Here is a 71,674-nt window from a genome sequence, read left to right as displayed (position 1 = left end):
CTGGAGGTCAGAGGGCTGCTAGTTTGTTGTACCCCTCGGGGGCCTTACACAGCACACTCACATGCTCCCTGTTAAAGATAGCTCGAAAAACATATGGTCAGGAGGAAATATCAGGGAAAAGAAAATAGCAATTGAACAAGAAGGGACATGTTGTTTACTTTTGAGTTCACTGAATCTATTAAGGAAAGTGCATGCAACAATATTACATACTATTACATATTTCTTATTAGTTGGCCTTTATGAATAAATAAATAGCTGTTAAAACTTAAAAGCACATTCATATGTTGATATAGGGATCATCTGTTGCAGTATTGCTGTTTATATTATATGCATACATGCATTTAACATACCATGTTTGTATAGGCTACAATGTTGTACATAAAATTTCCTCTGTGTTAATGGGCAATGTAGAATGAAGAAATCTAACACAGATAATATGTTTTGCTCTATTGTTCCAACTATCAAATATTTTTGAAATCTAAAACAACTGTTGTCTAAAACAGTCAAAACAGCTAATGTCTACCAACTGAAATAGTTAAAATAGTTAGAACAGCTTATATCTAAATGGTTAAAAATACTTAAAACAGCTGTCTTTCATTCTGTTATGCTAAATGTCACATAGTTAAAAAACTTAGCGGCTTAGCGTCTAAAGCAGTCAGTACAACTAATGCCTACAAACTCTCCAGTGGTTAAAATTGTTAAAACAGCACATGTCTAAATGTTTAAAATAACTAATGTCTTCTATTTTGTTATGCCAACTATCAAATAGTTGAAATTGTTGATGTCTAAATGATAAAAAACACTTTAAACAGCCAATGCTAAATGTTCAAAAACACTTTAACCATTTATGTTTTAAGCAATCTTTAAATTGATTAAAAAAAAAAAGTTAAAATTACTAATTATTCCATTAAGATAACTAATCTAAATGTTAAAATTAAAGTAAAGTCTACTGTTGTCATTGCAAATAGTTTGCTTACAGTGACGTGCGATGCTTTCAAAGTTGTCAAAAATGGAGGAAGCACATATATCTATCAAAGTGAATGCAGCCTTGAAATGGAAATCGATTTGCTCAGATCTGATTGTGGAGAGACACAAACAACATGTGACAGGACGTCTTTCCATTCAGTCTCTGATGTACAAAGCACAGACCTCTGAGTCTGCATACCACTCAATTTCATACATTTTCACAAATCATACAAATTATGTCATTTCAGAAATTGCAGTGCTTTTGAAAGTAGGTGCAGACATGTGATTCTTGGTTTAGTATATTTCTCCACATTCTTTAAACAGATATTCATATGATGGTGAAATACAATCAGTTATGGTATTAGGATTTTTTCTCATAAATAAATTAAATATGTAGCAACATTTGTTCTGACATTTAAGATGTATGCACTTTTATTTGGCTAGCGTTTTGTTTTTGCAATCTCTCCACCACATGCATTGCTCCTCTTGAGTCAATACTATGTTGGAAACATCGAAGAGGGTTGTTAAGGTGAACAGAAAGATGAGACAGAATGAATGTGAAATCATTGATCGAGACAGTTATAGACTTAACACTGAAGAACATACCTGCAAATAGGAGATGAAATCAACAATGGAGATAAATTGCAATTTGGGACACAGTCAAGAAGCGAATTGATTGTCAGGTTGGTATTTTCATCCCACCTCCCTACCTGTCGTGATAAATTGTCCACTCTGGGCTAGTATTGATGCCCCTCAGAAAAGGTACAGTATGTGAAAATAAGGAAGAGAAATAGAAATAACCCAAAGGAGACATTGAGAGATGGTGAGACAATACAGAGGCAGAAGGAGAAAGAATTTCACAGGGAGGAAGAATTACCAGGAGGGAAACAAAGACAGATAGAAAAACAGAAAAAGAGACAGAGCGAGCAGAGAAACTGTCCCTGCAGTCAGTAGAAAATCTGTATTGACTTCACCAGCGTGAAAACTTAAACCCTTTAAAGGATTTTTTCATCAATGCAACTAACACAGAATGCCCCGACTTATCAGACAAGAGCCCACTGAGCCCTTTGCCCTCACATTACAGATTTCCTACTGAGAGCAAATGGGAAAACTCGATCCTTTGTTTCTAGTCTCTCTGGGCCTACAAATCTTTTTCTGATTACTGGATGCATGTGGGGACTCCGGCATTATTGGGATATTGTATTTCTCTTTACCAGAATTGCTGCATGCATTTGGTCGAACATAGACACAATGGAACAAAGCAGAAAGTGGGGAAAATGATTAAAGAAACAGCATAAAGAATAAATACAGAACAAAGAAACACATAGCCTGGCTTTAAAGGTAAGATTCAGGCTCATTAGATTGAACTGACTGTTTAATTGGACCTGTCAAATTCAAGCCTGAGCTTGGGTGATGATGCAGGAATGCAAGACTGAATGTACAATGACTGTAAAAAGCCATTTGACAGGTGTGCTATAATCGTGTGTCACCACAATTCAATACTGCTAAAGTAAGCAATGAGGTACCACCAATCAGTGAATCTGAATTCTGAGTTTATTATATTAAATATTAATATTAAAATGTGAGCACCATCAAAGCCACACAAAGCAAGCTAACATATGACAGATATTCCTGTGAGAAACAGCAGCTAGTAGCAGTGATAACGCTTACTGACACTTCACAAAGTTAGCTTTACAGCTAGTGAAAAAATAGCTGAATGTGTCCCAAACCATCAACCAGCAGCACAGGTTAAAAGCACAGAAGCTCCCCCTAACGCAAGTGATGTTAGCAAATTAGCAAATGTTAGCATGCTAACATGACACCGGCATGACGTTAGCATTTAACTCATCTTTACAGAGCTGCTAGAGAGGCTGTAGACTCTTAGTCCTGTTTATTTGTGTGTATGGGACACATCAACAAGCAAAGCTGCATTTAATGAAATAGCCACAAACCAGAAATCACTAAGTTGAATCTAACCAGAGAAATCAGTGAAACACTAAAATGTCCCTGTTTTCAACATTCACTACCAAATTGTCCCAGTTTTTACCACAATTAAAATAATAATTGTAATATTATACTTGTTTTCAGTGCTTACATAGATGTTTATCATGTTCTGGCCCACTCATTATTACCTAACCCAAAATAAAAACATAGACAATGCACCACGTGTCTGAATTCAACACTGATGTGTCTTTATTTGTGTCACCTTTGACACTTAGGGCTCTCTCTGACAGAAGCTGTCAGTGTGCTAACGGTTAGCTGTCATGACGAAGAGAGTCGGTCTTTTCTAAAGAGCTCCAGGAGGCTTAATCCTTCCTTTGTAAAGTACCCGGCAACGAAAATGCTGCGTTCTGTGCACAATGCAAGAGTATATTTTCAGTCGCACACACTAGAAATATACAATTATGTATATTATTAAGACTGCCGAACATAAGTGGGAGCTGAGAGCTCCAGAAAAGTTCTTTATTAGCCACAAAGAGATTTGTACCTTGTTTTGTTTTTTAAAAAAAAGCTGGCAGAGAATATGTCACAGTCACCCATTTAGCCGGCAGCCTGCGCTTGTGAACGCTGACAAAAATGGATTTTGGGAGACAAAACATAATTTTTGTCTCCTGAAGCGTTGTCAATGGTGTTGAAAGGTGCGCTTGGTAAGTGTGCTAAGCGCTGAAATAACTGTCCCCTATTCTGATGGAAATGCCCATGGTGCTTGCCTAACTGCATACGTGCGTGCATTAGGGGGGTTGAAAATATGGTCACCCTAAGTGGGGTCCATAGCAGCTTTTTGCCCCAGAGCCCAGCAGCATGTTAACATGGCCCTGGTGAAATTACAAATACTTAAAATTTAAGAAGCAAATCTTTTTCTCCTCTGATACAAGGCTGTATCAGAAGAATAAATCTTTAAATGCCTCAAGTGATTCATGTTTTACTGTCACATACTCACTGCCAGTTCTTGTATCAATAAATACTGAATCAGTTTATGAATAAATCAAGCTATGAGACAAGTCAGCCACTCTGGATTAGGCCTGTAAAAGTGGTTTATCTTTACTATCTGTATGTGCTGGCTGGGTAGTGAAATACACAGCGTTCACATAGTCGTGATCAATTCAGCCACCCACTCCTAACTATAAACCTCACTGCTCTCTTCGCTCTCTCCTTCTGTTCTACCACCACCTCTACCCTTTACTGCCCCCGATCCCCTTCCTCTTCCTCACCTCTTACCTCCCTTGCCCTCAAACCTCCTCGCATCCTGAAGCAAAGGCCTCTCGCTTCCCCTTCATGCAGCTCACATGAGGCTGCTCCTTGACCTGCAGTCCATGGACACACTGCAAGTCTGATTATGTCAGATTAGTGGCTCCTTCTCTTTTGACTCTCTGTCTCTCTCCATCTGTCTGTGTCTCACTCTGGCGTTTTCTGTTTATTTGCTTTGTTAAATCTTTTTGTTTGTTTGCCCTTTTTTATTACATTAATTTTAATTTCCTCTAACAAATTGTCATTTTAGATAAAAAGCTAATACAATTTATTAGGCAGTTATTAATTATTGATGATTTCAGTCTCTTATCTTCAGCAAAACTTTGCTAATTTAAGTAGGTAAACAACTTCTATCCCCCAAAAACTTTATCATTATAAACCATTCCAAAACAGTCATTATCATTTATATTATTGTCATAGCACAATTCTTTTTACTTGACTTATTATTTTCAACAAATAACACGGCAAGTGAACTCAGTAGGTGAACTCTAGTAACCTCTGCATGCAAGGCCAACTCCCACTAAAGCCCAGAGAGATGTTTACCTCCCCGAACTAGCCTCGACAAATCTCCTTACAATAGAGAAACCTGGGGTTAGAGGAGGATACAAACAAAGACCACAGAGTTCAAGGGCCCTAAATTGGGGCCAGAGAAATGTTTCTGTCACTGACCAACCACAGCAGCGCAGTTAGCCGTGTCATTTTGCTGTCCTGTCCCCGTGATGGATGGATCGTGGTGAACCACCGGAGGAAATTCTGATTCTGTTTATGTGCGTGCACACACATGCAATCCCCAATCACACAAACGCCCGTGTCAGCCCCGTGGTTGCCTCTCTGCACGTGTGCGTACAAATGAATGTGTGGGCACACCGCGTTCCTGTGGAGGCAGGATGCCATTTCCACATCCTTCTCTGCCTATAATTAGCTGTCCTGATAAAACACCGGTTTGCTGGCGCATGCAGGATCAAACAGTGATGAGCAGGCAGCTCTCTTCACAGCACACTGCAGATGCCAGGTGGCTGTCCTTGAGTTGAGTGCCTGGCTATATGCAGTACGCATCTGGAGGGCAATTAATCCAAAAAGGCAATTGTGATATGCTACTGTACGTCGGTTTTGCAATCACAATCACTCTAGATAGAGTGCTCACGACTTAATACGTTCTTTGATTTGTGATATTAAGGGGATTTGTAATGTTTAGGAGATTTTATTATTGATTCCAATTTTGCATTTTCCGTGTCTCAAGTCATTAAGGTGCTCGCAACAGACTGATGGAAACTGACCCTATTACAATGTCTGTCAGCATGTCTCATTTCCACCTGTCCTTCCTTATACAGACACACAATCACACATGCCTGCACACACATTTCTATCCCAATCACCAGCAGGTTAGGGACTGTACAAAAATTATTAGCCAGGTTCAGAAAGAGGGAGGGTTAGGTATTCTTTCTTTTGCTAACAGGAAAGTACTCAAAATTTTTTGGAAGACCAAGGGAGGATTTTTGTTTTATTTCATTCTTCCCTTGTGAGATTTATTGTGAGAAAAAAAAAAAAGATTATCTATTCTGTTTTGAAAAACAGAATAAACAGGGATCTTTATAGTTTGTGATCCAACATTGTCTCTCTGCAGAGAGCGCATCATTTCTCACTAGCCTACAGCAGCTCCCACCTTCTCTTTATCTACATTATAACAGAAAGCAGAACTAGTTTAATGTGTCATATAAAGTTCGCCTTTGATTTAAACGTGTGTTTTATATTTAATGGTGCTTTCAAGTCTTTAGAACAGCTGTCTGGAGAAAACATCTTCAATATGCCTGGCCATGTGACTCGTACATTATGTAATTGGTTATGATGGACTGTAAGCACAAAGCTGCCACCTTGACATTCATTCTATGGCTGGAATAAAAGTTTATGTAGCAGCACTTTATTCAAAAACAGATAGTACCTGTAAAAATATAATTTTGAAACATGGGGAGAGGGAATTGAAATTTTTTTTAAGTAAAAAAACAGAATGCATTAGATTTGGCTTTAAAAAAAAAAAAGTAATAATAAAAGATTCAGCCTTTTCCTCCACCCCATTTTTTGTACATTCACTTTAGTGTCAGAATATGAATCTACTATTAAAATGGAGAGCCTTCGTCACCCTCTGAGCCTTGCTGAGCTGAGAATAGAGGAGCACTTTTTGTGCCAAAGGTAAAAGTGGGCTACCAGTAGGAGATTGCGTGGATTTTGTCCCTTGATTAGATTTTGTATTTGAATGTCAAGATATCCCTTTTGGAAAGGTCCAGGGTCACTGTGCTCTCGGATATTTTGGCCTGACACGGTGAAGGTTCAATGATGTATCCTGAAAGAAGGAACAAGGGTCTTACTCTTCTCTCTAATGTGACTCACTTTGAATTTAACAGTAGATTTGACTGGCTCACATGTTCAGCAATATTAAATGACATTTAAACCTAAAAATAAAGTGAAACTGTCTCGGGGAAAAAAACTCTAAAAAGCCAGGTATAACTTCAAAACTACAGCGTGACAGTGATGTCAAATGTCCTTTTTTCACAAACTTTTGCTTTAAACTGTCATTGAGGCAGCTCTGCAATGACAACAAAACTCATTTATAGCACGTATAGTGGCTAACTGCCTTGGGCTGGATGCTGCTGTGCTAAATTGACACTTTTGGCTTTGTGTGGCGGAAGCTTTTGTGATGAAGAGAAACACTCACTGTAAACTGTCATTAAAGAGGCAGCACTTCGCTTACGCTTTGAAATCCTGTCTACTGCACAAACACAAATGGTGAAAAAGAGGTTATAATTGGCCATCATGCAACGATAATAGCCATCATGTCTGCCCTTCACAATAGGCTGATTCTCCTCTTCCCTTATCCCCTTGATTCCTCCTCTCAGACACACCCTCTTCTCTTTTAAACTAATCAGCACAGCTAAAAAAAAACACATTTTTAAGTTTCCGGACAAAATATAAGTGAAAGTGAGACTGTGCTTCTATCAGAGTCCAACAAAGAAGTCCTTGGCATAATTACAGGAACTTGGCTCAGTATTGAGCATCAGTCATCTAAACAGAAAAGTGTGTCGGCCTTCGTACCACCATCCCATCCGCAGAAGATGGAAACACTGATGTGTGCCATTCATCTTTATGTCAGAGGTGTGTGTGTGTGTGTGTCTGTCTGTGCACCTGCATACATGCACCAGTCTGTGTTCTATGAATGCGTGTGTGTGTGTGTGCGACTTATTTTATTGATAGATGTTCTGACAGCACAATCGTCTTCCAACCTGTCTGAAGAAGAAGAAGAAGAAGAAGAAGAAGTCTGTTCTGATTTGGGAAGAGCTCAGAAGCTGCAGATGTCAGAAACCAGAACAGTGAGCAGTTTGTGAATCTCTGTCTCTTTCTGGCTTTCTGTCTGTTTCTCCTCTCCATTTTACACTGAGCATGCAGATGCAGCACATTAATGCCAAATGCAAATATCGGCAAAGTGGAAAAGAGGTCCATAACTGAATGAATGAAGGAGCTAGAAAAACTAGATTTTCAATAGGAATATTTAACTGTGCTAACTTTAGGTGAAACAGTAAACTCAGATGGTAAAACATGGTACTAAAACACCATAACTTGATGTTTTAAGCAACAAAAAATAAACCCTGGCAACACTGGAGTAATAATCAATTGGGTGTTTGAGTTTGTTCAAATCCCAGTCACAGCAGGAATTGATGTAACCAAATAAGTAAAGTTTTGTCTGCATCACCAGGAAAGCTGCTTCAATTATCCCAAATGTTGCACTGCAGCCACATCCTTAGTGATGGTCATGGCCCCACAACGCATCCCACCCTCAGCAGTCGCAGCCCTCTGTAGCAGCAGCAGCAGGTTCCTTGGTGGTTGGTGTGGTAAAAAGCATAAAATGTGCATTGTGATGTCTTGATAAAAGATAATAGAAATCTAAGTTTTTAAGTTCAAATTATAGCAATCTGTTTATAATTGTAGTATGAAGGTGCACGTTGGAACGTTCCACCTTTTGACTCTCACGAGTCGTGAATAAACAGCCTCGTCGTTCTCTACATTTGAATTTGACTTACATGAGTGCTGAATGCCATCCTTTCCATCTTATCCTAACAACTCTGGATCATCATGACTTTGACATGTGGAACAAAAAAAAACATTGATGTGAAGAAAGATAACAGCTTTACCAAACTGAGCGATTTACCTTCAGATGTCGACTGCCAAGAAAGAGCTTGATCAGGCCAGTGAAATTCACTTTATTGTGGATGTCACTATCACTTTCAGCTGCATTTTTAGTGCCTCCTTTTCTTGTTTCATGATTCCCACCATGATGAGCATAATCCTTCTCTTGACAACAGCATGCAAGATAAATAAATCAGGAGGTCAACCTTGTGAACTGATCTGAGAATACATCTGGATTCAAACAACCCAGTTGATCCGAAAAAAAAAAGACTGATGTATTTGTTCATTCTACAGCTGCAAGGGCCTAAAAACCATCTGGTTAAAACAGCCAAATTTTGATGTAATTTCCCTTCCTTATATCCTGTACTTTGCATTTATATATTCACGAAGGCACTCTTGCATACTGCTTAAGTATATCCAAATCAATTAGATTGATTTTGATGTTGAATGACTTTGTTTTAGTAACACTAATGGGGGTAGCTGAGGTCCACTGGCATCTAGAGTGAAACTGTAAGGGTTCAGAACAGAGGTGCACAGATTTATACTCAGATAGATTTATACTCTCAAATAGAGAAAATCAACCTCATGCTGTAAAAAATATATTCATGGGATCTGCAACGTTCAGTCTATCTTTACTAAACCTGTAAATAATTTCCGCCAACGTTTGGTGTCTCTTTAAAGTATTACACCTTTCACATATATCAATAAATGTCTGCCTGGAACATACTGAATGTCTCAAAAACTCATTCCGCACTGAGGGCACAGATGAAAAGTATTTGAGTTTGACCTCAAAGAGGTATTTTGAGTGAAGGTGTTTGAGCCTGGGAATATTTCAAGTGCATAAAAATGATTCAAATTCAAATTGCATGGTAACAAGTTAGTGCCAGTAGTCATAAATAAGTTTTCTCATCGCAGTCTGTGGCTTTCTCTACTTGGAGTGTATATCATTATATCCTTTCCCTTTTGCTCTGTTTATTCATTTGTATGAAAGCTGCTTTAATATGCCCATACAAACACAGCGTCCCTGAGTTAACTGAATGTTTTGATGTCTGGACTCGGAATGCAAACATGGGAAAATGACTTTCTGTCATAGGCATTTTTCTTCAGAGGGAGATTGATAAGAGAAGATAAAAACCCCGGAGAGTCACAGGCAGTGATTAGGATATGATGAGGCTGGGATAGTTTTTTTTCCCACCTAAAACTAGGTGTTGATGAGTACAAACACACATACTTGTTCATACACGTATATGTGTGCTTTCCACAAGATCCGCTTCATGCACACCTCTTCTAAAATGAGCTCCAACCACACACACACACACATATCATGGTAGTTTGTTTTTTTCTGCATCATAGTTGTGCTCTATTAACAATCTCAAAAGCATCTGCTGAAGCACACATGCCATCAAGCTGTACAAGGCACATGAACCTGTGGTACTCTTGTGTCCTTCTCTAGCTTTCCATTCTGCTATGGTTACATTGCTTGCAAAATCCACCAAAAAGCAGAGCAAGTAATGAAAGCCTTTTATCAACACAGCTGGTGCCAAACTATCCCCTGAAATTGTGTTTAATATCCCCCCTCTCTCTCTCTCTCTCTCTCTCTCTCTCTCTCTCTCTCTGGCTGAAGAGATGCCACCTCATTTTCTTTGTGTTGCTGTATTTGCCGGAAGTCAGGCCTGCCTGCGGTGTTGCCAGATTGGTCGGGTTCCCACCTAATTTGGTGCTTTTTATTATGATTGTGTGGGTAAAAATTGCTTTGGGTGGGGGAGCAAAATTTGGGCTGTTTTGGGATCAGTATAGAGCTTTACAAACATTATACATTTCATGGGCTAATTTGAAACAAAACCTGAGAGAGCATGTACTCCGTCCAATCAGTCATGACTTTACTAGACAGTCATGCCCACTGCAGAGTCACTGGTTGCTAGTCGTGATGACACAACAGCTGTATGTAACCATAATGTTAACCATAGCGCCCAAACAAACATCTGTCAGTTATGCAACGTTAGCCAGAATCTTCTAAATAAAGTTCAAGCTTATCATGTCATTGGATGAAATGAGATTGAGTTGCAAAAAGACATCAGTCGCCTTATAAACGAGTGTGTGGAGGATATTCTCATGTTGAGGTTATCCCAGGCTAAAGCTAACTAACGGTGAAGCCATTTGATGATGTCATTTATTTATATGGAGGGCAACACTCCAGTCCAGAAGGTGATGATAATGCACCTGAAAGCTGTTTAGCTGCCAAAAAAAGAAAAAAAAGAAAAACGCCAAACAACAGAAGAAGTATTTCGCCCCCCTCATGGACAAAATAGTAGGAACACTTTTCAATATACTGTGCTCCAGTACACCACCACCACCCACTACAACCGCAATAATAAACATAAAGTAGAATTATCACCTTTCTGACAATGTCAACAAAAACTGAAAATGTATAAGCTTCATTAAAGTAGAATTTATGGCAGAGCTGTTGTATTGCATTAGATTGCACAGGTGTTCCTAATTAAGTGGCCGGTGAGTGTACATCCCCACTTTTTAGAGTTGTGTGATAGAAACACTAGCAAGTCCATGTTCTTTGCAAGGAGACAACTTCTTGATTTGTTGACAATAAATCCTGCCTTGGAAAAAATGTGCTCATGCGTGGAGGTCACAAAGGTGCAGAGTAGATGTTTTTTCCGCCATCCCAATGGTCAAGATTCAACTTTGGTTCTGTCCTGAGGATAGTCTTTCATATCTTCTGTGCTGCAGCATCTCTTTGGAAACTGGATCTTTCTCATCTCCACACAGCAGCATAGCAATCTCCTTCTCCTTCGCTTTTTTTTAAATACATGTTCCTCCTCCTCAGCTGGGGGTTTACCAGTGCCTCTGGTTGTGCTGCATGTATTCAGTCAATCTGCTAGCTGTGCAACCACTGTATAGGTTTCATCTCATTTTTCATCATCCAGAAAAGAGAGCTGCTTGAAATGAGATTCTATTACTGTGGCTGTAATGTATACACTGCTGGTCATCATCAGTCAGTCTTTAAGTTCCCACCTACTGTCAATTTCTTCGACCAGCTTGCTTTTCATTTTTTTAGTAACAGGGCTATCATCATCCGTAATGTGGCGTCAAGATCCAACGTACTGCACCTGTTCGTGGTGAAGTTTGAGTCAGAAAGCACTGTGGTAATGAGCCAGTGTTGCTCCAGCAGTCACTCCAACATTGAAAAGGTTGAGTTCCAATGCGTAGAGACATCCTGAATCGTTTCATGTTGAGGGACATGTTGCTGCTTCTGCTTCTGTTCTCTTTTAGGCTGGTTTTTGCTTTGTGTCCCTTTCTGAAATGTCCCACTAGATGTTGTGCGGTAGCCACAGCGCGACAAATCAGGTCTTGTTTAAGTGCAGTATTAATACAAGGTGTGCCCAGCACACCTAATGCTCTGCACATCTGGCCATACATCTGATTCTTTTAGTGTCTCCATACAGAGTCACTTTCCAAAGGTATCGGCAACTTCACTGAGTCGTGTAGCAATGTTTTTGCCTGTGTGCGCCTCTTCCATTTGTTTTGTTTCAAGAACAAGACTTTAGTTTCCACTCTTCATCAATAAAATGGGCAGTCACAGTCATATATGACTCCATTTGAAGAGACGTCCACATATCTGTGGTCAAGCTCAGTTCTTCTGCGTTGTATTAACTCTAGAACCTTCTCTTGTTGTCCGTCATATTTTGTGGATAGTGTATGCATGATTGTCTCATGTGCTGGCATCATTTTCTTAAAGCCTTCACCCACCACAATGTTGAAGGGCCTCATGTTGTGAGCAATAAATTCGAGAATTTCATTCCTGATATAATTTTTCTGTTTTGATGAGAGAGGAGGCCTCACATCCAGCCAAAACTAAATAGTTAAAATAGGGCTGCATAGATAAAATAGGTAGTGGCCCTTTCAATATAATTTTACAGCCATTCAAAAAATGAATGACCAAAAACAGACATTTAGCAGCAACAATGCAGTTATTGCCTTTTAAACTTCTGACTGGAGTGAACTTGACTGACCACCACCACTGACTGGAATATCCAGGTTTATACAAAAAGAAGTTGGTCTTTGTGCTCATGAATCTGCTGTGCTGTTACTAGCTTTATGTCCCACAGAACAACATGATGTAGTTCAACACAACAGTATAAATAGCAGCTTAAAAATGTATTTCAGTGTGGGCAACATCCCTCATCTGTTTAGGTTGCTCGCTTGGCTTTGGTAAGAGGCACCATGTCTGACTCGATGATTCAAAGGACGCTGTCCACAACAAGCTGCCTGGTGTGTCATTTGTATCGGGCTGGCAAGGGAAACAACAAACTATTCAGAGACGTAACCAAGCAAGACTGCATGTTTGGTGAGGTTGTCTCCCTGTAAACTAGGTTAAGTTTAGGGAGTGTGTACATCACTTCTCAGATGTTGAGGAGTATGGACAGGTTTTAACTTAAAATCATAAAAGGATGGGCTGAAGAGATCTCTTAATATGAGTAGTCTGAAGTAAATACCAGTTTATTTAAGCATGTAAGATTATTCTCTTATCTGAGGTATGTATTCATCATTGTTGTCATTGTTTGTGGTGGAAGGAGGAATAGTTTGACATTTTAAAAAATCTGCTCATTTGCTTTCTTGCCAAGAGTTAGAAGAGAAGATCAATACCAGTCTATCGTCTGACACTAATATCTGAAGCAACAGCCAGGAGACAGTCTTGAAATACTCCAGCATGAAATCCCCACAAAACCCTTTTTGTATGAATAGGTGATCATATTTTCAAACCCCCAAACCAGGACACTTAAGTGTACCCCATGTTCATGTACGAGCACATGTATGTGCTTATGCAGACAGCATAGGCGTTTTCATCAAGATGGGGGACAATTATTTCAGCACTTAGTACACCTACTGACACACCATGGACAGCGCCGCAAAAATTATGTTTTGTCTCCCAAAATCCACCACTATGCCACAAACTGGTCACGACCAGTTTGCACCTTGTAAATAGCAAAAACCGAGAAAGAGCCTTTAAAGAAAGTTACCTTTAAGGAGATTGCTGGGTCTTCTTAGTTAGAATTTATTTTCTGGAGCTCTCAGGGAAACCACCACTCATGTTTGGCAGTCTTAATATGATCTTTTACATTGGCATTTCCAGCGTGCGTGACTGAAAATGTACTCTTGCAGTATGTGCAGAACGCAGCGTTTTCGTTGCCGGGTACATTACGAAGGAAGGAGTAAGCCTCTTGAAGCTCTTGAGAAAAGACCGACACGCAGCACGACGATGCTAATCGTTAGCATACTGACAGGTCCTGTCAGAAAGAGCCGCAAGCGTCATAGGCTAGCAACAGCCTTGACAACGACACATTGACTGATCGACATACATACAGCAAACAGTGTTGAATTCAGATGCATAGTGCATTGTTTGTTTTTATATTGAGTTAGGTAATAATGAGCGGGCCAGAACATAATAAATGTCTATCTAAGTACTGAAAACAAGTATATTATAATTATTATTTTAATTGTGGTGAAAACAGGGACAGTTTGGTAGTGAATGTTGAAAACCGGCGCATTTTAATGTTTTACAGATATGTGTTGGGACTCTGGGCAAACCCAAACAAACAAACCAGGACAAACTGGGACGTCTGGTCACCATATGTATAGATTAAACAAGCAAGATAATTTAACATGTTAATTAGTGAGCTTTAGAGGTGCTGGAAGGCAGATTTTGTTACCAATGGACAGAGCTCAGCTAGCTGTTCCCCCCTCTTTCCGGTCTTTATGCTAAGCTAAGCTAACTGGCTGCTGGCTGTAGCTTCTTATTAACTGTACAGACATGAGCTGGTATTGATCTTCTTATCTAACTCTTTGCAAGAAAGCATATGAGCAACAAAGTGTCAAACTTTTTAAATGTAAGAGCATCAGCTGACATACAAATGATGTCACTGGAACCTGGTGTATCAGTATAATTATAAATGATGATGGTACCAACTGAGCTGTGTTTAAAATTACTTGCTGTGCATCACAAACTGGGGGTTGCAGATACAGTGCACATATTCCTAATGATGGCCAAAGGTATCTGACTTAGAAACAACTGTATATTCTTACAATAGGAATGAGTGACATTATTATTTTTGGGCAAATAGGCATGGAAATTGTTTTGCTAGGTTGGCTTAGCACACAGAAAAGCAAGTAAACATGATCTATTGACAACAGGGTAACTCTGTGTCCTTCTTTCCCCCCCTCTCCGTTGTGCACCCCTAGCATTTGCTTGTACTGCCTAAGCCAGCAGCCAGCTCTGTGCAGAAAATACACACTTGTGAGGTGTTAGGTGGAAGATTACATGCCAAAAAAACTAAATTAGCCTTGACCTCCACACAGCTGTGCCACTTTAAGTGAAGCAGACTTAGCAGTTCAGTATATTATCTTTGTCTTTTTGTCTTTTACCCTAATCACTCTAAATCACTTGTTTTTTTTTTAATCTTCCCTTTTTCAGCTGCACCTCGGCAATTTGACAGGAAGCTGTACGACCCACCTGGCCTGCAGTGACATAGCCAAAAAAATGGCTATTATGCTCCAGAGTGGGAGGATGGTATTTAGAGGACAGCAAGACAAAATGTATTCTACTGTTTTTATATGTGAAAAAACAAAATGTCACCTTGGGGTTTGAAATTCTGAAGTCTACACTTTCATTAAAAATCTGGAAATTGTTCTCCGTCAGACTTTTTAGTAATTAAAATGTATTTTAATAGATTCATGTTGATTCATTTTTTATATTGAAATATCTGCCAAAGTAAATTTGAACAAGTTAATAATACAATTTTAATATCTGCCAACAATACATGGTTTAGTGTTTTTACTAAGTTTGGACCGCTTCATACACAGTACAGTATTCTGGGGATGTATTTCAAAATGTCAAATTTGTACAGCATCAGATGGATTTCAGCAGAAAATTCATTAGTGAGACTTGCTTTGAAGGCAAAACATTGACTTATTTTAACAGACTTGTAGTATTTTTTCTGTCATGGAGAGTAGCAGGAAATGGACCCAAATGCAGGACAGCAGGCCGAGCGATTCTGAAGAAACTTCTTTATTAAAGAATCACAGACAAAAAACAAAGCTGGCTGACCAGAACAGAACGTAAAACACGACTAAACACACAGAACAGAACCAGAACGAAGGATCCAGCAAAGACTGAACTGAAAGCCAGAGTTAAAATACCAACTGAACTAATGAGGGAATGGGGAACAGGTGACTAGACCAGGGGCAGACTGGGAGTTGACTGGCTAGGGAAAACACTGGGAGCAGGGCAGGGCTAACGAGGACAATGCAGGGCAAGTGTGAAAGGAAAAGCAGAACAGAGACAGACACACCCACAGCACTCACACAGAGACAGACTGGGAGGCAGAGGAAAAAACACCAGGAAGACATAGAGCACAGACCAACTAATACAGGCAACCAAAGTAATATCATGTCAGATAGTCCTTCAAAAGTCCAACTCAAAATAAGCCCTCTCCCACACAGTCCAGTCCAAACAAACAAGGGGAAAAATCAGAGGGTCTCTAGAGGACTGGTGGAGAATGGCAGCTAGACATAGACATGGCATTTTGAGTTATTTTTTAAATTATATGATGAGCAAAATATGTAAAAGCACAAAAGAGTTAATTGAATATATTAACATAGTTTCAATATTGAACCCAACGTTTATTCAACATAAATCATAACTTAGTGCCTTCAGTTTGGTTTGGTGGGCGTCAATGTAGATTCAATTACTTTTGCCTGACGATATTTCGATGTTGTTTAAGTTGGATTTTTCTGTGGGTTCACAACTCAAAACTCAAAAACAAAGTACATACAAAGCAGCACAAAACACAAACAACTCACCAACAATTATACCATAGAAGTTTTATAAAACAGGCACCAGATCACTCATGACTACATGACTGATCCCTCTTTAAAAACTACTTCAGTTTGAGTTAAAAATGTTCCCAGTCATGATTCATTTTGAGTTCTGTAGGTAAAGAGTTCCACATGTTGATCCCCCGAACAGAAAAAGCTATCTGTCCAAGTGGAATTTACGAAAGGGCATCCTACAATTCCCAGCAGACACACCTCATTTTACAAAGCCAGAAACCCTGAGAGGTACCACCAGGTCACTGAGCACCTGAGGAGCCTGATTATTTAGGCAAATTCTGAAATTTAAGTTGTAAGTCTAACATCAGGCCGAGATATTTTACTTGCGAAACCTGTTCAGTACGTTGCCTATTAACCTTTCAGTTTAACTCATAAACTTGCGGGAGACGCCCCTTCAGTTGTCCTGCCGCCTGATGGAGGTTTGAGAGCGGCTGTCATAGCTGTCAATCATGATGTCACTACCCCTTATATACAATCAAATAACTAATTAAAAAAACTTATCAGAAAAATGAGCACTTGGACAAACATCAGCATGATAATAACTGCCTAAAATGACAGAAACCATCTTTGGGAAAAATTTATTTGACGTGTACTTTGATTTTTTAAGTTTGGCTCGTGTCCCATCCATTAACATGGAGGGGGTGAGATTTATGACCTATACTGAAGCCAGCCACCAGAGGGCAATCAAGATGTTTTGGTCATGTCGTCCATCTTTATATGCAGTCAATGGTCCTACCAGACACATATATGACCGTATCATCCGCACACATCTGGAAACCTGCTCCAAATATAATGTAGTATGTTGGATAAGATGAGTCTTTAACAAACTCATGAAGCTAACTTTAGCTTGATTAGCTGGCTATAGCTCATAATATCTTCTAGCTAAAGTTGTCATTTCAGATGGCAAAATTGATGGTTGCCAGCTAGAAATAAGAGGCCTGTTTTTGGCATAGCAACACAGCCATAATCTTAAATCTGAAAACGGGCACTGCATCGTGGACCCACTAAGTCAAGCCTGTCTGCATGTATGAGTTGGGCTGCAGATGTTTTGAGTCTTTCTTTCGAGGTGCTTTCATAGATAAAGCAGAACATTTCTCTTATCTAACTCTTGTGTTTGATTAGTGTTATATCCAGTAGGTAAGAGCAGTTCAACTGCATGACAAGTAACATCTTCATTCACTAATTCAGCCATTCAGTGTGACTAACCTTGAGCTAAAGCACAGAGAGCACAATAACTGTTGGCCATGTAAGTGCTAAATGTCCCAGTGAGGAGCTGTGAGGAGTGAAGTTGAAGAAAGGCCATTTGAAGAAAAGTAGGTGATTCATTCTTGGTCTGACTGATGTAGCTTACATTAGTAAGTAATGAGAATGGAGGAATAGAAAGAAATAATGTAAAAGATTTCTTTTCTTTTTTTTTTATAACCTCAATGTAACCACGCAAAATGTACATTTTATTCCAGCCGTTTTTGTTGATTCGCCCCCTCCTAAAACCCAATCCCTCCCGTTTCTGTTCCAGTGTTTTGCAGAGCTGTTAACAATACTCCTACAGACTCAGTGAAAAGCATGTGCGAAGTCATATAGACCTATAACTATCTGGAAGCAATGGGCCAGTGAGAGGGATGATTCACGTCGACAGCAGAGCTCATATCACCCGGAGTGTAAAAGGGACATTGCTGGAAGGGAACATACCATAATATGAATGCTATCATTAAAAGCTGGGAGAATGCTCTGCTTACCATGAAGCAAGGACACACACGACACATGCATTGTACATAACTGTACACGTATTCACAAAATACATAAACACACACAGTGCACACAGCTCTATCTCCCCTGCACACACACTTTCCACAATTCACAGAGCTTGCACAGGACACCTGAATAAACTTTGCACAGGGTTTAGGAATAATAGCTCCGTGCAATCCTAATATCTGCACCCATACCACCATCATTTGAGAGCCATTATACTGGAACTGATTTTATAAATATGCTCTTATCCAGTCTGGGCAGTCAAATCAGAAAGTCTTTATTTGAACATGCACAACTTTGTCTCAAAGGCAGAAAAGGTGAATGTTTCTACAAACCTGTTACCACTTACAGATTGCTTTTTATACCTTATTTGGTGCAGTTGAATCATATCCTGCACTGTTTACCCTCTTCGTTTTGGCTCCTGTCAGGAGAGGAGAACGCTCCAATCAAATCAGATCTGCATGAAACAACAAGCTCCCCGGCCAGCCTCATACAGGTGATTTCACGCCACTATTAAGTGAATCCTGGAGAGGGCAATTTAAGGTGAGAATCCAATCAAAAAATATGTACTGTCTCCTACAAAACCCGTAATAAAATGCACTTACTGATTCTTTTGGCTGCTGTAATTTTCCGACACCTGTCCAAACACCTCCTGGACCATAATTTTGTGGGTTTGACTGCTTACTGGACTTCTGCACTTGACATGGATGCTGAATGAACTCTTAACGCTTAAATCACTCTGCGCACTACATCCTGTTATTTGTTGTTGTCCATCAGTGTTTTGGTGTTTTGCATGTTTATGTATGATTTGTGCATTTTTTTTTTTTTTTTTCAAACTAATTTCCCAGACAGTGAAATTAAAATTAATGGTCAAATATAAACTATTTATATTTCATTTCTTTTATTTATAGTACTTTATGTTTTAAAAAAAGTTGTTATTAGTGTCTACAAATGGTGTGTGAACACAAAAATCTATCTATAAATACCATAACAGATTTGGGTTATGGTATGGTTATGGTAACCTGCAGCATCTCAAAGTTCACTAACTTGCATCCTCATTTGAAAGCAGTAACCTTTTCATGAGACACTACAGATGCACGGTTGCAGTGGTTGTCATTTCACCCTTTTAAGAAATCCATAATTTTTGACAGCTCAAGATTAATAATGTTTTTTTCCAATAAACAGCTGACCTGAGCAATTGTGTGACTGATTACAAATAGCCTGCTTATACTCTGTTGTCAGTTGTTAATGGGAAACACCACAGAGCCAATGAAAAACTGCAACTGTGTCGGATTTGGACTAATCCAGACAAACTAGGTGAGAGGAGGTGAAACTGTAAATCCTGGGAGAGCGTAAATTTAATATCCACAGAAATGGAGAATGATACTAAGAGAACCTATAAGCATGAGGGGATCCAGGGATTTTCCGGAGATGGGAAACATACTTTGGCTCAGAGCTAATAACGCTGTTTAAAAATGAAGCTGATTTCCTTATGCACCTCAAGCAAACATTTGTGTGAAGCCACAAAATAAGGCTGACATGCATCTTTTATTGGCAGACTACAGCTTTTACATCTGATGACATCATAGGTCTGACAGGAAGTCTTGTGGTTTCTGGCCTCCAGTAAATTCTTCCAGTTGAAGTCGCTTTGCTGCAAGCCCTCCAGGGCGAAAGCAGGTAACTAAACAGAGGGATTGATTACTGAATGTGCAGATGTACAAGTTTCTGCTGGTGTTTTGTGTAAATCAAGATTCAGACCCAAATAACTCACTGCCCACACAGCTGCCTAAGAGGAGTCAATTTTGCATTAGATGGAGCTTTAGTGACATCTAGTGGTGATACAAAAGTTAATTCAGGCCCGGGACAGGTCACAAGCTTTCTGCTTTGACTCAAAGATAATACTGACACCATGGGCAGACTATGGGCATCTGGGCACAAACTTGTAAAAAGCGCCCACTTCTAACTACTAAAGACATCCTATCCCCCACCCCTGGCATTATTTGTAGTGTCTATTTCCATAATATTTTGCAGATTAAACAAAATTCTATAATTGGTTGCAACTGGTTTCATGCTGGAGATAAAGAAAGGCTGTCTAAATCCTCTCCAGACCATCCTGTCACAACAGATCCACTCTGACACTCCTCTCCACAGGTATCATTCAAATTACTGTACCATACTATACAAAACATTACAGGAAACCATCAAAGGAAACTACTAATTACTAATTGTGTTACAGACTTACTGATGCCTATATGCATTATACTGTACTAAATAATAGTAGAAATAAATATCAGATCAGACTTGTAGATCTGGAATTACTTAAGATTAAGCACAGATGGATCAAAGGATCTGCAAACAGATGCAACACGGTCTGCAGTTGAAGTATGGGTGTTAGATATGGAGGCCGTTTTGGTTAGCCGCATAAACCTGCAGCAATCACTAGAGAACCATCACTTTGTCCCAACTTAAATTTATTCTGTTTGTCTCACACACATGTATGCACACACCAAGATCTGTTTCATAGAGTATGCAGATTGTTATGGGTATGTAATTCATTTACAGCCAATCTGCATTATGCGTGTTCTAGGGGCTCAATAGTTGACCGAGCAAGGAGTCTATAGGTATCCATGGTGACAGATATTTCCTGCTCATTGTGGAGAGTGGAGAGTGCAACCTAAACTATTTGTTTCATTAGATCCTCCTCTGCTGATTGCCTATTCAATAGTAATGGATCAAGATTAAATAGTATCTATCATTGGGAGACCAACTGAGCTCTGAGCTTTCCAACAAGAAATGTTAATAAGAGTCACTTTAAACAGAGACAGAGCAACTTTGGCGTCCTCTGACTCCAACCCTGAGTCCTGGCCCGTTCAGTAACCCATCCATTACTGAAACATGGATTTTGATTTATATACAGTAGATCCTCTCACAATTATAAAATTCCCCTGTTCAGCTTTTACTACAGTATTTTATGCTTTTGTCTACACATTGAGTAGGAAGTTACAAAACCCATGAGTTTGGAATATAGGCCTTCTTTTACAGCAATACATTTTGACTTATTACTATTGTCATAGTAGGAAAAGCACAGGTGTTACTAATAACATTAATGATGTCTCCCTCCTATTCAAGTGTACAGTATGATAATGTGATAGTGAGGCAGCATGCAGCAATATCAGGACCCTGAAACAGAAACAGGAATTCAGCTGTCATAATTTCATTAATGTTATGATTTACACCTGTGCCTTTCCTACAGTCACATGTAAAAATGTCTTCAACACATAAGATGCATACAAACATCCTCCCAATTTACACATATACTGTCATAGATAGATAGATAGATAGATAGATAGATAGATAGATAGATAGATAGATAGATAGATAGATACCAAACAACTCACCAAACAACCCTTCCTAATACAGCAACGTTTCATAACGTTTCGTTAGTAGCATGTAGACCTAAAGAAGTTAACAATTATTTTTAATACTTGTCTTTAATTGATAGCTCATGGTAGATAGGCAGAAGACAGGGAATAAGGGAAGAGAGACGGGCAAAGCTTGCAAACAAAGGTTGCGCATGCGCAGTAAACATTCGACTCCCAGTGCGCTCCGTAATTAACAATTATAGCATTAATTAGGCCAGCATTAGACTATATGAAGACAAAAAAATCGTTTTGTGCATGTGAAATGTGTTCACTAAGAAATTAGATTTACAATAGAATTACTATTACATTTAAATGTTGCTATAATACCGCTGTACGTTACTACTATCCATGAACTGCACCGTTATTCAGTATTCCGCTCTATCTCTATGGACGTTACGTACAGTACGGGGATGCACGGCACTTCCGTTGTTGTGGGCGCAGCATCCAGAGATACAAAGAAGACGGCGACAATGGCCGATATATCACTGTATCTCACTAACGTTAATGTGTCCATAGGACAGAGCATGAATATGGAGCAGGTCGGTAAACAGCTTCCTTCTCTGTAGTCTTAAAGGTTATTTCCTTACCGTTGTATAACTGTATATGGCTGATAATGTCGCTCAGTGCCTGTAGCTTGTTATCACTTGTCAGCTGTGTCGTGTGGGTCTGTTAATATTACACCGAAATTTTTGTCTATATTTGCCACAGTGTGTGTATGTTGGGGTTTTTTTGTATGCTTTTTTAAAAATTGGAGTCAGACACATTCACATATTAAATAGTCCAACTAATTAAGACACACTGTCTTTGGTATTCATGTCCCAGAGTCCAAACCCAGCTAAGGACTTTGAGAGTGTGGAGCTTGGGGAGCTGGACAAGAGAGAAGAGCAGCAGCAGCAGGAGCAACAGAGGGAGAAGGTTCCTCGCAGGATCATCCATTTCTCCAGCGGGGAGACCATGGAGGAGTACAGCACCGACGAGGAGGAGGAAGAGGACAAGGAGCCAGAGAGGAAAGACCTGCTGTCCTCCCCGGTCGATGCGGTGAGGGTGAGGAAAGGTTGAGGGAAGGGGAATTCAAATGTGTGTGTGTGTGAGAGAGAGAGAGAGAGAGAGAGAGAGAGAGAGAGAATCATGTCTGTGTGTGTGTAAGCAGCTAAACAAGGACAAGGGACAGTGTGTGTGTGTGTGTGTGGAATCTGTGTTTTCTATAGTATATTTGTGATGCAGAGGTCATTTAATTTTACACATTCAAAAGTGTCATCTCACTGTATTGTTACACATTATTTGCGCTGCAGTCAAAGATGACCTGGGGTCCGTACTTCTGGTTCCACATGTGGAGAGCTGCCACATCCACCATCTCAGGTTTGTTCAATAACAGTGTTGTTTACAAATAAAGGAGATTCATACACTTCATAAAGAACCCTGTGCATATGTTTTGTTATAATAAATCGATGCCAAAGCTCAGACCTACTTGAAAAAGGCCACATAAGATTTTTTTCCCCAATATTTCAGTCATGTATTATGTCATTGAAGCTCTAAATTTGAAGCGAAATTATATTGAGTGATGTTGCTGCTAGTGAACACAGGGTTTGTAAAGTTAGGAGAGAATTGGGACAAGAATATATTTATATATATATAAAGGTTATTCATAACCTTGTAGGACTCTAACTTCATTTTTCTATTGAGGTGCAGGTATTATCACTGTCACACTCTCACTTATGATTGTCTTGACCAGGTTTTATGGTCCAATATTTATTTCAATTTTTAATCTTATTATGTTTTAATAATTTCATTACTTTAAATCTTTCATTATTTCATTCCTTATACAACTTAGAGTGCACATTAGTGAAGCAATTTAAATATTTGACTAACTGAAGAGTTTCACATTAAAAAAATATCACTTGTCTCGCAGCTTATCTTTGATGGTTTCCTATAATATTTTGTTCTAGTTTGTGTAACATTTGGATTTGTTGCAGGCAGGTCTGGAAACCTAAAGCAGCTCAAAACTGCTGGTTCTGTATTTTGTGGTTCAGCGGCTGGACTCAGTCTCCTGTTCAGTAATGAGACATAGTGAAAAATATGCTAGAACTTACTTGGATGTAACTCTAGTTCTGTGAGTTCTGTGAGAAATCCATTTTTACTCATTTATAATGTTAGATTGGACGTTTGAAATAAATTACAAAATATTTTCCCCTCCTGTTTGTTGCCCCTCCAGCCGGAGACCCCCCTAGGAGAACGCCTAGCTCACCCATGCCGTAAAACACAGAAACATTGCCACAGTCATAATGAAAACTAAAATTGCAGATCTTGATTAGTTCATGCAGGGTGCTGCATCGTCAGTTTAAGATGTTCGGTGTTGTAACGTCTGTATTCTGCAGACTCAGTTTCTCACTATTATCTTCCAGCGTGTGACTACCTTGGGGAGAGGATGGCGTCCCTCTTCGGGATAACATCAGCCAAATATCAGTACGCTATTGACGAGTACTACAGGATGAAGAAAGAGGTATGTTGCATGTTGTAGTTCTGTAGTTTTTTAATTATATTGTATTCATTAAGCAACTGCTATGATCCCCTCTTGTATCCCCGTGTCAGCGAGAGGAAGAGAAGGAGGAAAACTGCTTGTCAGAAGTGGCGGAACGATCCTTTGACCAGCTACGATCTCATGAGGACGAGCCAATCACCATGGCAGAGCAGCCGGATGGGGCCGCCACTCACCCCGATGTGACCTATCAGATCGAGAACGAAAATCAGGCACCTTCGAGCACCATCAGAGTCCCTGCTATCGTCACGGCAAACTAACCATCCCTAGAAATGGACATTTCGCGCTTTACTGTCTGTTTGTTTGTTAAAAAAAAGGAACACTTGTCTTGTTTCACCAAGCACCGTTTGGTTTGTGTACGACACAGATTTAGATGGGCAGTGCTGCTGTATTGTGGGTGCAGTGTAGCAGCTGATAAAGTAATAAACAGCTGGCAACATCTGTGGATCCTTTGGATAATTAACAAGAGGTGTGCCATTAAAACACACAATGCTCATCACAAAATGTTAGTGTTATCTGGCATATTTAACATTTTGATTACATTTTTATCCAATATAGAGGAACATTTTGGTGAATTTATACATCACCTGACATCTATTGCATTATCAGTTGCTACAGCAGCCTCCCAGATTTGAACGTCTGCTGTGGAGTGAAAGTCAAATGTTGCTCCCCTGTGCCTCTAATGGACCAGACACTGTGCCTAAATCACCAATACAGCCAAGTCAGTGCCAGATCTGGACTAAGCATGTGTTTGAAAGTAATTTTTAATGTTTAAATAGCCCTTGATAGATGCTTGAGTATGCTCGGTATTGGGTAAACTGGTTGCATCAAGAATATACTGATGTATGCTCAACAGATGTGGTCAAACTGGTGCGTTCTCGATACACCTGGCTGCACCAAAGAGCTGACCATTTTAACACTCGTTCACATGTGTGTTTGCTGTCTGTTTTAATGCTTATTAAGCTTGTATTGCACTTAATGTCTGTGTGGAAGCACTGAGCAGATTTAGCCTTGGTTGTCAAATCATCTGTGGACCACGAGACTGACTGACATTTTGTTAAAAAACTGTGAAAACGGGTTTAGTTTTCTATGTTGCTCTTATCATCTGCCTTATCTACTACAGATATTATACATAGTAGATATGGTATGTAAGCCTTCGATAATGGCAGGGAGCGTTGTTACTCTAAGTCTGTAAAAAAAACATGTAAACTTACATTTTTAACTGTTTTTATTGCAATTTTTGATATTTATGTATTTATTTTACTGAACTGACTGAACACTTAATTTAAGCATTTTTTCTATTGTTTTGGTAACACTGTAATGAACTGTTAATAAAATCATAGTTATTGTCTGACTTTTAAACTTGTCTGTGTGAGACTTTCTTCGTTTCAAAATAGGTAGTATGAAGGTAAACAGATCTAAAGGAAAGTCTTGTTTTTTTTTTAGTCTTGTCTTCCTGTTGAAAGACTCATAGTGCTGCTACAGTTTGAATGATGTGAGGGTTTGTCTTTGTCACTGGTAACAAAGAGCCTGTGTCATTCTGTAGTCAGGGCGCTCTGAGGTCAGGGACCCTGTCCACTCGCTGCACAATGTCACCATTCTCAGGTCAAAGTGGGTTTCTGTGGTCCAGCATGACCTCTACAGCTGTCACTCCCTCAAACACAACAGTCAAACATGGGCTCAAAAAAGGGCAATATGCAAAGTGATAGCTGGTAGGTTTGATAGTGACAATGCCGCAGGGACTGCAGATGAAAATTAGCTATAAACTAACTCTGGTACAGTACATCAAATGGTAACGTTTATGTTTAACACTACATGGTCCCAATAAATACATAAATAAGAATGTTAACATGCTGCTGTTTAGCAGGTATAATGTTTACCATGTTCCCCATCTGTGTGTTAGCATGCTAACATTTGCTAATTAGCACTAAATTCAGTAAAATTGAGGCTGATGGGAATGTTATTAGTTTATTAGCATCGCAGGATGATAGCGCTAGCATGGCTAGTACTTAAGATTAAAATTATGACATCGCACTGGCAGATTTTTTTTCACTTCCTTAAGGAAAATAAGATTTTGAGGCCTAATAATATTGTTTGACAAAATAATCCTCAGTCAATGTCCCCTTACTAGTTTTTTCTGGAGCTTTCAGCCACATCTTGCATTGTCATTAGCAGATGGATTCTGCAGTTGAAAGCTCCAGAGAAGCTGGTGGGTGGACTGAAGCTGCTTATTTTGTCAAACTACTGTTTCTAAGGTCAAGAATCAACTTTCACACTCAGAAAAAAAAAATAACTTTTTTTGTTGAGTCTCAAAATCGTTGTTTTCCAACTCTGGGCGAGAAAATTCCACTTGTCTCCAAAGCGGTTTCATGTATCTTTGTGACATTTCCTTAAAATGAGAGGTTGTAACAAGTCAGAATAAACCAGTTTGCCAGTATTTTAGGAGTTAATGATAGACTAAATGAGCTATAATGGAAATGTTTAGCAGCAATACTTCAGAGCATGACAGAAATGTTCAGTTTCCCAATAGATGTTTCCTGGAAACAGTAAAGGAAGCCTTTACTTTGTCCTGCTGGTCACACAGCCTTGGTAATCATATATTTGGAAAAGGGTTTTAAACACTCGGGCACTTGTCATCTGTACAAACTCGCACACAAGATATCAAAGCAAAGCCTGCTGCTAGATGAAGCTCCATATGGTGGCTGTCTACATGTCGCACCACGTCATTATGGTGGTGCCACGATGAGACAGCTCATCTGTGATAGTCAGACAGCAAAGTCAATCCATACCACAGCCGGGCCGCACAAGGCAGCCTTATACAACATCCACACTGACAGACAATACCACCCACTGACAGCCCACACAGCAAAGCACACACAGTCATGAAACACTGCTGATAATTCATCATGCTGGTAAAAGAAAAAAAAGACACACAAACAAGATAGATTCCAATCTGAGATATCACAGATAAACCCTCACCCTTTTTATAAAGAGTTGCTCCAGTATCAGTGGAAATATGAGCCTCAAGGCAAGACTAAAGTCAGTGTTCTTCCGAATGTGTCGTAATCGAAAGAGACTCATGTAATTCCTGAAAAACAGCTCCTGGCTGTTTTTATATTTATTATTTATTCATTCTCTTTTCATTCAATTATGTACATACTTAAAGCCTCAGATGGGACTTTTGTTCCTGATTGAACGGATTCTTCAAGAGTTGTTTGTTCATAAAATCGAATATATTTAAGTTGCCAGATGAGAAGGGTGAATAATAATAGCACAATAATGTGACACTTTACTGAACCCAAGAGACAAATTCCTTTTACTGCTGTGCCCATGAGATCCCTTACTGTGGTAAGTGCTTGATTAAAATCTATAAATTTTTATATTCTTATTCATGAATCACACTAAATGCACCTTACAGTTTTATATCCTGCTGACACATTCTGAGAAGCGGGTTTATACAGATATAAACACCTGTTCATTGAGTCTCATCTGAAGCACGTTTTTATGTTGTCTGTGTACCAAATTGTGAATTAATCTACGCAGCTGTTTTATGTTGAGTTCAGCTGCCTCCACTCTAAAATAATTGGCTGTGTCCACCTAACAGACTGCAAAATAAGAAGGAATTCATATATTTCTGCTTATATTTCCCATATAGATATACCATTTTTTAGTCTATGTAAGGAGGTGAATTTGGTCATTTTATTTGTCTAATACAGTATGCGTTTTCCCCCGAACTTTATTACTGTTTGGTCGAGAGAATATCTTTAGACATTGTAGTTCCTCGTCTTTCCACTAGAGGGTAGTACTGTACTTAACAGATGAAGTGAGGGTTACTAAGGGCCAGTGACACCTTTGAAGTTCAAACTGTATTTAAATAAGCTAATTTTGAAGAAGGTTTTAGGGGGAAAAAATAGCACATTGTGGTTTGAGAATGAAGGAGACAAAAACAGAAAATCTTAATAGTTTTTTAAAAAATCGGTGGTTAGGAAACATTATGTAGTTTAATCCATGTTGTTCTGTTTTCTCTTCAAACTTTCAATCTGACAATAAGAAACATATTTCACTATGAGGGTCTGTCAGTCATCTCTATAACCAGTGGTGCAGCAGAGAGGAAACAGACTTCTCCAGTTGAGCGGCTTCCTTCTGGGAGATGTGAGACACACACAGCAGTCATCGGGCAATCGGTGATTAAGAGGGAAAATCCAGAATTGACAATTCACAATGCCATTCCTTGTGACTTAGTGTTTCACTCGGGCATGAATCAACATCTGCACACGTGTTCGTGTGTCCACATCTGTGTGAAAAACGGGTCCGTCCCAAACTCCTGCCTAAAGTCCCCCCCCCCCCCCCCCCTCCGCCCCACGCCTGCCTGTGTGTCCACGCGCTGGCCTCGAGTCGTCGGCTGCTTCAAGCATACCTGACATTTTTGTGGGCTTTGAGTGGTGGGGGTGGGGACAGGAGGTGTTTAGTGTTCTGGGGAGACCAGTTTAGCAAGCATTTTCACTTCTGACTTAGTCAAAAGTGTCTAACCACATGTCCTAAAAATGCAGCTTATTACACCACACCTGACTGCCATATGTGCTCATACATCTGCTCTGTGATTAATCGGGGCACACATTCACTTTAGTCACTTGAAAATTACACTTACAAATAGTTAACATATTTACAATTTGTTAGCGTGACTACCTGCAGAACAATACCTGTCTGCCTTGTGAAACTAAATTACCCAGACAGGTTAGTGGAATGTTACACCTCTAAAACCTCATTTCCTTGAGGTGCAGACACTTTAAAAGATCAGTACAGCTGCTCCACAATGGTAAAGGAGACGTGTCTATATAAATGGAAACAGCAACAGAGGTGAGGAGGTAAATTGACAGAAGGACAGTGAGACATATAGAAAGACAGAAGGAGGGAGGATGATGAGAACAGCAGCAGCCCCTTTGATGTGGGCCTCAGTGGGGCTATGTGTGTCTAAGACGAAGCAGGCCTGCTGAGGGAAGGGGATTTCCAGCCCTGCTTGGTCTCCTGTCTCACCCCCTTAGCCTTTGCTTCCTCCACGGGCTACAACAGAGAGCCCATCTCCTCTTAGACAAAGCCTCTATAGCCAACACCATTACTCTGTAATGACAGACTTATTTTAGTGATAAGACGCTCGTTTTTTACCACATCCCTTTGGAGGTAAAGTGGGGCAGAATATGTTAAGGTGTGGCATAAAGTTCCTTTTCTTTAAGTTTGCATGCTACATGGGGATAGTGTGATATTTTCAGCTTTGCATCAAAGAGTTTTTGCTCATACAGCTCATCTTTGAAACATTAGCCTCCTTTGGTGCATTAAAATCATATTGCATCCACAGTTTGCAAATCCCACAGTATTAACATCTATGAATATGGATATTTAAACCCCCTAATATGTCATTTTCCCCCCCAAACACACACAGAAACATTTATCTTTGCATGCAATAAAAGCATGTCTACTCTTCACAGTATCTCACTATTATGTTCACTTCTACATTGCTGCAAAAGCTTCACTGCATGTCTTCTCACTCTCATTGCAGTTTACACTACACTCACTCACTATCTGTCTGCGCTGCATTATGCCCTTTATACACCCAAACGCACACGCTTACACACACACACACACACACACACATACACACACACACACACTGGGTTCTGGAAAGTCCCTGGCACTACTTACGTCCTATCTCAGCTGCATGTTTGATAGTACAGGTGGCTGTTACAATGGCAACAATGCTAAGACAATATGACCTGTGAACCTACATTGTACCAACTGCTTACTCCTTATTGCCCTTGTTTTAAGGGATAAAAAAGTTAAATTGCATGCAGCTGAATGACTTATCAACATATAATGTCTCCAAGATTTGAAATTAACACCAGCCAGTATGTGGATGGAAAGTTTAACCATGCAATTTGCAAAGTTTTTCATTATGTATCCACTGACATTCATTCTCCTTTACTTTGGATGAAAATCAGGTGTAATTTTGAACGCACTTGTAGCTGTTGTGTCTGGCGGGCAAAAACTTGCTATGATAAACGCTCACTGTTTATGGACTCTCTAATCAATTTGCTTTCATTTATCTCATGTTTGTGATTTAATTATATATTAAAATAACGTGAGTGGTGGCTAATTTGTGAATTTCATTGAATTCGGGCATGACAAATTGTAAGTGGAATTGCACTTACAGCAGAAAAGTTTCAACATTTTTTAGCAGAAAAAGATGTCCTAAATGAGTCAGTTCAGTTCCGTGATCAATAGAAGCACCTGCCTGTATCTTAACCTTATCATTGTCTTCTCATATGATTGTCAAACACGTTATGACTCAGACATCCGTCAATCAACAACCAGCAGCGGATACATTGCATGTTACAGTCTCTCACTCTCTCCTAATCTGGGCACTAGCTGTGATTGATTGACGTTAATGGTTTGTGAAAAGTCCCGTTGGGAGACTGAAGACATAAAAAGAATTTCACAGCAACTGTAGATGTTGCACCAACATCTGTCCATCATGCACTTTTATATGTACTTACATTTTATGACATAAAATTAAAAAGAGTGCAGTCACAAGGTAAAATAATTAACATGGTGGTTTATAGTACACATTATGCAATCAGGTCATTCTCACAAACTTTTTGCAGCTACACCTTTCACTCCCGGGACTACACCTCATATGTCATTTCCACTTGGAACAAGTAGCTGTCAGACTATTTTGGCCTTTTCACTTTGTTTAAGAAACCTTGACTGGTCAGTGGGTGTTTTGTTTTGCAGGGTGGAGGCCTGCTCCCTTTTTTCAGAATGGCTTATGTAACTATTGGTCAGACCAAAACGGTAGTGAGACATCCTCTGCAGAATAATGCGCCTGTATGGGTGGAGTGTGGTACTGCAAAAGCCATTGAAGTCCAGATGTATGTTTTAGGTACTTTCCTGCATAAAGAGCAGACCCCAGCATCTGTCACTCACGCTCTCACATCTGAATTACAGCAAAAGACGTGTGAACTAAGGTTTGAAACAAGGAAGTAGTAAATATGTCAGTCCACCTCAGGGTCAATGACATAAAAGCTCAGCTTGTGGTTGTCTGTCGTTGGTGGCATAAATAACAGCATGGGGACTGTGCTTTTTGAAACAGTTTTATTTTAATAATTCACTTGACCAGATCATATAAAAGTAGTATTGAGAATTAGTATTTTAGTAGTAGTAGCAGTGTTACAAGGAGGACAAAAGAAACACCACAGTCTAGGCAATTTGCATTTGCAGTGTGGGGGATATGCTTGGTTACTTTTGACCCACAACTGTAGTATTTCCATTGGAAGAAAGTGTTCATCTGTGAATATTTTTTTCCAGTTTTGTCAACATCAGAACAAAGGTTTCTATGATGTTACATGACTACAATAATATATTTTTTTAAATGCATAACATGACCAAGTAGCACAAATGACTTAAACAGGTGCAGCTCAGATATCAGAAACAGATATAAAATATATGAAAAATTATTTCAAGATAAATCAAAGTGTTGGAAGACATAAGGTTATAAATATTCAGGAGGACGTATTCTGCACAGTACTCTGTGTTTCATATTAAGTCCCTTTGGAAGTGTAATAGAAAGACAGAAAGATAAATGGATGAGTACCTTTTTAATCACAGTGGGACATCACATTGTCACGGCAGCCAAGTCACATAACTCTGGATATAAACAATATTTTATAAGCTTTTTGAAAGCTTATAAAATACAGTGAAATTGTTTAATATTAAACCAACAGTTACCAGCCTTTTGGGAATGTGACCCCTTACAGCAGAACAGTGTTTTGTTGAAGTCCCCAAATCTATGAGTTGTTACACAAGTGACATTTCCCCTCTAATCTCCTCAGATGGTTTCATTCAAGTAATTGTTTGAGGCTCAAATTATGCAGTGTTTAACCAACATGTGAAGATTAAAGACAAAAACCTTTTTTTCTTTCCTACACCATTAATCATCTTGGAACTCCCCAGATGTATCTTGTGACCCGTAGGTGGAGACCTGACCCCTACTTGAGAGCCATTACACTAAATGACCTAACCATATATAAAGTTCTTAAAACTAGTTCCACCTCCACCAGATACAACTGTAAAATACATTGATGCATCAGTGTTTATCTAATAATGTCAGATATAATGATAATAACTTAGTCACAGGGGTCATATTTGTGCACTAAAAGTACTTTTACTTGTTAGGCTTTAAAGTAAATTTTTCTGATAGTACTTCTGTACTTCTACTGAAGTTTTGAATGCAGGACTTCTACTTGTAATGTGTAATTTTATAGAGTTCTGCTGGTACTTTTACTTGAGTGAAAGATCTAAATACTTCTTCCACAAGGTGCCTCATTGGAATTACATTGAGGAGTATTGCCAATAACAATAAAATAAAATATATATACCCATAGTTTTGTAGATATGTAATATACAAGTGTATGTACAGGTATGTAATATACAGATAATATGTAAAAAGTATATGAGTATATAGAACTGTAGTAAATAATGTAACACAATTAATAATATTTAAACCTGCACTGAATGACTTTTCGGCCACTAGGGGGCAGACAACAAACATTGACATGACATTGATATGGCAGATGTGTTAGCAAAAACTTGGCTATTTATACACCCAGCAGACACAGCGTAACATTAGCATTGATTTGGAGTCAGTCAAATGTAAGGCCAATGTTGACTCTCCTTCCAGCTCTGCGGTGGTCTTCACAAACTCCAAATATCTGGCTTTAAATGCTCCACTATGTTCACTAGCTAGTCACTAACTTTGTCCATCCGATGTTGTTGTACAGTGGATTTATTAGAACTTTTTCGCTGAAAATAGCTGCTTGCTGCTGCTGGAAATGACACTGATGAGAGCAGTCAGACTGACCCACAACAGTAACATTCTGGGCCAGAAAAACCAAAACAATATGCTGAAAGATGCTAAAATGCCTCACACAACACAACATAGTCATGTGATCCATTCTTAGTATAAAAATATTGATTATTGCAGCTTTAAATACAATGTACTATAGATAAAAGATACACGACAAACAAAACAGGGCCAATGAGCCAGGCAGATCCCATATAATCTGCTCCTATATGTACACAGTACGAGCCTTTGGACTGAACTTAGAGAAACGCAGCACACAAAACTGAACCTGAAACCTAAATACTTTTCATTTCTACAGTTAGATAGACTAATCCTGAAAGGAGAACATACATACACCGTGGTATTTATAGTGTAGCTTTTTGTCTGGTTATTATCTACATGGCAAATAGAAAGCAGAACCACTGTTTCAAATGTCTTGTTAAAAAGACTGTATGTGCCTCAAATAGAATACTGCACACTCTTCACGCCATCTACTTTACTGAAAACGACAAATCTGCATTTGTCCAGCCACCTATGATCTGCAAAAAGGAGTAAAAGAGGCGAAGGTCAAGTGAATTGCGTGACTCTTCAGGGAGTGGTCATGTTATGTCATAGTGGTATCCACAATAGAAACAATCAAAGGACTCACCTGCATCAACACACCTTCACATCCCAAATTATGTCAATACACCCACATCTCTTTATCTCTCTTAATTTTTGAAGCCTTAGAATGCTTAATTACAGCAGACCGTTTCAAAATCTTAGTTTGATTATAGTCACAATGCACGCAAGTACACACAATATCAGGCCCTGGAGAACACTGTGTCCCTGGGGAGGTCGAGCATTGAAGTGCATTTGAGCGTAGGTCACTGTCAATCAGAACATCTTGTCCCAACTCTTGAAACACAAATATGAGGAAATCTCCCAACATCCTGGAGGAGAGGAAACTCCCTGCTTTTGTTGTGCTCTGGCCAACCCACGCAGGAACAAAACAATAGATATTTTTAGCCCTTTTGTTAAATATAACCCACTTACCAGCACTGTTAAAATGAAATTGCTATTTACATTTTTGGAGGCTTTTTACGCAAGAAGGAGCCTGTCTGCTCCTTATTGCTTTGATAAATCACTTGTGGTTTCAAAATCTTTGCATTTCTCCTCTGTCAAAATGAGGACGATGTGTGGTGAGGTGTGTTCAAAGACCATGATACCAAATACAGCCTCATAGTTAAGTGCTTGTTATGTCTGTGCCTCATACACAGTACTGTATATTTACAGAAAGACTTGGCTCTTTTATCTTCCCTTTAAATTTCCTTAACACAAAGGATCCCACGCCTCTGGAGTCACTACTCGACAAGCCTGTTTGTCTGTCTGTGGGGAAACAGTTCATGACACACAGAGGGAAATATGAGAGGAAGAACAGAGGGAGGCAGTCAAGCAACTCATTGTCCCGAGTTGAGGATTCAGCAGGACAAAATATATGGAGAGGCACAGTGAGAGAGGAATTCCCCCACTAAGTTCAAACGATTGCAGATGTGCGCCTGGCCGGCTGCTACTGCACACATCTGGGCCAGCAAGCTTCCCCAGCACGCCTCCTCTTCCATCCTCCCTCCCTCCTTCCCTCTCTCCTCCATGTCTCGTCTTTATAACACTGCCCTCTGCTCTACCCTGGAAAAGCAATTTAGGAGAACACATGGCTGGTGTAAACTACTATTCACCGGCCAGCCAGGCAGCCAGATCACACCGGCTGCAGCAGATCCACAGCGGAGTGTGTATCATGGGAGGCCTGAAAAGGCCATTATCTTGGTGGGCTGGGAGGAGAGATTTGGCGGAGGGAAAGTTTGGGGGATTTCAGAAGGGAGAACTGCAGCCTCCCAGTAACAGTGCTACTGGAGGTCAGCAGTAGTCAGTAGCCACCTCTGCTATACTGCACTTCTGCACAGTATGGTTGGGTTTGCACGTTGTTGTCTCATTTCTTGAAACCACTTCTGCAAAAAAAGCAGCTTTCCTTCATGTATGTGCAGTTATAGCTTGACATGCACGACGCCAGTTGGTCCCATCAACTGCAAAAAGAAGAAGTTTAGAATAGAGATGTGAGTGAGCAAGCGTGCACGTTTGTTGTTACAGTTGAGCACAGCTTGTCCTCATGAACGTGGTACATTTCCAGGCGCTAATAATAATTCATTACTGACTTGAAATATCTCTCACACATAAACTAGAGGCATTTTGGCACTGTCACTTCTCACATGACACACACTTGTTTACCTTCTTAAAAGCAGGGTTACACCTGAGTCAGTCAGACTTGTTTGTGCTAACTCAGAGACAACAGGCGCTGCACATAGGCCAGAGGCCCGCTGTACGCATGTGCACACACACTAGTGGGAAATTCCCAGCAAAAATTCCACTCTAGCAGTCCTCTGTGTGCACATTCCTGCGTTTTTCATAACATCTTGCTGCTGAAATGAAAGTCGAATTTACAGTTGTGGAGCAGTTTTGAAGATCCAGCTTACCCTCAAGCTAGCAATAAATCTTCCTAGTCTGAGGATATTGCATGTAAACTTATATCCCTGTTAAATTTCCTGGATGCAGTTCATTTTGGGAATGTGGGGGAGCATGAAAGAACAGGCAGAGGAGACGAGGAGGAGGCAGAGACCAAAGGGTTTAAGAGAAAAGGAATTTTTTAGGTGCTAAAAGCTATTGGCAATTAATTAAATGGATTCATCTCTAAATAAAGTTTAGATTTTGCCAGAAACAAAAAATAGCATCATGACTAAACATCATATACAGTCATATCAGTTGTCTGATTTTTGGGAACAGTTTTCTCATTCCAAATTCCCCTAGCATTCCCCGCAATGATTTCACCACTGACTGTAGTTATTTATTTCTAGTCCTGTTTGACTATCTAACATAACCAAATAAGATCGATGAGAACATGTTTTCCATCTGTGGACAATGTGGACACTCAATTAATGAATGCATAAGTGTGTGAAAGGGGGATTTTTAAAGGCGTATACAGTAGTGTGCAGAAAATGAGTCACGCTCTTTGGTGACATGGATCTTTCACAGTCTCCCTCCTGGTGTGCCACAAGTGTGTCCATCAAAGTAGTGGTCTTGATCCAAGATTGCCCAATATTTGGAAATACAACAGTATCATTGTTCTTGTTGGTTTTTGAAATAGTGGTTCGATGCATCACTTTCATCATGTGATGGTCCAAAGCGCAGTTGGTTTGGCTGCCACTGCAAGGTACAGTTGGCATTGCTGTAATGCAGCAGGGTGTTTCCTCTCTTCTTAAGCCATCAGGAGATTACTGACTTCTCTCTGTTATTACTGAAGCCACTAGAAACTACTGGCCTCCAAAATTACTCTACAGATGGGTTTTCCAGGTTTTGTATCGCCCATCCGTCTGTACACTGAAAATTGCTCCAGTTTCTAATTGTATCGTTTTACTTTATTTTGGTTGATGAGAGATGTTTCTTATAATGGTGTTTATTATTTTTCAAAAATAGCCATTATAGCTCCACTAATCAGTATTTTTATACAGTGGAAACTGATCATGGTTACAGTGATAAACCGCTTGGATATGGATCAGAAAGCTTAGAACAGAATCATTCTTATACAAATGCTGTTTAAACAATTTGCTTCATTACTTTATATTCATTACTTTTAAAAAAAATGGTTATAATAATCATCTGCCTATAGTGATCAATTTGAAACGGACAGATGTGATCACTATAAGCAGTTTGCACTGTATTAACAAAGACTCAAATGACTACAGGTCATGTGAATGAGGCTGCTCTTGGTGACAAACCCACAAATAAAAAGGCCTGTACATCTTGTTAATAATAATGTGTTTGTTTCCTGTTGCCTCTATTTTCAAACATTAACAGTTATGCAATTTGGAACAGGCGAGAGGCTAATGCTAGCTAACGCCCTAGAAGAAACTACAGTAGAAGAATATAGGACACATCCATTGTATATAAATATTAGCAAAAACCAGATTTAATATATGAAATCAGTCTTTAATTACTGTTGTAGTTGTTTAAAAGAGAAACACTGGGCTAATGGTAAAATGCTGCTCTGTCTGTTAGCAAATGTTAGCTTGCATTAGCAATTTCTTGCTAGCTACAGTTCTTCAGGTTACAACATTAGCAGTGCTACTGAGCTGGCAGCCCCTTGTCAGCTGGAAAGTAAGCCTGTTTCTATTATTGTTAGAGCAGTTAGGAACAGTAGAGTAAGATTTGGGGCTCCATATGCCATGATTAGTGATTAGTGGGTGAACAAAGTAGGATTTAACAGCTAAAAGAGCCAAATATTTCCCTCAGGAGCCAGACAAACCAGAGCTAAAAGTAGAATGAATACTGAACTTACTGTACATTCGTCAAGTGGTCAGACACATGACCACAAATGAATGGTAATGTCACTGTGTGTCTGTTGGAGGTGTAAAAAGGCGACACCATAACACCAAGCTGTACCAAACCACATTTGACATATCAACTTCATAAGGTGATAATACCAGTGCTGTGCTTGCAGCTTGTAACAGAAAAAACAATACTGCTATAAATGAGTAACCTTTTGTGTGTTCAGCATAACTTAAACATGTCTATATGGTGTACTAAAAGTTAACTGTTTAATTAATCAAAATAGAATTGTAGCAGATAAAGGAGTGCTCTTTGGATATTTTTAGCTTTATGCATCGGAGTAGCTTTTTTGTTTTCTGGTTTGAGGTCAACAAAGTGAAAGATACCGTTTCAAAGCTTCAGGGCAAGGGATAAGGTTGCGCTCGCTGTCACTTGGTGGGTAAAAACTCGCATGTCTGGTTTTCATACTGCTATCAAATGATGGGCATTAAAGGTACGCATAATGAGATAGCTCGGCATGAGGCATAATTTACCCAAGAGGATGATACAGTGAGCAGGGTATGAGGCATGGCTGACAAAGCTCACCAGTAGAACCTGATAGTTAAGGCCTGTCTGAATACGCCTGGTCTGCAGCAAGAGACGCTCAGCGAAGTTCTCAGCCTCAAAAGACAGAGGGAGACTACGAAAAAGAAGAAGAGGTTTTGGGTTTCCTGCTGCCCTGTGGCACGGCAGAGTGAGACATGTTTACTTCCTCGAGTGGTTACTCAAGAGAACGTGAAGCCAAGGTTGTTTTTGTTGTTCGAAGCCCCCATTTAAATTTTTCTTCTGTTCAAGTTCAATCTGCATGTGTTTATTATGCTTTAAAGTGCTGGAATTCATTTTATTTCTATGCATTGAGATCCGTTTCTAATTTCGCAATGTGGATATAACAAGCCTATTCTAACTAGAGAGTGTAATCAATTTTAATCCATCCTACAGGAGAGCTTTGTGGTTAAATGCAGGAATACGAGGAAGTATGTGGGAGTAAGCTGGCTGTCTAAAACAGCTATTGATCTCATTCACCACTCTGACATCCAGCCATGTGGCTTTCTTTGCATATTTATACAGTATTTTTATCTACATTACAAGCTGTACAAAGAACGTTCAGCGTCTGCGAATATAATTTGTGTTGTGTTGTGTCTATCTTGGGGCTTTTATGTGCAGGTTATTTATGGCTTTTTTCATGAGACATTTATAGTAGGTTATGTGGGATAAAACCACGGATATCCCCCCTTCCATGCTGGCTCTATTGTTACCGCAGACACCTGTTCTTAAATGGTTCACTCAGACAGACTAGCCGATGAGGTCCCAGTCAGCTCTTACTCACCATTCATACAGTCAATACATAGACTCAGTTTTACTGGAAAAAAGGAGAGATGACAGAATGGTGAGATGGGTTCGAAACTGGGTCAAGATCGGGACATTGTCATCACTGCCCTTTAGAGTCACTGATCTTTACAATACAGTTCTAACTGCCATCATGATAACTTTATACCTTGCACAAAAAAAGAAACCTTTGGAACTATCGAAACCTTTGAGAAACAGAAAAAGCAAGAGGTGCACATGATAAAGTATGTAACTTTCCATACAACTCTGCATCTGTGTCTGACAAATAACAGAAAAAGCCACATGTCAAAGCATACGGCGTAATTGCACAACCATCGTGACTTCTGCTACTGGCAGACTGCTTGCGTTCAGCCCTTGCCTTTGGCTCTGTTTTAAGTAAACTGCAAAGTCAATACACCACATGACTATCAAAGTTAAATGTTCAATTTTCCAGCTGAAACTCATCTAAATCAAAGGCTGTGGTATGGATATTGCGACCCACTTTACAAGCATTATAATGCATCAACCACATTACATAAACACTTCTAAAGTTACCTCACACTGTTCAAGAATCACAAACTGGGCCCGGTCAGGCGGCCTTCAACACCAGTGTTGCCAATGGTCATTATGTATTTTGAAGTACTGCTCCATAACAGCAGATAATACTTGGTACTGGTTTAAATAGTGGAAGTCCAGTATTCCAACTTTAAACAACTTAACATACAGTATGTAAAATAATAAAATATTAAAGGGGCACTACGACAATTTTACACATGCAGTTTAGTTTACTTTACTCGTCACGAGGAGCATTACTCAGCCTGTGAAAACAAATGCATGATGTCTTCTGTGGAACTGAAGGGAGCTATTATAAAGTAGTAGGTTTGTTTTGTTTTTTTAGAAAATAACCCCAATGATGTCATCGGGTTATCTTAATTTGGGTTTGAGGTTTAAAATTTTTTGCTAACTTGGTAAGCCAGCATTGCAAACTGAATGTGTGGGCTTTGAAAGAAGTAGGCAATGAGGTTTTTATGAAAGATGATACTGAGTTGCATTATAGGAAATGTAGGATCCAGCATTTTTGGAGTTTAACTTAAAAGTTCGGACATATATCGGCCTCTGCTGCCTCGAGTTAAACTATTCTTTTTTTAATCTGTTTCCAAACCTTATTAAAAAGCAATACTAAGATATTGGTTATGTTACCTGATTTATATCTATCAAGGATACAAATTAGCCTATGTTGTCTGGTCATGTGAGATACAAACAAAAAACACACACAGTAGCCTAACAGTTTGAAAAAAAGAAACTGTACGGTGGTTGTATGTGTCTGTCAAAAGTATCATTAAAAAAGCAATACTAAATTGCTGGCATACTCATTTTCTATTATCAGTTTTACCCCTGATTCAACATGCAATGTAATGCCCGCTGCAGAATAAAGTGAGGTATGAAGGACGAATCTGATAATGATTTCTATTAATTTTCTTATTACTTCCTTCTTTCCGACACAAATTTCAACATCAGTGTGATTTATAAAATCCAGCTCTGAACTTGCACGTGCCTTTTTAATCTGCGGCGTTAAAAGTAAGTGCTGAGTTTGTCTTTCCATTAGTAGTAAATTTTGTTTTCCCCATTCTCAAGTCTCAGTAGGTCTTAGCACATCCAATATTTAGCTAGAAGATAGTCAAAGCAGCACTGAAGGGAATTTGTTCATAAAAGCAGTGATATTACTTTAACAATGGTGGAATACAGTCAAGATATGCTATAAATATAGACTAACAGCAAGATCCCTGGCAAGTCGTTCAGTAAATAAAACGTGTATTAAAGTAGATTTGACACAGCTGGCATCTGATCAACTCATCGAAGCACGGGATAGAGAGGAACTGCTGGAGCAATACACATCTAGTGGAAAACAATACAAGCCTGGGTTTTCCAGATTGTGTGTCAATAGTCTTTTTTAAACACGTGAAGTGGGGATAGTTTGCTCACAAATCAGACACCAAGAATTTACAACGTTAGATCAGGAGATCGGAGATGGTTGCTGTTCTTGGTTTTTTTCCAATAATATAAACCAGGTATGATTTAATTTAAAAAGCCTGGTATCTGCTCTGTGCTGCAGTGTGTAAAAGCGTATCTATCTTATTGCTTGTTAAACTGTGTAAAGTACCCTGGTGATTTTGTTTTGAGAAAGAAGCATATACTCAGTGCGGTTTCACGCAAACATGACATGGTTCTATTTCATGTTAATTCTAAGAAATTTCCAAACAAGTGCGACACAGCAATTTTGCAACACACCTGGAGGTAATTGTGCAAGTATTTGCGTGTTTGCAACATGTCAAACCACTACATAATTTACAAGGAACAACATACGAATTCTAAAGAAGATGTGTGTGGTAAAAGGAAGCGAACACACAACATTGTTATCACTGACATGCTCACTTGAGCTATATCACTTTTAGTTCACTTTAGATAAGCTGTTGCTGCTTGCAGATTTGCAGATTCTTAGAAACTGTGTGTTTGGTGTGTGATGGAAACATATAATGAATTTTTTGTGTTTGGGAGGAAAATTAGATTGTCTACTTTATATTTTTATGTTTTTAGATTTACGTTGTGGCAGAAGAGTGCAGATACTACATCTAAAATACAGTTTCAGAGAGATGTATTTGGGAAATTTTCAAATACTTTTATAGAATATCCAAGGTTATGGAAAGTAAAGTAAAAATGAGTCAAACTTCTAAATGTCTCATTTTACGTTATGAGAGTTTTCAGAGAAAGGCCTCATCATAGCAATGTTCCCTTATTGCCTAAGACCTAAACTTCTGTACTTGGAAAACGTTAGACAGACTGTGGCTTAGCAACATGAAAATGCATTTTCATAGATGCTGGAGATCCCCCCGCACTCAAGAATTCAGTCCCACGCCTCTTCTAACAAGCGCGGGGGTGGGGGTCTTTTTTGCTTTAGATGCAGCGTGTAAATGCTGCGTGAATACAGTATGAATGAGCCATGCTTTCACAGGGTAAGAACAAAACCAGGAGGGGAGAAAGAGAAAGAACAGAGGTGGGGAAGAAAAGAGGAAAGGGGGAGGAAAGTGTGAGGTATCAGTTTGGAAGGGCATCAACGTGGGTGGGGGGGGGTGCTGTTTCGGTTGTGAAATATAAAAACAAAGGGGGTGAAGATGCTCTTCTGCAACATAACCTAGAAGTATTTTATGCTTTTTCTTTTGATAAAATATACATTTGATAGATTCACATGTTATAAAAATGAATGTCTCCAATTAAACTGCTCATTTCATACCATTAATGTAAGATGTATTTGTTTTCTAATGAGATATTAAAATTCTTATTATTTCAGAGTTGCAAAATATATGTCGGAAACTCTTCTATTTGTCCTTCAGCAGCTTTCAGTGTGAAAGAACTCTGTGGTTGTGTAGGAGTGGACAAACTTTTTTTGCAATACTGGATTTTGCATTCATTTTTCGATTGATGATGAATTGCTCATTGTATACATGGTGCGTGTCATATCTCCGAAAACGCAATACTGTGCTTGAAATATGAAAATGTGTGTTTTCCAGCACTCCCATATGTGTCAGATGAAGACTATGCCGTTTTTTAAATTATGATTATGACATGGCAACAGAAGACGGGGACTTTTTACTACGAAAGCCAATCAGAATATTTTCATAAGATGATTCCTGCTGGCATCTCAAACCTGATTCTGCTGATCACTGATTACAACACCACACCGGGTGCCTGTATGAGTCATTATCTAAACATGTTAGTAACCTATAAAGCGGAAGCTAACATCCTCTATTCAGCTGAATTAGTTACCTGGTACTGAGGGGAAAATCCCTCATGACACATGCACGTTTGCAGGCATTTTTTTTTTTTTTTTTTTTTCAGGAACAAGGAAATGGGAATTGAGAGCTTACCAAGTGATCTGACAGTGATTTTGTTCCACGAATTGAAAGAGCAAAAAGCTACTCATGTTCCATTTTTAAAATGGCATTATTTTCCCATGGCTTGTTATCTGATGAGGAAAAGTAAACCTGTGGTGTCATAAGAGAAACCGCTAAAGTTTATCTGATGGTTTTCACACACAGTAGTTAGTACAGAGTTCCAATTTTGACTTCTCAGTTTGGGTTATACAGAAATTGTGTCCATAGCAGGCAAACGGATGCTCCTAATATAGAATCACAACACTTTAAATGACAAAAACAGGAACCAGGGAGGACATTACACAGACAATTTAATATACAGTGTTTACCAAATGTATATTTATATATAACCCCTTTTCCTTGATTATTGATGTAGATGGTGCATTAACTCATGTCTATGTTGACATATCCATCTATGTGTGTGTAGCAAGTATATACACCAGATGCAAGAACACCTGCACAATAGACCATACATTTGATGCAATATAATACAGTACTCCGGCAACTCCAGTGTAGTTTTTGAGGCAGTAGTTATTGGTGGTTTTCTATTGAATTGCATTTATATTGTGAGGTGTTCCCTGAAAAAAAGGAACGTGAACACCATATTGTGTAATCCAATGCAACATTAATTCACCAGCTTCCTGACACAGTTGGGGCCAGTGGTGAATTTTTACATAATGTGATAAAAAAAAAAGTAGTGTTCACAGTGCACTGCATGGCATGTTATAAATGCAAATAATACCATTGTGCTATTCTTTACACCTGTCAGCGATGACACAAAATGATGATGATAAGAAAGTGTCCAAATCTCGTGTACTGCTCTCTATTGAGTAAATACTGAGCGTTTATTATATAGGAAGTAGTGAATGAATGCAGGAGGGAGTGATTTGGGACACAGCCAGGGAATTCTTACAGGAGACATTTTGACATGTCACAGTAGGAGAAGCACAGGTGTAGATAATAAAATTAATGATGGCTGAAATCCATTTAGCTGTTTCAGTTTCAGGGTCCTGGTGTTGTAGATTCTGGTGCACTGGCACACTGTCATGACGTGCTGGGACACTTGAATAGAACAGAGCAATTGTTGGTTGGTAACACCTGTGCTTCTCCTACTATGCCAAGTCAAAATGTGTGCTGTGAAAATTATTATTGAATATAATTATTAACTAGAGATATTATATAAAGAGATTTATTACACCTGTGCAGCTATTACTTACTTACTTAGGCCTTAGGCCATCAACAAAGGCCCTCCATCCTCTCCAGTCTTGTGCCATTCGATCAAGTTGTTGCCATGACAGCCCCTCAACTTTAATTTCCTGTTCTGTGCTTCTTCTCCAGGTGTTTACCCTGCCTAAGAGCCAGAACGTGGCCTCCGATCCTCAGGCAAGGCCCTCTTGGCTGTTCCACAGTCCAGACTAAAGGTGACTATAAGAAATTGCTTTTTTCTTTTAAATCCCTTCTAAAAAAGACTTTTATGTGAATCACTATACACAGATGTTTGGTAGTTTTGGAGCCACTGAGCGGTCTTTGTGTTTTTTGTAAATTTCGGTCTGTTTTAAATGTTTGTTTGTTTGTTTGGTTTTATCTCTTCTATGACCCTTTATTCCTATTTTTATTAATACTGTTATTGTTTAATCCCTTTTTTAAATTTAATTGTAATTTTACATCACTATCTCCCTGGGTTTTATTGTATGCAAAGCACTTTGTAAACATTGCTTTAGGAAAAGTGCTATATAATTAAAGTTTATTATTTTTATATTGCCATGGAAACGAAGCAGGCCTCTCGTTCACACCGGATGGAGTTCCTATTCCCGCAGTTCAACGTCCGGGTGGAAATACTGTGCATGAAGTGAAATCTGCTTGCTAAATTCGTTTGGACGAACTTCACCTTGTAAAAATGTCCCGAGGCTCAAGTGCAGGGTTTGATCGACACATTACCATCTTCTCTCCTGAAGGAAGACTCTATCAAGTCGGTCAGTACGGAGGTTTTGTTCAGACAAACAGCCGGCTCGCAGGATGACTAGCTAAGCTAAATGCTCTGTCATGGTTCGCTTAGCTTGGCGTCTAGCTGATGAATAATAACCCGCCAAAGCGAAAGTAGTATTATATAAAACCACGAAAGAGTCGTTTGGGATGTCGGAGTTGTTATTTTATATATACTTTGCTGATGCTACAAAGAATAAAACAGCGCGAATCAAACTGGCAAGCTAGCTGATAGGCTAGCTAGCATTGTTAGCATTGCAGTCAACCAAGCTGATTCATTGCTCTACTGTTGAGTCCATTGTTACGGTTTAGGAAAGTTAGTTTAATGTGTTTTATTGATTAAACTGTCTGTATATTGACATCATTTTATAGCAATGATAACAGTGTCATAGTTTTCTTAAGATACGTACGGCAAGCGGTAAATTGGATTAAAGGGAAAATCCACCCAAAAAAACATAGTAATCAGACATGTTGCATTTATATTTCACACTTAAGTTTTAGTTTGTCACTTTGAACCATTCAGCTCTTAAGCTGAACTTGACATGAACAGGATTTGTTGATGTAATCAAAGACTAATCCTGAAGGTGCTCCACAGACAATAAACAATAGAAACATTTCAGTTTAATCTATTACAGGGACATTTACTGATTAATAGTCATACGCTCTGCACATAACACTCATTTGCATCTAACATGTCAAACAGAAGTTATTTATTAGTTAGTTGTACCCACAGAATCATGCAATAGTTCAATGTCAGTAGGCTAATCAGATGTCACAGGATTTGCTGAGGCAGCTGCTGTCTGTGTTTGTACATACTGACTGTACTCTCAGTTCTAAAGAACATAGTGTATCTGTTGAAGGGATGCTTTTTCTTGCCAAATGAATATAAATAGACACACTCTTGTCTCCCACTTGCAGAATATGCTTTCAAGGCCATAAACCAAGGTGGACTCACATCAGTAGCAGTCAGAGGGAAGGACTGTGCAGTTGTTGTAACACAGAAAAAAGTACCGGTGAGTTGATATCAAGTCTTTGTTTTCATACTGCGGTGAAAGTGAGAGATCTTAACTCACGCGGAGGTGAATATAAGGTGCATCCTCCTGCACCGATGACACTTGCTCCTCTTTCCCCACATGCAGCAACACCTACGTCCCATTATTATACATTTTTATTGTGGGAAGATATGACTGTAGTAGTTACTGACTACTGCACTGCAATGTGTAAAATGCATTGCAGTGCATCTTAATCACATTAATTCAGGTAGATAGTGTTTAAATAAGTTGATTATTTATTTGGCCTGTAAATTGGTTGATGACAAGTGATAATTTAAATTGTTTACTTGGTCTAGCCAGTAGTCAAAATACTTGTAGTGTCAGTTTACAATGGATTAACATTTTACATAAACCAAGCAACAGTAATTATTTTTACGATTAAACCCATGTTATTGCTTATGGGTGTGTTATTGTTACTCCAAATCCAAAAATTCACTTTTGTATATGTTGGAGTTAAAATTGCATTTTTAAAAGTTCCTCTCTTTTTTTTCTCCTTGAAACAGGACAAGCTTCTGGATGCTGCCACAGTGACCCACCTTTTCAGAATAACAGATAATATTGGATGCGTAATGTCTGGGATGACAGGTAAAAAAATAAAAAGAACGAATGTGGTTTTACAAAAACATATCCAGGAATCCAGAAACACAATTGATCTTTGTTTATTTTGAATGGAAAATATAATGCACCAACACTGTTAATAGAGGGTGCATAATGAGCAGCTTGTTTTCATTTTCTTCACAGTTTTCTCTTTTCAGTACACGAGAACAACAATTTGGAGGAAAACTGGTCTAAACCAAACTACTCCTTTCAAAAAAAATTCTAGTTATTTTTCAAATAGAATTGGTCAATTTGAAAGTGATGAACCATACCGTTCTCCTCAGTCACAGCATTTACTCTAGCTGATGGTTCCTCTTTCCATACACCTGTCAATTTTACCATAAGAACAGTGCTATCTGTGGATATCATGTACAGTAAACACTGGATGGAAAAATGAATATACCAGTATGACAATAATTGATGCTTTGAAACAAATAGCCACCTCCTCGTCTTCAACACGCTCCGATCTCTCCCACAGCTGACAGCAGGTCCCAAGTTCAGCGAGCTCGCTACGAGGCGGCCAACTGGCAGTACAAGTACGGTTACGAGATTCCAGTGGACATGCTGTGTAAGAGAATTGCTGATATTTCACAAGTCTACACGCAGAATGCTGAGATGCGACCACTTGGCTGCTGTAAGTATAGATTTATTGATTATAATCCATCTTCAGGGGATCTCATTCTTCACCTGATACACATCATTGAAATTCACACTGCCTAATGACAAAATATGAACTTTTTTTTTCTTTTTACATTTAAAATATTTACAATTCAGTGTGTTATGATAGTCCTGAGATGTTATCCTGCTCTTATTAAAGTTGGATTTCATCTTTAAAGTCTTTGTCTTTTCACATTAGACAAATCCATCGGTGTTCAAGAGCAGCCAGTCTTCAATATCTCCCCCTTAGGTTGTCAGAACATATACTAAAAAAAGATAAAAGATTCAGCAACAGATTTGTTAGCGTCAGAGCTTAGTGAATCATTTTCTTTTCCAAATAATTTTCACGCTCTAATTTTCACTCTCATACACAGCAAAACACACCCACTGAGCCTGAAAGGATCTGCATTTAATCAGGTTTATTATAGCCGATAACGAGCTATTCAAATATTCCTGGATCATCTCGGGACATCTCTACTAAGCACAAACACTAAAGTAAAATGTCAACGTCATTGTCCTCTCCACTAACCCCGTCACCCGCAGGTATGATAGTGATTGGCATAGACGAGGAGCACGGCCCCCAGGTGTACAAATGCGACCCGGCAGGCTACTACTGTGGCTTCAAGGCCACCGCCGCCGGAGTGAAGCAGACAGAAGCCACCAGCTTCCTGGAGAAGAAAGTGAAAAAGAAACTGGATTGGACTTTCGAACAAACTGTTGAGGTATAAAATCTCTAGCAGAACCTCCATGTTGCTGACATAGCACAGGTCTGATAAGGAAGAAACACGAATGTGAAAATAACCTCAGTGAGTTGCAGTGGCTTCTAATCAGAGTCAAGATCTTTATTGTCATTGCGCTGGCATAACGAAATTGCTATTGCGTCATCCTCGAACGGTAAATTTGTGTTTAAGACTTTACACATATTAACCTGACCCATTTTTATAAAGAATAGATAAGACAGAAGTATAAAAATATACTTACCATAAATGAGAAAATCATTATTATCCGGTAAAATGAAAATAATGCACCTGATGTTATCTCCCTCCTACCTCCCCTTTTTTCCTTTCCTTTTTCTCCCCTTCAGACGGCAATCTCTTGTCTTTCAACTGTTCTTTCCATTGACTTCAAACCCTCTGAGCTGGAGGTGGGCGTTGTAACAACGCAGGACGCCAAGTTCAGGTAAATGTATGATAATTTGGTAAACACCAATTTAGTTGGAATTGCCATTGTAAAATGAGAACAGCAGGTCGTTGTGTCACTTTAATTACTATGAGTCAGTTACTGCGGCTCACATTCAGCGTGGTGTTTGTTTGATTTCTCAAAGGAAACACTTAGCAAACATTCAGACCCTGAACAACCAGTGAGGTGTCAATGACACTGATTTGGTTTCACTCTGATATTTCATACTGTATGTTAAAGTACGTAGTTCTCAGGTATGAGAATCATCGTCCATCTCTATGTCTCCATTCTCCAGGATTCTGACAGAGACCGAAGTGGACACCCACCTGATGTCCTTGGCAGAGCGGGACTGAGCGAGCAGAGACTTGTCACCCGTTGGATCAAGTTAGAGCATGATGGGATATGCAGTTCCCAGATGGAGACTGGTGTTATCTTTGTTTGCTGTACATTTACCCCCCACTGTTTCATTCAACAATAATAAAAAAAAAAGTTTTTGGAGTAAAATAGCAATTGTTCTTGATGCCTTTTTCCTCTTTTACGGTGATGATTATGATCAATTTTGCAAGCAAGCTGTCAGAACTTTCACAGTTTAGTCAGTTTTATATATTATGTACATGAATATAGCTTTTTAACTGGCAGCTGTGTAACTTAATGCGTCCTGTCTCATCAGCTCTGTTTTCATCTGTCAAATTTAGAAGCAGGGGAGAATGTTTATGGGAACTTGAGCGGTGCAGAGCTCTACCTCTGAGCTTCCTGTTGTGGCTCTCTATTGCACTAAAGTCAAATGACTTACAGAGGAGTCGTGGAGAATTTATTTTACTACACTGTGATGTAGACCTGACTTGACCTCATTTTCTCAACATTTTGGCTTTTTTTTTTTTTTACGCACATGTAGCATGTCAGAAATAGATTCACTTTACCGGATGTATCATACAACATAAGTAGTTTCTCTTTGCAAAGGGGAAATTTGCTCCCCCTGACAGATAAGAATAGTTTTCACAAAGTCGACATAAGGGTTCTAGTGCGTAGTGAGGAAACAATCACTAAGCATTTAAGTCAGTGACCCTGTCCAGCTCAGCATTAAGAGGATTTGTCATCAACATATGATCAGAAATTATGTTCATGTCATCTGCTGTTTATTTTCAGTAGATCACTTTCCATCTGTGTCATCACATCATCTCTTGCCCCCTCCCCTCCCCCCTCCCCCCTTATTTCCCTCTATGTGTTTTTGTAGCTATTATAGAAACACAAATGCTGCTAAAAATGTCATGTTTTCTTACCCTAAATGTAGGAATAATCTGTGGGACTTTCTGCTTATGTAGATAAATGTTTTAAGTCTGAGTGTTTTACAAAATTTCCCCTGTCCTTAAGAAGGAACAACTTGCTTTTTGTTCCCTTGGAAAGAGCAGATCACCTGAGCAGAAGAAGTATCTGAGACTTTGTCCTCAGAAGCAAATGAGTTCTCAGAAAATCCCCCTGGAGTCCTGTACAGGTCTATAGCCCAGTAAATGTTTACAGCCCCGAGGACAATTACGGGCAAAGTAAGTACAGTACATACCACTATTAGACTTAATCACTCAAGGACATTTTCTAAGTACCAGTTAAGTGTTGGCTCCTGTTTAACTTCATAATCGGAAACAGTTGCTGGTTATTTCAGGTAATTCCTTTCTTAAAAAAAAATCCTGACTTTTGTACACTCATCAGTCAGCTGACAGGGAAATCTTGTACTTCCCAGACTCTGGTAACGTTTCCTGCTTATTATGACACAGCAATGACACTAATCTGTTTCTGGAAGATATTCCCATCTTGGTAATATACATTTCCTCCTTAAAAAAAAAAAATTCCTTGGTATTTCTACCCAGCGCCTTGCTGCCAAAGTGTTAAGCTGTAGTTCCAGGGTAGGGTGGAATTTTTAGTACAGTATGTTCCTCTTATGCCGCCCAGGGACTTTCAACAAAGTGACTCAGAGACCCAGTGACCTCGCCCCAACAAGGAAATCCCAGAGTGTTCCAAAGGGGCTGAGTGTGATCATTTCATGTCTGTGTATCTTTCACAAGTCTGGGTGATGACTCTCTGTCGTCGTCATTTTGTGTAAGTGAGAGATGATGTTTTTACTGAGTGAAAAGGACACGAGTCAATGCTTACATAAAAGGAAACTCATGCTGAGTGGAGGAAACACACCAAGTCAAAGCTTTTTTTTTTTATATTGATAAACATCTTTTTATTCTCAATATCTTTTTTGTTAATAGTGTTTAAATTCACACAATATATTTACAAGTACAAAAATAATATCTCTGTATTTACAATATATTACATGAATGATCTGGTATATACACATCAATATATATTTATACAGTTTATGGAGCGACTATACAGAGGTTATGGTCATTGCTGTAATGCCGATCTTGGCACAGGAAGTTCTGTGATCCGGACCGGACTTGACCAAACTGGACGCCTTCTTCATTCTTGTTTGAAGGGCCAGCACCTGTGGACTTCCTGGATGCGGGGTGTCCCTCGTCGGGGCCTTGGCTAGGCAACCCTGTAGCAGCTTCACTGTCTTCACACCACCAGAAGAGGGAGGTTTTTTTCTTTACTTTCCGAATTTTATGTCATCGTACAGCTGCAGGAAAGAAAATTAAAAATGTTAAGACCCCATATCACATGATTATATGAAATCTTAGGTGTATGAAACCAATCATAAATCTGCTGTTCAGGATCATAAACTGACCTCATCCTCAGAAAGGTCCAGATCATCCATGTCGCTCTCTTCTGATTCGCTGTCGGGCAGCTCTCTCAGCTCTTGTGCCGTCCTCTCGTACAGCTGGCAGCGGATCTCGTCGTTCTGGCGGCCATAGGTGAGGTGGTATGGCGTGAAGCCACCGTAGTTCAAGCTGTTAACGTCGGCGCCGAGGTCAAGGAGGCGACGGACCAATGCCTCGTTCTGGAGATCTACGGCCAGATGGAGCACCGTCCGTCCGCTGCACTGTTCCTATGGGAAACAACATAAAGGATTGATGTTAGGTTCCTGCATGAAACTCAGCTTTTTTATATCCTGGCTTTCTATTTAGAAGCTGCATGTAGGATTCTTGTGTAATGAAACCTACCTGTGCGTTAATGTCTGCGCCCAGCTGAATGAGATTTTCCACCAATGAAATGTAACCATTAATGGACGCCAAGTGGAGACAGTTGTGTCCTAGAAGAGAAAATCAAGAAAAGCTCAGTTAATAACCAACTTCACCAAACTGCCAAAGTGGCACAAGACCACCATCTGTGTGTATATATGGGTGCTATTTTGACTTAATGCTTACCACTGTAGTTGGGGAAAGACACGATGGAGGCGAGGTGTTGCTGGCAGTTCTGGGTGAGGACGCCGAAGGAGGCGAGGGAGCCCCTCTTACAGGCGATGTGGAGAGCCGTGTTCCCACTGTCGTCAGTGAGCCTGGGGTCACAGCCGGCCTTCAGGAGTCTCTCTACCAAGTATGGCTGTTCTGTGATCACTGCTAAGTGGAGTGCAGTCTGGGGAGAGAACATTTAGAAGATATATTTAATTATTATATTGTCTGATTGTAACAGAAATTTGTGTGTATTTTGAGGAAGGTGAGGATTTGTATTGAGCTGATAATCAATCATTTAGGTTTGATTTTGGTTATTACCTGTCTCTGGTGGTTCTGTACATTGAGGAAGGAGTGACTGTGAGACAGTTTGATCATCTGAAGGGCATGTTCACTTGCTTCATGAATGATGGCCAAGTGGAGAAGCCTGTGGATAGGAGGGGAAGGGGGAGGGGGAAGAAAAAAAAGAGAAAGAGGTTAGTTAAAATAGTGCTTGAAAAAAAAAATTACGCACGGAGGAAGTGGTTCCAACCAAATAAGAAAGGACAAAGCTTGAGCAGTGGAGCGTTTCGCAAGAGTGGAGTTTTGTCGGGTTATTTCCACCAGTTGTGGCTTGACACATCTGATGCTTTATCAGTTACTGGCAGCGGGCCAGGGACTTTCCTAAACGCGCAGAGCGAACTTTAGCCCCGCCCCGACTGCGCTCTCAGCCAAAGTACACACACACACACACACACGCACACACACACAGAGTACGCTCTGCGTTGCACGCACACACAAACACACACACACTTTTAAAGAGCTCTTGTTTTCGTGCAACTCTCGACATTTTCATGCGTATTTTTGCACTTTTTCACTTGACTACCAATGCAATAAGTTTGAAGTTTAGTTGGTGCGCTTTAGTGCAAAAACATCCACTTAAATCAGGCGAAAGGCTCACACTTGCAAATGCGTACTTTGCAATAATATTAATCCACAGAATTTTCACTTACGTGTCACCATCTTCTGTCACTACAGCTCTCCAGGGCTCGTAATCATGTGTGCGTTCCTCCCGTATGTTCACAGTCATGTCCTCAAACTCGTTCACCAGCTCGTCCTCTTTAAGGGAATCCAGGCCGCTGTCAAAACGGTCCTCTTGGCAAGGCAACATTTTCCCATGTTTGGGCTCCATGTTGTCTAAGTTATAATCCATTTGATCGTGGTTATGTACTCTGTGGACGTCCATGTTGACTTTGCGACTGTCACAAGAAACAGCTCCGTCGTTATCCAGAAGTCAGTGCAGAGTAATGCAGCTGAGACAGGCGCACTTGGTTTTGTGCGCTCGGTGGGCGGAGCTTCGGTGGGGATTTCCAATTACTTATCTTAGAAAAAGCAGGGAAATCACACAGAGCTGTGCTTTTGTGAGAAAAATCCCCCCCCAAACAGACTCAGAATGAAAACTTGTAATTTCCTATTAGACACCTTTTTTCACCTGTGATGTAGGTTAGGGGACATTATTATTTATTTCAATGAATGAGACATGATGTGCATGAATGGGAGGGAGACGGCCCCTGACAGGCTCTTGAAGAATTCCCTTCTGCTTGGGGAAATTATCTGTTTCAAGTGGCTAACCAAAGTGGCATTGAATGTTTTCCATTTCGTTGCTTCTGGCCTAAATTGGCCAAATTTGGAATTAGTTGTAAAAAAAGAGACATTCATGTTTCTAATATTAAAGGTTCACACTAATAATGAGCTACACCTACAGTAGTTACCACAGTCGCTTATCATATAACTGGTCTGAATTCTGTGGTTGTTGTAACCATACAATCAGTTCATTTGAATTTACTTGCAAAGGATATTTATATCTTTGCTCCACATACATTAGGTACAGTCTCATACACATGTAAATACCAAAACATATTAGGAATACATTTTATTTAGATAAAATAGTGTGTTTTTAGATTTGTGATGTTTCTTTCCATGATAAAAACATATTTATATGTATGCATGTACTGCATGTAAGGATGTACTTTGTTTAGTCATTCATTCTACCTTAAATGTGCATTCTCAGTCAACATCAAATACTTCTACAGTTTCAAAAGAGTTGATAAGCACCTCACTACTTTCATTCTATGATTAGGTCTGCCAATATTAACCCTCAAGCCAACATAAAATTAGTTTTTTGTGAACTGCATATGGGAAAATAGTGCATGATCTGTAAAAATGACAACAATAAAAAAAAAAAAACCTACAATACAGGATTTCCAAACTTCTTTATAGGACAAATTGTAATTACGCAGCACACTGAGTGCAGAGGAAGAGGGGAAAGATTGTTAACTTTCCTCATGGAGACTCCCTTATGAAACCAGCACTGCATGTTCCACAATAGGATGTTCTGGACTTACCGGTCTAGCATTGCACATGCTCAACATACCTCTGGAGGTGAAACAAATGCACAAATTGGCTTTGATCCTGGAAAACACTGTGTTAAATCATGCAGAAAATGTGCAACTTTAATATGATTTTTTTGATAGGGATTTTGAATACTTTCTTGTTTTTATTCAACGCACAGTGCATGTGTTGAGTGGAAAAAAAATGTTTTGCTGAAACTTTCCATGTGATCTTTTTGTTATCTTGTTTGCATTTGTCCCTTAGTTGCTTTAAGGCAAGTCTTAAAGAGGAAATTCCTTTCTCTTGCGTAACATTGAGGCAAAGTGCGGGACAGTGCTGCCTGTCTGTGCTGCCCTGACATTTAAGGTAAAATTCCCAGGATCATTTCTGTTTGCACTGTGAAAGGTAGGCTCGGCGAAAACATAGCAACAGTTTCCAAAAGCAGCGAAGCATTCACATCTTTGTACGGCAATTGTCAGTTGAGATTACACTATACAAAACAAACAGTCATACACACACACACCCTGCAGGGCTATGATGTCAGGCTACTGTATCTGTCTGAGTGTCTGTGAGTGTGCGTCACATCAGAAAAACGTCACTCGTACATGCACACTCTCTCTCCTCTGTGTGCCTTGAATTCCACACATTCTTCAATCCCTGCCAAGTATCATAATGAGGAATCTGGGGACAAACTGTTCTTGCAGCCCTGTGTGTTTTTTTTGTTTTTTTTGTTTTTTCTATCCCCTGTTGCCAAGATTGCGTGCTTGTGTATGTAAATGGTCGGATATTTACCCCACATGGGAAATACTGGGACTTCCACTTTACATAGTTTTTTTTTTTCTTTTCGTAAAGACTGTGCAAGTGCTCTTGCCTCCACTTGCTTCGTGTTTACTGCTGGTTGCCATGGACACCAACCGCTGGGAAAGCACTGACGCCAGTTCAGAGTCAAGTGCTGTACATTGCCCTCTGTCTGTGTGTTGGTAAAGCACCACTTATCTGAGTCTGTATAGTGCCTCAGGGGATATCACGCCCTGTTGATGAAGTGCTTAAGTCATGAAACTCACATTTTCTTGATGGACCAAGTAACACCAACCTCACCCAGTATTCTTTGAAAAGTCAGGGGGGGGGCCCGAGCGATTCTCAGTTGCCAGTTTATTAAGTATACCTAGTAGGGTGTGTAAAGTGTTAGAAGCAACTCTCAGAGTGCAATACAATTCAATTACACTGCAAACTTCAGCCTCCAAAAAAAAAAGTAAAATATATGTAAATCAACCTCTCTGAAAGAGCTTTCACAAAACTGAGCGTTATTATCATAACCTATGAAGATAGCATAATTGCAGTATTGTTGTATTAGACTGCATTAGTTGAGTATGTTAGGCTGGGTTTGAACAAAGCGAATGAGTGCACAATAAAGTACAAAAAACAGTAATTCAAAAAGAATTCTGTATATCCATTTAAAAAAAACACTCAGTATGTAAAAAAGCTAATTATATAATGATTTCAATAATCAATAATTTTCCATGCTCTCATTGCAGCAATCATTTTTCAGTGGCCCAATCGGTAGGTTTCGTAGATTTAAATGATGCATTACGAATGAAGTGTTTCATACAGTGATAGCATGACATAAGATGAAATACATCAGATGTGAAAGGGGGGAAAGGGCAGGGGAACAGAATCAAATAAAGTACTAATACTGAAATTACATCACGGCTTATTTGTGAGATTGAAACGCTTGTAATTTCTGGAAACTATCTATTTACACTTAATGGACTTGTATTTTGGGAAATGTGCTTATTTGCTTTCGTGCCGAGAGTCAGATGAGAATATTGATACCACTTATTATACAGCCTGGAGACAACTAGCTTAGCAAAACTGAAAGTTCACCCCCCACTGGAAACAGGGGGAAACAGCTAGCCTGGTTCTGTCTAAAGTTAAAAAAAAAAATTTAAATGCATAAAATCATCTCTACAAGTGAGACATGTTGTATCTCTTTTGTTTTGTTTTGTTTCTTTGTCTTTTTTTGTCAATCTGTACACAAGCAAATACAGTGGCGATACAACATGTTTAAAGGTGTATCTTATGTTTGAACTTTGGAAAGAGCTAGTCAAGCTGTTTCTGTCTGCTTCCAGTTTTAATCTGGGCTAAGCTAATAGCTAATAGCCATGCTCCTGGCTCTAGCTCCATAACTGGCATACAGACAAACATATATGTTGTTTGTAACTGTTGGTGCGCAGAGGTGATATGATGTGTCATTTCTGAAGCTTTAGAGGTGTAAAGAGCGAGGCTTTCTTTTTCTGTCAGACAAAACATGTATCTTAGTTGTAACTGTTTGGGTACAGTGATAAAATGTGTCAATTATGAAGCTTTACAGGTGCTGATATGTCTATTTTTGAACTTTGCAGAACTTTGCAGGCTTGCTGTTTCGGACTGCCTCCAGTCTTTAACCTGCGCTAAGCTAATAGCCTCCTCGCTCTACCTGCATAATGAGAGTAGGTACAGTAGTGAATAAGCATATATGTCGAAGCTTTAAATGATTTATTTGACCAAGCACATTTTTGAAGTGTAGGATAAATTTAAATTAAATTTTTATAGTGTTTCTATAAGTAGAAGGTCACGCTGTGTGAGACACCTGGATGATTTGATTTTGAAAATGTGATTTATGTCACTCAGTCATATCAGTGATCTGCACCCAGCTGTCTAAAAATAGCATCAGCTTCCCAGATGTGTGCTTGTCATTCATGACAACTTCTCTTCTGTTTCAAAAGGAAGTTGTCACTCCATTATTACAGTAATCTCTCAGTGGACAGCTAACCTCAACCAGTCCATTACTTGTGTGGGCCCAGTGTGACAAAACAGTTCTACACCCACATTATGTTTTCACAGTGTGTGGCTTGGTGAAAAAAGGAGTATTTTAGTATGGCAAGTTCACACATGGCTGTTTTCCATGGCTTGTATTAAATAATGGGTAGGCATGCTCGCTGTGTAATGATATGAGTCAGGCTGTTCTTGCAGAGGGACTTCACCACAGCCAGGCTTTATGAAAAGAAAACATTATAGGTGGTTGTTATCTAATTACATGCCAGTACACGCCTGTCACAGTACATGAGACACGATTTTAATGAAGAGAGTCATGAAGATAAGAAATGGAAAAAGATCATGGAATGTGTGTAACCTTTACTCTCATGACCTTATTCAATGATCTCATTTATTGAAAAGCAAAGGAAAAAAAATACAAGTTAACTCAGTGTGTTTCCAGAACAAATAAAACAGGTTTCCATACCTGTAAAAAGTAATTCCCTAACAGTGGCATCTAATGGTCATGAGATTTTGAGAGTATGAAAGGTGGAAAAATCTCTATGCTATAGCTTCTGAAAAGGTGACTGAAGACATCAGAGACGCAGGCTATCGATTGAAACTTTCAAACTGAGGTGAAAAACTATGAGAACCTCCCCTTTCTTGCCTCAGTTTCGCGCTGAATGTGCAAATGCATATTTTTTTTCGGGGAAGCGTAGGTGTTTTTCGGAGAAGGGGTAATACCTTTATTTCCCTCCCCAGGCATTCCCACGGTGTACATACATACATATAGGCTACACACACCCACGCACAGTGGGATTAATTATATGCAATGTGATCTGTTGTCCTACTGCCCTACTGCAACCAGGCATCTCTCATGGACATAGTATCACTATGTGCTCCAAAGTTGATGGTTATATTTTATATAAGCATGAAAACACATTAAAGGCTCAGTTCATCCAAGTTATATATATTTAAAAAAATATAAAAAAAAACATTTCCTTCCTTACTTCTAGTGGTATTTGACGATACAGCTAGTTTTGGTTTTATTTTCAGATATTTTAAGATGTTTGTTTCTGAGATATCTGAATTTCTTCGATGGAATAGTTTGACATTTTAGGAAATGCTGTTGTTTGCTTTCTTGCCGAGAGTTAGCTGAGAAGATCAATACCACTCTTATTTTAAAGTATAAAGCTAGAGTCAGCAGGTGATTAGCTTAGCTTAGCATAAGGCCTGCAAGCTAGGGGGAGACAGCTAGCTTGATATTTAGCATTCAGATATCAGAGTGGTATTGATTTTCTAATCTCTCAGCAAGAAAGTTAGATTAGGATAATTTCCCACTATGCTTTTAAACTAATGATTATACAGTGAATTTTTTTTTTCTTTTGTGAAGTCAAAATCACAATGTGAAAAAAAGCTGACATTGCTCAGCCCCTGTGGAAACACTGAAAATAACCACAAAGCATATAACTACACGCAGTTAGCGAGCCAGAAGGACGGGAGGATCTCAGGTTGTGCACATGTAAAACCGAGAGCTCAGTAATGCAACTTGATGGGTTTAAACATGATCATTAAAATTTAACAATAAAGGAGGAATGCTAATGTTGGGGATTTTCAAACACGTTGCTTGGCCGCAATTCAAATACTTGCTGCAGCTCTCTGAACTAGTTTGAGATCCAAGAGAGACTTTTGTGTGAGGTGTGAACAGAGATAGCTACAGTAGTTCAAAGGAGAAAAGATAAAAGCATCAAGCAACTACTTAGTTGTCATTTTTTTTCAATTGGAGGAAGCAAGTCTTGTTCAAAAGCGAGTCTTCTTCAAAAGTCAAATCAAAGTCAATAATCTGATCGCTGGGTTTGTTCAGAGAGATCGATTCTCAGATACAGGACTCTCTTCAACAATATGAGACTGTTTGAAAGGTTAAAGTATCTTTTGAAACAACAAGCCTCAAATCATATCAGAATTTTTTTTTAAAAAAGTAGAACTTGCAGCCTATGTAAGCAAATATGGTTTGAGGTCATAGATTAACATTGATTACACATTGTTATCACAGTGCTGACTGCCATGTAAGTGCACATGCAAAGCGTTTAAAACAACGCAAATGATATTGCACTCAGAAATTCTTCCAGGGAGCAGACATAGTTTTACACAGCTTTAAGTAATACAGTTGCAAGGGACCTTGAAAACAGGCCTCTTTTGGTTTTTTTCTGTGCTTCTTGAGTTTCCTCTACATTCCTCTGTGTGCAGCTGTATCGATTGTCTATTGTGTCAGCAGTCTGCGTAATCCTCACCATGTGAGATTATCAGACAAAAAAAGCTCAGTATTATGAAATAAACCACAAAAACAGTCCAGACTTTCTTCCTCCACACTGTACTGCCCTAAATACAAATTAGGCCAGTAAAGTTTCCTGACACACTCACAGCAGTGTGAGAAAGGACCTGACGGTTAGCGTGATCCACACCACGGAAACAGTGACAAGCTGTAGTCAACTGAGTAATATTTGTCAGTCTCTCTAATATTCTCATATGAATATATATATTTTAGGAGTTTCAAGCAGGCTCTCTGTCTGCTCTGTCTGTGTACTTGTGATCACAAGTAAAACTGTAGCTTCTTGTTTTGTTTGTTGATTACATCACAAGTGTTTTTTAATATCTTAGATACTTGATGCTCATTTTTACAAGTATATAACTGTTATATATATTAATTATAGCATTAAGTATTAATATATAGAGAGCATTTATGTTCATTATTTCTTCATTAGCATTCTATTTAAAACCTCTTCATTCATATATTAGTTTAATAATTGTTAGATTGTTTATTTTCTTATTTCATACCTGTCATTTTATCATTATCATGAATACTTGTAGTTTCAGTTGCAGCATAAACGAAACTCTCCAGGAATGGTTTAAAACTTAAGGCCTGAAAAGCTGTAATTTCACCACTCAGTAAAGATCTTTATCGCCTTCATGTGGTTGAAATGTGAATTGCAGATCATGAGATTTCAGGTCCTTCTCAGTGTCTCAGTCCTTCTCCTTATCAGTACACAGCATAAAAAGACTTTTACTATCACTCTTAGAAAATATATAAAAATAGAAGTGGGATATATGGATAAAAACCTCACAGTATATGTAATTTAACATTGCCCACAATGACCTAATACACCTAATACACAGAGATTTTAAAGGGATAATTACTTAGATGTGATGCTGTGGCGAAATATATGTTTATTTCGCCAGAACCTAAATATAGAAAGCCAGTAATTGCCAGACATAAATATGTTAAATACTACGTTTGGTATTTTCTTTTTAGATACTTGACAACAAGGGAATTTAATTCTGTAAAATTAAAGTTAAATCACAGTTAAAGTATGATAGTGTATACCAATAATGAACTAACTGACCCAATTATAAGAAAATATCTATCATTAAATACATGTGATATTAAGAGGAACAGATGGAGGTGATTCATTTCACAATGGAAAGTTTTGGTTAGAACATCAAGTGAACTCTGCCCCAAATACCGTGTTCTTTGCCGGAGTAAAGTCAACTTTTGTTTTTAAATTGAAGCACTGAAATGTTTTCTACTGATATACTTGCTCATTCAGCTCACACACACACACTGTACTGTATACTGACGTTCAACTGTCCATCACACCAGTAAACAGCACCACGGCTCCAACCTCTCCAACCCCTTGTGAGTCTGTCCATCAACGCCAACCAGGTGAATGAGAAGAGAGTCAAGCAGCAAACCGTGACAGCTTTGGCCCCGAGGTGCTTGAATCATCTGCCAGTCAATTCGCAGAGACTTTTTGGCAGCTCTTCAACATCTCCCTGCAGCTGTACAAGGTGCCCTCACTGTGAAAACCTTCTGTCTGTCTGTCTGAGTATAAAACAGTGCTGGAAGAAATATTCAGATCCTTTACTTAAGTAAAAGTACCAATATAGCAATGTAAAAATAATCCATTACAAGTAAAAGTCCTGCATGATAAATCATACTTAAGAAAAAGTACATAAGATTTCACAACAAAATGTAGTAAAAGTAGTGGTTTGGTCCCTCTGACTGATATATTACTATATATGACATCATTAGATTATTAATGTTGAAGCATCAGTGTTAGAGCAGCATGTTACTGTTGTAGCTGGTGGAGGTGGAGCTAGTTTCAACTACTTTATATACAGTTAGCTAGTTTAGTCCAGTGGTTCCCAACCTAGGGTGCAGGCCCCTCCAAAGGGTCAAGTTCTGTTTTCAGTTTTTGGACTTTTTCTCTAATCTTTGATTTTAGGTGAAATATTGGATCATTTGAACATTTATTGAAATGAAAGCATGTGAGAAGTTAGGAGGGAAAAATCACTATTTGGTGGAGCTGTTAACAACTCATAGACATCTGAAATGTGACCCCGACTACACACTGCTTTTTTGTAAAATGTCAAAACCCGAAAAGGTTGGAAACCACTGGTTTCATCATTAACAATGTGTTGTATTTTAAAAGCTTGTTATGTCAAATCTTCATGTAATAGCTTTATTTGTACAGCAACTTTCATTCAAGAAATGCTGCTCACAGTGATTTACAACAAAAGAAATTACATGCATCAAGCTGCTGCACATGATAAGGACATAAAGAGAGAAAAAACATCAACATAAGATGGAAAATAAAACCCATTTGATATCTTTAATAATAAATAAGATAAAATAAAACTTAAAGTATTTTGTCATGTGTACATAATCTGTAAATCGGTGCCTAAGTCTCTAAAGCCGGAGGCATAACAGAAACTCCCTTTTCCCAACGGACACAGACTCACCACCGGTCTTGATTAACTGAGATAAGCCTCTTTCAGCTTACCCCAGAACATCTTCCCACTGGTTTAACCTCACTGTGGGTTTTATCTGTGTCAGGCACAACCCAAAGCTGCCCCCACAAAGAAACCACCCTTAGAGGTGTTTCATCTGAAAAGTAACTAAAGCTGTCAAATAAATGTAGAAAATACAATATTTCCCTCTGAAATGTAGCGGAGTGGAAGTATAAAGTAGCATCAAAAGGAAATACCCAAGTAGGACTAAACACATCCTCAATCATGAGTCAGCACATACGCATGATGCTACCTCTGCTTCCTGCTGTCATTCTTCCTCAACACATTCTACTGTATGTATGGACTCCTGTAGATTTATCAGTATCAACTTATATTTTCACATCTTACATCATCATACTGCCGTAAAATTATCTTTATTCAGTTTCTTATGTTCTGTTTAGTCTTAAGTTTTTATTTGCACAAGTAACATAATTTGGTGCCACTGATAAGTCACCCTTTATAAAGAAGTTAGAAGTTATAAATAATAGCTGTATTCATGTTAATGAATCACTTACTAATTATAAACCGGTAATCATAATAGTTTTCTAATAAGCCATCAGCAAAACATACTGTGTTGTCTGCAATTATACATGTTAATGAGTTATTATTGAAGGCTTCATGGTGGGGTCTTCATCATGAACTTAAAAGCTAAAAAGTCAAAGGAAGCAACATTATTAATGACTTATAATACTAATAATTTATAAAACATTAGTAGATGATTTATTAACCATTAATAAAGCTATTAGTTAGCTTATGTGACTTATTAGAGAGCACTATCCATGATATATTAGTATTAAAATAAGAATTGTGCTGGTGAGAAAATCATAAACGTGTAGGCCTATGACAGCATCACAGACAAAATAAAACAATACAACAATGACAGCTAAAATTAACAAAGCAAAACAAAACCAACAAAAGAACAGTGAAATAACTACAATAACATCTCCTATACACATTTTTTACAACTTAGCCAACAGCCTATGGATTTGGTTTGCAGTAGCCTACCTAATGTATGGAAGTTAACCCTGGTTGTTTATATATATTTTTTAATTCTTTGTATTGTTCTTTGTATTTGGTCGTGGCCACGCACCAGAGTTTATCAGTGAAGTTTTAACTCCTTAATGTCCAAAAAGGCCTCTTAGATCTGCTGAGTTAGGCTGTTCCAGACTCCACGTTAAGGTTTGATCAAGCTTTTGCTGTACTGGCACCACAGCTTTGGAACAGTCTCCCAGTTTGTATTCAGTCTGCTGACACTGTTTCTGCTTTTAAATCCTGTCTTAAGACACATTTTTACAGACTTGCCTTTTCGCCTGATAACATCTTTTGTTTACATAATAATCATTTCTGTTGTGCAACCCCCTGATTTTGTAGTTTAATAGTTTCACTTGTTTTACCTACAAATAATAATAATTTGTAACTTTCTTTTATACGTTTTTTTGACTGTGTGCTTGTATTTTTCTATTTATATTTGTGATTGTTTTTTATGCTGTCTATGGAAAGTACAAATAAATTATTATTATTGTTGTTGTTGTTGTTACTATTATTATTATTAGCATTAGCATTATTAGCATTATTATTATAAGCGAATTAAGTATGATGTAAGGTTAATAATTATTACATTTCACGTACATACACCTCAAATACCTGCACACACAGTTCATATCAGGTGTTCAGAAGAAGTCGAAGAAACTACAAGTCCCTCAAATCTTCCTGCTTCAGTTAGTTACCCATACAAACATTTGATTGGTCAGACTCAGTAAAGCTGTCTCTGATTGGTCGACGGTAGCCATGTTTGCATTTCCAGCTGTCTAGATGCGAACCAGCTAACCGGTTAGCTGTCTGAGCTACATTTGGCTCTTTATTCGGTGTAATAGTTAACTAACAGCGCTGCCACCCCGTTAACACCGTGTTATCTGTAAGTCGCAATGCCGGTTCACTCCCGGGAGAAGAAAGAAAGTAACCACGAAGAAATGGAGGTGGATTTTCCCGAGCAAGACGGCAGCAGCACAGACGAGGAGGACACCGTTAGCTCGTCCGTGTCTGAAGATGGAGACAGCTCGGGTAGGAAAAAACAGGCCTTAAATATCAACACACAGCTAAATTCATCAAACACGGTTGTCTGTCAGATGTTGGTCCACCGGGACACGTAGTTTCTGTCAAACGTTAGCTGTCACTTTGTCCAGGGAGCTGTTGCTGCAGTGTTGAGTGGAGATGCTACTGTGTGATGTTGAGGATTGTTGTTGTTGTTGGGTAGAAAAAGCAGTTGATGTGGAGGTGATGCCCAAGCTGTCATGTCTTCATGTGAACAGAGATGGATGATGAGGACTGTGAGAGGAGGAGGATGGAGTGCCTGGATGAGATGACCACCCTGGAGAAACAGTTCACAGACCTAAAGGAGCAGTAAGTTTCCTTTCATGTTGTTCCCAACGAAATAAACTGCTCACCTAACTACTGTCACCTAACTACTGTCTGGCCAACGCAACAGGCTGAAGAATTCTTTTATAAATCAGTCTGTCCTGTTGCTAAACCAATATCAGTGTGCTGCTAACTGAGATCTGAGTCCAGTGGATATAATGTGATTGTCATGACTGTTTGATGTGTTTTGTACGTCTATGAAAAGTGACATATGTCAGGTGAGATGACAGCGATGATGCCATCTCACCTGCCTTCTTAGGATACCCTCATATAGACCACATTATCCCTGTTATCCTCATAATATCCTTAAAATCTGATGTATCTGCGCTCAGACTTCCATTTAGCTGGAGCCTTCTCACAATAACGGTCTGCCATATACTCTACACCGCTGTAAAACTGGTTGTAATCTTAGTGAGAAATGTACACCAGTCGCTAAGCTAAGTGCTGATAAATATATTAGCTGCTGTTGCTCCGACTCAGTCTGCCTTACCAGCCATTTGGTATGTAACATGCCATCATTTGGAAGTGAAATTGTGTTTTGAAAATGTCTTTGGCCGGAAATATGTCAAACTGTCAAACATTATCTGAAAAATCAGTCAAATAACTTCACTCACACTGGAAGCCATGCCACAGATCTTGAGAGATAAGGATTTGATTTTTGCCATTTGCAAGACCACCTCACAACTCTCCTCTATTCTGCTGCTTGTGCTCTTTTCTTCATTGTCTATAGTTTCTGAAGACCTGTTGAGTTCCATTCAAACTACTATATTATTTTTATCATGCTTAGGTTGTATAAGGAACGTCTGAGCCAGGTGGACATCAAGCTGCAGGAGGTAATGGCTGGTTGTGCACAGGAATACCTGGAACCTTTAGCCAACCTGCAGGAGAACATGCAGATCCGGACCAAAGTGGCTGGTAGGTGCCAGTAACCCTACAGTCATCGCTGTCACATACTGTCCACATATTTGGGGTACCTTAGGGGAGTGACGGGGACCTTGTTATATAAAGTTAAGAAGGGCAAGGTTAAAATTACCAGTTATATGTCAAGTGAAAGAAATACTCTTGCTGTTTGAATTCTTTTAGTGCCTATGCCCCTGCCTGTTAAGAAAAAAAAGTCACACAAGAGGAGTATCTGCAAGGATATGGAACTAATTAAATATGCTGCTTTGTCACTGTCTAAAAACAAATTCTCATTTTTCCTGCTGGCCTCCTCAGATCGATTTACCACTAATGCTTTTTGCAGGGATCTACAGGGAGCTGTGCTTGGAATCAGTGAAGAACAAGTATGAGTGTGAGATCCAGGCTGCCTGCCAGCACTGGGAGGTGAGAGGTCACCAAATGAGTCAGGGGTTGTGTAAGGTTTAGGTTTGTGTTACCTCTACAGTGCAGGAAATGTACTAAAACATTGGACGTTTGGATGTTTTGTCCCAGTATTTCTGGAGATGAATGATGGTTTGTTTTTCTGCCTGTGTTGACCCATGTGCCTGCCTGTCTGTCTTCCAGAGTGAGAAGCTGCTGCTGTTTGACACTGTGCAGAGTGAACTAGAGGAGAAGATAAGAAGATTGGAGGAAGACAGACACAGTATTGATATTACCTCAGGTACCAATGAGGGCTTCAGCCCACAGTTGTCTAAAATATAGTTTTTGATCCGTTCTCATCATTTAGTAAATGAAATGTCAAAAAAAACAAACATCCTGTCAGTAGTTGAGCCCACAGTGACATCCTAAAGTTGCTGACTTTAGGAATCAAAAACCCCAAAACAAAAAATTATTCAGTTTATATTGATATGAAATCATTCTTGACATTTGTTAAGTAGTAATTAGCAAGTATTTGGTATTTTCAAATATCTAAAACAATTATTACAACAACTGTTAAATTGGAATCTGCCATTTGACAAACTTATTAATTAATTAATTAATTAATTAATTGTTCAGTGCTCATAACAACCATACCTTAAATACAATGTACGATTAGGGACATTAATGAATATGAGTTATTGTCTATAAAACAGGTTAAAATATGAAATGCAGATATGTGACATGAACTGCAGAGCTTCTCCTCTCTCTAATCTGTTTTTGCTTTTCCAGAGTTGTGGAATGATGGATTGCACTCACGGAAAAATAAGAAAAAAGACCCATTCTGCCCCGTCAAGAAGAAGAAGCCTGTTGTTGTTTCCGATATCCTTTTCCATTGTCCCATCCTCGCCATCTTTGTCTTATTCTTCCCGTCATTCATCTGCAAAACATTACGCTGCAGCACTTCAGCGTTATTCTGTTAAAACAGATGTTTCCTGCCACTTCACTGCACAGTTTTCTTTAACCTCTCTTATCACGGCCTTATATTGTTTACATGCTGCAAGATCTGGATATTCTTGAAGACTGGACCGCAATAAGAAAGGTATTACACTGAGAATAGGAAAAAAAAACAGGTTGACTGTGGATGTAGATGTTAAGTTGTGGTTTGACCTTTTGAGTTGTGTTTGCTTCCCCCCCCTCCCACAGGCGATGGCGTCTCTGGGGCCGCACAGGGTGAAGGTTGATGGTAAGAGTTTCTCCTCGTCCTTGGTTACAGTCAATACCTGGCTGAGTGCAGCGATCGACCCGCAGTCACATTCAGTTAAAAGTGCTCAATACTTTCAGCTAAAAGTGCTCAAGTTCATAGTTGAATAGGAGACAATTTGTCCTCACCCCACCTAACATCACTGTCTGTTTTGCTTTTTCACCTCTTCCTCTCACTGCGCATTGACTCTCAATCTGTCTTCCTCCTTCTCCTACTTTCTTTTTTTTAAACTTTCTGTGCCCGATTGCTTTTTTTCATTACCTCACTTTGTTGTTCTCACTTTCTGGTCTCCCCATCTCTTCCCCCTTTTTCCCTTCTCTCTTTTTCCCTCCAGTCCCTGCAGCCAAGCCTGACAGACATCACCATGTGGCACGCTCAGAGGACGGTCGGCTTTTCTATGACAACCAGTGGTACTGCAGGGGACAGGCCATCTGTATCAACAGGAAGGACGAGTACCCGACTAGGTGCGTGTGTGGGAGTGATGGCTTTGAATTGCAGCCTATGTTTGGTAATAGCATCAGCAAGTTTCAATACTAAACAACGCATGTACTCATCTGGAAATGTGTGTTTCTGACACATTGTGAGAGTCTGTGTGACTTAGAGGAAGTGGTCACAGGGTGGTTTTTTTTTTTTTTTTATAATGGAAATGATCATTTAAACAAAGAGAGATGATGTGAGTATGAGGTTGAATGATTGTGATTTCTTTGTGCGTCCTGCCCTGTGTGTTTTCCAGGACAGGATGTACAATGAATAAAGAGGTATGCATTCACCACCACTGAGGGGCAAAACAAACACAACAGGTGGCTGCTATGAATGAGTAGAGCTGTGGAACCGGTATCTGTGCAACATACCAGACAATCAGTAGTCTGTGGACATTAAAATTAAGCCAGGAATTTCCAGACATATAATATTCTTTTGCACGCACATTACAGACAGGTGATAAGTTAAAAAGGAAAACCTGAATAAATGAGTGGAGAACAATAAATGCAGATGCTTGAACACCTGCAGGAATATTAACACTTCTGCCTGCTGCACCAGTCGTTAAAACCTGTCAGTGAAATGAATGGTTCAAAAAGTGCAGTTTCACCAATTGTGCTGCATCAACAGTGCACCCATCTTTATGCTTGGTTCTGGATATGTAGCGCTTGTGTTATTAATTCGTCACATTTTAAATGTTTGATCAGCAGTTATAGGTTGTCTCATCATCAAATGTCAGAAATGTAATCAATGATTTAGTTTAGGGCACAACAGACTTCCCAAAGTGTTCCGTAATAAAGGATAAAAGATCATAAACACACACATCACTCTAGGAAACCATTTGTATGCATGTTGTTTGTTTATTTCATTTGATAAGTTTCAAAATACTTTATTCGTCCCTCAAGGGGCAATTTGAGGGAAGCAAGTTTGCAAATAATAGTACACGTACAATTCATTTACACACATAAAGACAATCTTAAAAATACAAATATGATAATGTTAGAAAGTGTTAAAATACACAAGGATTATTGGCATGTGTGTGCCTATCAAAAGTGTCAAAAGTAGTGCATCTGGCCATTGAAGGTATGTCAGACTGATTGCATTAACAAAGATGTGAAATTATATTTCAGTTATTTGTGGACAAGGTGTAAATTTTTTTTCCATGTTTCATGAAATCTGTGTGCTTGTTGTTACACAGCCCCTTGGAAAATATCACCTCATGTTGTTTCTGTTTTCTGTTTCCTTTGGCAGTCTGTAAAAACTTGCCTGAATTCTTTCTGAATCTGCACAACAGCTCATTTCCATTTTAGCCCTGTTTTCAAGTTTTTTCCCTCCCATCTGGGAGCACAATGGCTGATTCTGACTGGTGCATATTTGCCACTTGGAGGGAGTAACCATGGAGTACAATGACATCACTCTATACTGTTTGTGAGGATTGTGGTTTGGTGTTTCGCTAACGTTATTCTGTCTTTTTTTCTTTTTTTTTTATGTGTCGTGCAGTGCCATCATCACCACCATCAACAACGATGAGGTGTGGTTCAAACGACTGGATGGCACCAAGTCAAAGCTGTACATCTCCCAGCTGCAGAAAGGCAAATACACGATCAAACACTCATAAAAACACACTGACACACACACAAAACCATCATCTTTGCCATGTTTCTCTGTCTCTTTTCCATGTTGTATCTTTATACATGCTTGCCATAAGTACGCACACACACACACACACACACACACACATACACCTCAGTTCACTCTCTCTGTGTATGAGTAACAAAAAAAAAAGAAACTGTACAGAAACAAATATCAACTGACCCTTCTCATTTAAGGAGACGATCTTCTCTGTAAATATGTATGTATGTTGATATTACCGACAAGGTCACAAAGTGTCATTTTCTCTGGAAAGGAGATCAATGCAAAGTGCTGCTAAAAACGAAGGGAGATAAAAAACCGGAGCAGTAGCGAACTGTGAACCACGGAGCTCAGTCGCGTGCCTTTCTGAGACGAGACGATGCCTCGGCTGGGAAAAAAAAAAAAAAAAGTCTGGAACTATCAATGCAGCGAAGCCTTACTCTGGACTGGAAGTGGGTCAAAGCGGGTCAATGAATGAGTGAGTGAGAAGCCCCGATCCAGGTGAAGATGTTGTCAGCGGTGTGTTTGATTTTGCCTCCCCAGACTCACCAGTTAGACTTGAATTTCATGCTCCACAGAGCCTAATAAATCTGTATTAGGATCCCCAGGGACCCCAGTTTGAGAGAATGATTTAGAAAAAAAAAAAAAAAAAAAATTGCACAAGTGTCAATATGAAGATGGAGGGTGAAAGCGATGATTAATCAATTTTGAGTTAATGATTATATTGTGAACGTAATTAGATAAAACCTTTCTTCAAAACCCTCCCCCGGGTTTTGTTGAAACCCACAAGGGGGAGCCACTGTATTAAATGATCTCTTGATGTGTTGATGTTTTAGTGTAATTTTCACAGCACTACATTTTTAAGTTCAAACCCAGGCCACCGTCCCATATGCACTGAGCAAAGCATAAAAGTTGCAAAAAAGAAGCCTACTGTATTTTAAGTATACGGTAATGGGAGGTGTCCTGTACATTGAGACAACTGCGTGTTTTGTGTTTACATCACTGTGATTCTTTCCTCTGTTTCCTGTCATGTTACCATGTGTCTGATAGTGCCTAGAACTCAACATTTAAGGCAGGATCTAGGCTTAGATGGGTCAGCTCACCTCCACAGGTTCGGACTGCATTTTCTTCTGTGGTGGCGGGATCATGACAGCCTTAAATTTGTTATTCATAGTGCCATTTTCATTTTTTTTTTGTCTTTGCCGAGCCTTTTTTTGCGTCCTCCCGTCTTAATTCATCCTCCTCAATTGTCATTTCTTTTTCTCTTACCTTTGTCTTCTTCCTTGCTGTCAGTAAACATGTTCCTCAACATTAATGTACAAAGAGAAAGCAAGGTTAAGGGATTTTCTTGTGTGTACAATCCGTCCAAGTGAACCTTTTTTGTGTAAGTGTATATTATGTTTAGATCTTGCTTTGCATTGTATTTACGGTGCTTTAAATTTTCACCGTTGCATACATATTTCAAAGTATTACCTGCCAACAGTATTGTAAAAGAGAGGTGCTTGCAACATTATATCATAAACAGAAATGTGACAATGTGGCATCCACCGAGCAGAACTTCTGATAGTTTGTTGCAAGTCTTTTGTTTTTCCATTTCTACTTTGTTTTTATCTTTTTATGCATCGTGGTTCCTCTTCCACATTAGAGGTAAAAAGAGAAAACTTGTGACATTGTGCCAATGCATGTACAGCTAATTAAAGATTTTTGTTTGTATCATTTGAAGAGAGTCTAACCTGCACAGAAACAATTCTTTTTATTCCACATGCAATAGAGAAAAGAGAGTCTTTACATGAGTGGAATTGTGTTTCTACTGTACTTTTCTGCTTTCTGGCTGCATTTTTAGCAAAAAAGGATATTATGTGTGCATTTAGATGACTAAAGTATCAACCTGCCCTGCACAGCTTGGGTCAAGTTAATATCTTTTTTTAAGACTTAAGAGCTTTGGATAAAAAAAAATATCTCAGCTTTGCATAGAACTTAAATATCCTTTTGGATTTGCCCTGGCATGCACAAAAAACCCAGATACAATCTTATATAATGCTCCTGTGTAAAAAGGGAGAAAGTCCCTGACAGTGCTCAACCCAAAGTCACCCCGGAGATTCGCTGAACCCTGCTGTGACAAAAAAAGTGGCTTATTTGGAAGAAAAATGCTGAGCCAGTCCTATTTGATAATGGCTCTTTGGTCTGCTGTGCTGTTCAACCTTTCAGTCGCTTATTTCTGCCAGAGGGCCACTCACTAGATTAACACCACATACCGGTATTGATTCAGGATCTACGCTGATGTACCATTTTCTTGCCCCCCCCCCCCCCCCCCCCCCCGACTGTCCATCTGCCTGCCCTCAGGCCTGTACAGACACACCTCATGCAGAACCACTGGAACCTTTGATTGATCTATCGGAAATATTGATCAGATGTGGCAGTGTAGCCAGAAATTCGAATGAATCAGTTCAAAGGCTAATCGGTTAAAGTTCCTGGTGGTTCTAAATGAATGTACTGTACTTCCATAATTTACCGCATGGTCACATAAGGTCAGCACCATGAAGTTTATGAAATGTTTAAGCTCTTTCAAACCACAAATGCCTCCTTGTGCCTTTGTGTTGCACTACCATGTTTCTGGCCAGAAGGTGTCAGTATTGCTCCACAGTTGAGAGGCAGCTACCTCTGCACTAGATGGGAGGAGGGAGGTGGTCTGAGAATCTGGGGCACCCTGCTGCTGAAGCCTTCCAGCTGATGAGAGAGAGAGAGAGAGGAGGGATGAAGGCACAGTTTGATCACAGCTCGCTGGCCACGTCTGCTACTGCAACAGAGAGAGAGAGAGAGAGCGAGAAAGAGGAAAATCCCCATCACCGCGTCAAAGGCAGCAGCAGCAGCGGCAAGCAACAGGGATGTCTGTCTCCCTACACGCCATGCAGCATCTCTCTAGAGCATTCCTTGGATCTGCTTGTTCTTCAGACATTCATGTGAATGTGTCCATGCACGCATGCGCCCTTGTCCATGGTCAGAAAAGAAAATGCTTTACCCTCCCCGACATTCACCTACACACTCATAACAGAGAAGAGAAAGGGTTTCCTTGTTAGATTTCTGTCTAATGTTATCTGTGGCGTCGCTGGTTGAACCTGGATGCTTGGTTCTGGAGGGTTCTAGGAAGCTACTACTGTGATGAGTCAGGTCCTGACGGATGAGAGGCTGGCCATCAGCTCCATCTATACTTAATGAGTAACCAGAACTGGAGGGTC

General features: G+C 39.3%; 4 protein-coding genes across 8 annotated transcripts; 3 read left to right on the top strand and 1 right to left on the bottom strand.

Annotated features, from left to right (window-relative positions):
* The first annotated feature begins 21,801 nt into the window (after positions 1-21,801).
* Positions 21,802-25,362, top strand: zgc:153383 (uncharacterized protein LOC751751 homolog). 2 transcript variants are annotated; one of them, XM_044376168.1, is made up of 5 exons: positions 21,802-22,003; positions 22,287-22,502; positions 22,757-22,823; positions 23,867-23,964; positions 24,054-25,362. In XM_044376168.1, the coding sequence occupies exons 1-5, from the start codon at positions 21,851-21,853 to the stop codon at positions 24,258-24,260; spliced, it is 741 nt and encodes a 246-aa protein (XP_044232103.1). In that variant the 5' UTR covers positions 21,802-21,850; the 3' UTR covers positions 24,261-25,362. The 2 variants fall into 2 exon arrangements, with proteins under 2 accessions (XP_044232103.1, XP_044232102.1); XM_044376167.1 differs by having other exon boundaries at positions 22,287-22,508.
* An 18,579-nt stretch (positions 25,363-43,941) lies between these two features.
* On the top strand, positions 43,942-48,517 carry LOC122965640 (proteasome subunit alpha type-6). Of its 2 annotated transcripts, none has more exons than XM_044329796.1 (7): positions 43,942-43,964; positions 45,445-45,539; positions 46,082-46,163; positions 46,654-46,809; positions 47,376-47,554; positions 47,917-48,011; positions 48,307-48,517. In XM_044329796.1, exons 3-7 carry the CDS (start codon positions 46,148-46,150, stop codon positions 48,362-48,364), a joined length of 504 nt encoding a protein of 167 aa, XP_044185731.1. In that variant the 5' UTR covers positions 43,942-43,964; positions 45,445-45,539; positions 46,082-46,147; the 3' UTR covers positions 48,365-48,517. The 2 variants fall into 2 exon arrangements, with proteins under 2 accessions (XP_044185731.1, XP_044185729.1); XM_044329794.1 differs by lacking the exon at positions 43,942-43,964 and adding an exon at positions 44,332-44,516.
* A 1,745-nt stretch (positions 48,518-50,262) lies between these two features.
* On the bottom strand, positions 50,263-52,647 carry LOC122965667 (NF-kappa-B inhibitor alpha-like). The gene is made up of 6 exons (XM_044329826.1): positions 52,336-52,647; positions 51,665-51,770; positions 51,320-51,527; positions 51,116-51,204; positions 50,740-51,000; positions 50,263-50,631 (listed from the first exon to the last, which is right to left on the bottom strand). Exons 1-6 carry the CDS (start codon positions 52,566-52,568, stop codon positions 50,602-50,604), a joined length of 927 nt encoding a protein of 308 aa, XP_044185761.1. The 5' UTR covers positions 52,569-52,647; the 3' UTR covers positions 50,263-50,601.
* Positions 52,648-63,116: 10,469 nt separating this feature from the next.
* Positions 63,117-70,164, top strand: LOC122965490 (breast cancer metastasis-suppressor 1-like protein-A). 3 transcript variants are annotated; one of them, XM_044329600.1, is made up of 11 exons: positions 63,117-63,415; positions 63,664-63,754; positions 64,557-64,684; positions 65,013-65,092; positions 65,273-65,369; positions 65,858-65,947; positions 66,103-66,167; positions 66,272-66,311; positions 66,664-66,793; positions 68,307-68,398; positions 68,713-70,164. In XM_044329600.1, the coding sequence occupies exons 1-11, from the start codon at positions 63,280-63,282 to the stop codon at positions 68,766-68,768; spliced, it is 1,005 nt and encodes a 334-aa protein (XP_044185535.1). In that variant the 5' UTR covers positions 63,117-63,279; the 3' UTR covers positions 68,769-70,164. The 3 variants fall into 3 exon arrangements, with proteins under 3 accessions (XP_044185535.1, XP_044185537.1, XP_044185538.1); XM_044329603.1 differs by having other exon boundaries at positions 63,326-63,415; positions 63,609-63,754; XM_044329602.1 differs by having other exon boundaries at positions 68,307-70,164.
* The last annotated feature ends 1,510 nt before the right edge of the window (positions 70,165-71,674 follow it).

The sequence above is a fragment of the Thunnus albacares genome, chromosome 16, assembly GCF_914725855.1.
Source record: "Thunnus albacares chromosome 16, fThuAlb1.1, whole genome shotgun sequence".
NCBI lineage: Eukaryota > Metazoa > Chordata > Actinopteri > Scombriformes > Scombridae > Thunnus > Thunnus albacares.
This window is presented reverse-complemented; position numbering and strand designations above follow the sequence as displayed.

Coding starts and splice junctions, on each gene's coding strand:
- zgc:153383 (XM_044376167.1), top strand. CDS start 21,851: ATGGACGTTACGTACAGTACGGGGATGCACGGCACTTCCGTTGTTGTG. Junction 22,509..22,756: donor CCCCGGTCGATGCGGTGAGG/GTGAGGAAAGGT, acceptor TTTGCGCTGCAG/TCAAAGATGACCTGGGGTCC. Junction 23,965..24,053: donor ACTACAGGATGAAGAAAGAG/GTATGTTGCATG, acceptor TCCCCGTGTCAG/CGAGAGGAAGAGAAGGAGGA.
- LOC122965640 (XM_044329794.1), top strand. CDS start 44,441: ATGTCCCGAGGCTCAAGTGCAGGGTTTGATCGACACATTACCATCTTC. Junction 46,164..46,653: donor CGTAATGTCTGGGATGACAG/GTAAAAAAATAA, acceptor TCTCTCCCACAG/CTGACAGCAGGTCCCAAGTT. Junction 48,012..48,306: donor ACGCAGGACGCCAAGTTCAG/GTAAATGTATGA, acceptor TCCATTCTCCAG/GATTCTGACAGAGACCGAAG.
- LOC122965667 (XM_044329826.1), bottom strand. CDS start 52,568: ATGGACGTCCACAGAGTACATAACCACGATCAAATGGATTATAACTTA. Junction 51,771..52,335: donor GTGACAGAAGATGGTGACAC/GTAAGTGAAAAT, acceptor TCCTATCCACAG/GCTTCTCCACTTGGCCATCA. Junction 51,001..51,115: donor GCGCAGACATTAACGCACAG/GTAGGTTTCATT, acceptor TGTTTCCCATAG/GAACAGTGCAGCGGACGGAC.
- LOC122965490 (XM_044329600.1), top strand. CDS start 63,280: ATGCCGGTTCACTCCCGGGAGAAGAAAGAAAGTAACCACGAAGAAATG. Junction 66,168..66,271: donor ACTGGACCGCAATAAGAAAG/GTATTACACTGA, acceptor CCCCTCCCACAG/GCGATGGCGTCTCTGGGGCC. Junction 68,399..68,712: donor CATCTCCCAGCTGCAGAAAG/GCAAATACACGA, acceptor TTCTCTGGAAAG/GAGATCAATGCAAAGTGCTG.